The sequence below is a fragment of the Oncorhynchus clarkii genome, chromosome 12 (genome assembly GCF_045791955.1).
Source record: "Oncorhynchus clarkii lewisi isolate Uvic-CL-2024 chromosome 12, UVic_Ocla_1.0, whole genome shotgun sequence".
NCBI lineage: Eukaryota > Metazoa > Chordata > Actinopteri > Salmoniformes > Salmonidae > Oncorhynchus > Oncorhynchus clarkii.
The window spans coordinates 103,314,376-103,386,464 of record NC_092158.1 but is presented as its reverse complement, the minus strand read 5'-3'; the positions used below and the strand labels follow the sequence as shown (position 1 = coordinate 103,386,464).

Genomic DNA, 72,089 nt, shown 5'->3' with positions numbered 1-72,089 from the left:
ACTGTTGGCATTCTCTCAACCAGCTTCACCTGGAATGCTTTTCCAACAGTCTTGAAGGAGTTCCAACGTATGCTGAGCACTTGTTGGCTGCTTTTCCTTCACTCTGCGGTCTGAATCATCCCAAACCATCTCAATTGGGTTGAGGTTGAGGGGATTGTGGAAGCCAGGTCATCTGATGCAGCACTCCATCACTCTCCTTCTTGGTAATTTATCTAGTTTCTACCATGTTAATTTACCTAGTTCGTACTATCTGACATGATCTAGTTTCTACCATGTTACATTATCTAGTTTCTGCTATGTTACCTTATCTAGTTTCTACTATGTTACATTATCTAGTTTCTACCATGTTACATTATCTAGTTTCTGCTATATTACCTTATCTAGTTTCTACTATGTTACATTATCTAGTTTCTACCATGTTACCTTATCTAGTTTCTACTATGTTACTGTCAGGTGCGTGAATGAGGACCCAAAAGCGAATTAACAAAACAGAGTTTCTTTAATGACGAAACACACGTAGGCTCAGATGGACAGGCAGATTCCGACAGGACAGGACAAGGTTAGATGAACAGGCAGATTCCGACAGGACAGGACAAGGTTGCAGCAAACACGACGATAGTCTGGTTCAGGCATGAGTAACACAAACGAGAATCCGACAAAGACAGAAGCAGAAACAGAGAGAGATATAGAGACCTAATCAGAGGGAAAAAGGGAACAGGTGGGAAAAGGGGTGAACGAAGTAGTTAGAGAAGACAAGGAACAGCTGGGGGAAAGAGGGGAAGAAAAGGTAACCTAATACGACCAGCAGAGGGAGACAGGGTGAAGAGAAAGAACAGGAACAGGACACAACATGACAATACATGACAGTACCCCCCCACTCACCGAGCGCCTCCTGGCGCACTCGAGGAGGAAACCTGGCGGCAACGGAGGAAATCATCGATCAGCGAACGGTCCAGCACGTCCCGAGAGGGAACCCAACTCCTCTCCTCAGGACCGTACCCCTCCCAATCCACTAGGTACTGGTGACCACGGCCCCGAGGACGCATGTCCAAAATCTTACGGACCCTGTAGATAGGTGCGCCCTCGACAAGGATGGGGGGGGGGGGGGGGGGAAGACGAGCGGGGGCGCGAAGAACGGGCTTAACACAGGAGACATGGAAGACCGGGTGGACGCGACGAAGATATCGCAGAAGAAGAAGTCGCACTGCGACAGGATTAATGATCTGAGAAATACGGAACGGACCAATGAACCGCGGGGTCAACTTGCGAGAAGCTGTCTTAAGGGGAAGGTTCTGAGTGGAGAGCCAAACTCTCTGACCACGACAATATCTAGGACTCTTAGTTCTACGCTTATTAGCAGCTCTCACAGTCTGCGCCCTATAACGGCAAAGTGCAGACCTGACCCTCTTCCAGGTGCGCTCGCAACGTTGGACAAAAGCCTGAGCGGAGGGGACGCTGGACTCGGCAAAACTCAAACGGCAAAACTCCCTCCAAAATTGAGACGTGAATTGCGGACCTCTGTCCGAAACGACGTCTGACGGAAGGCCATGAATTCCCGGGTGGGCCACCAAAAACGCTGGCGAATGGAAGCAAGCGTACCCCGAACGCCAGGATGGCCGGCTAACTTGGCAGAGTGAGCCCACTGAAGAACGGCCAGACGAGTAGGAACGGGAACGAAAAGAAGGTTCCTAGGACAAGCGCGCGGCGACGGAGTGTGAGTGAGTGCTTGCTTTACCTGCCTCTCAATTCCCCAGACAGTCAACCCGACAACACGCCCCTCAGGGAGAATCCCCTCAGGGTCAGTGGAGGCTACTGAAGAACTGAAGAGACGAGATAAAGCATCAGGCTTGGTGTTCTTAGAGCCCGGACGATAAGAAATCACGAACTCGAAACGAGCGGAAAACAGCGCCCAGCGCGCCTGACGCGCATTAAGTCGTTTGGCAGAACGGATGTACTCAAGGTTCCTATGGTCAGTCCAAACGACAAAAGGAACGGTCGCCCCCTCCAACCACTGTCGCCATTCGCCTAGGGCTAAGCGGATGGCGAGCAGTTCGCGGTTTCCCACATCATAGTTACGTTCCGACGGCGACAGGCGATGAGAAAAATACGCGCAAGGGTGGACCTTGTCGTCAGAGAGGGAGCGCTGAGAAAGAATGGCTCCCACGCCCACCTCTGACGCGTCAACCTCGACAACGAACTGTCTAGAGACGTCAGGTGTAACAAGGATAGGTGCGGATGTAAAACGATTCTTGAGGAGATCAAAAGCTCCCTGGGCGGAAACGGACCACTTAAAGCACGTCTTGACAGAAGTAAGGGCTGTGAGAGGAGCTGCCACCTGACCGAAATTACGGATGAAACGACGATAGAAGTTCGCGAAGCCGAGAAAGCGCTGCAGCTCGACGCGTGACTTAGGGACGGGCCAATCAATGACAGCTTGGACCTTAGCGGGATCCATCTTAATGCCTTCAGCGGAAATAACAGAACCGAGAAATGTGACGGAGGAGGCATGAAAAGTGCACTTCTCAGCCTTCACAAAAAGACAATTCTCTAAAAGGCGCTGGAGGACACGTCGAACGTGCTGAACATGAATCTGGAGTGACGGTGAAAAAATCAGGATATCGTCAAGGTAAACGAAAACAAAGATGTTCAGCATGTCTCTCAGGACATCATTGACTAATGCCTGAAAGACAGCTGGAGCATTAGCGAGGCCGAAAGGAAGAACCCGGTATTCAAAGTGCCCTAACGGAGTGTTAAACGCCGTCTTCCACTCGTCCCCCTCCCTGATGCGCACGAGATGGTAAGCCTTACGAAGGTCCAACTTAGTGAAAAACCTGGCTCCCTGCAGGATCTCGAAGGCTGAAGACATAAGAGGAAGCGGATAACGATTCTTCACTGTTATGTCATTCAGCCCTCGATAATCTATGCAGGGGCGCAGGGACCCGTCCTTCTTCTTAACAAAAAAAAACCCCGCTCCGGCGGGAGAGGAGGAGAGGACTATGGTACCGGCGGCAAGAGCTACAGACAAATAATCTTCGAGAGCCTTACGTTCGGGAGCCGACAGAGAGTATAGTCTACCCCGGGGGGGGAGTGGTTCCCGGAAGGAGATCAATACTACAATCATACGACCGGTGTGGAGGAAGAGAGGTGGCCCTGGACCGACTGAACACCGTGCGCAGATCGTGATATTCCTCCGGCACCCCTGTCAAATCACCAGGCTCCTCCTGTGAAGAAGAGACAGAGGAAACAGGAGGGACAGCAGACATTAAACATTTCACATGACAAGAGACGTTCCAGGAGAGGATAGAATTACTAGACCAATTAATAGAAGGATTATGACAAACTAGCCAGGGATGGCCCAAAACAACAGGTGTAAAAGGTGAACGAAAAATTTAAAAAGAAATGGTTTCGCTATGATTACCAGAGACAGTGAGGGTTAAAGGTAGCGTCTCACGCTGAATCCTGGGGAGAGGACTACCATCCAAGGCGAACAAGGCCGTGGGCTCCCTTAACTGTCTGAGAGGAATGTCATGTTCCCGAGCCCAGGTCTCGTCCATAAAACAGCCCTCCGCCCCAGAGTCTATCAAGGCACTGCAGGAAGCTGACGAACCGGTCCAGCGTAGATGGACCGACAAGGTAGTGCAGGATCTTGAAGGAGAGACAGGAGTAGTAGCGCTCACCAGTAGCCCTCCGCTTACTGATGAGCTCTGGCTTTTACTGGACATGAAGTGACAAAATGACCAGCGGAACCGCAATAGAGACAGAGGCGGTTGGTGATTCTCCGTTCCCTCTCTTTAGTCGAGATGCGGATACCTCCCAGCTGCATAGGCTCAGCACCCGAGCCGGCAGAGGAAGATGGTAGTGATGCGGAGAGGGGGGCAACGGAGAACGCGAGCTCCTTTCCACGAGCTCGGTGGCGAAGATCAACCCGTCGCTCAATGTGAATAGCGAGTTCAATCAAGGAATCCACGTTGGAAGGAACCTCCCGGGAGAGAATCTCATCCTTTACCTCTGCGCGGAGACCCTCCAGAAAACGAGCGAGCAAAGCCGGCTCGTTCCAGCCACTGGAGGCAGCAAGAGTGCGAAACTCAATAGAGTAGTCTGTTATGGATCGATTACCTTGACATAGGGAAGACAGGACCCTGGAAGCCTCCTCCCCAAAAACAGATCGATCAAAAACCCGTATCATCTCCTCCTTAAAGTCCTGATACTGGTTAGTACACTCAGCCCTTGCCTCCCAGATTGCCGTGCCCCACTCACGAGCCCGTCCAGTAAGGAGAGATATGACGTAGGCGATACGAGCAGTGCTCCTGGAGTAAGTGTTGGGCTGGAGAGAAAACACAATATCACACTGGGTGAGGAACGAGCGGCATTCAGTGGGCTCCCCAGAGTAACACGGCGGGTTATTGATTCTGGGCTCCGGAGATTCGAAAGCCCTGGAAGTGGCCGGTGGATCGAGGCAGAGATGGTGAACCTGTTCTGTGAGGTTGGAGACTTGGGTGGCCAGGGTCTCAACGGCATGTCGAGCAGCAGACAATTCCTGCTCGTGTCTGCCTAGCATCGCTCCCTGGATCTCGACGGCTGAGTGGAGAGGATCCGAAGTCGCTGGGTCCATTCTTGGTCGGATTCTTCTGTCAGGTGCGTGAATGAGGACCCAAAAGCGAATTAACAAAACAGAGTTTCTTTAATGACGAAACACACGTAGGCTCAGATGGACAGGCAGATTCCGACAGGACAGGACAAGGTTAGATGAACAGGCAGATTCCGACAGGACAGGACAAGGTTGCAGCAAACACGACGATAGTCTGGTTCAGGCATGAGTAACACAAACGAGAATCCGACAAAGACAGAAGCAGAAACAGAGAGAGATATAGAGACCTAATCAGAGGGAAAAAGGGAACAGGTGGGAAAAGGGGTGAACGAGGTAGTTAGAGAAGACAAGGAACAGCTGGGGGAAAGAGGGGAAGAAAAGGTAACCTAATACGACCAGCAGAGGGAGACAGGGTGAAGAGAAAGAACAGGAACAGGACACAACATGACAATACATGACAGTTACCTTATCTAGTTTCTACCATGTTACATTATCTAGTTTCTGCTATCTTACCTTATCAAGTTTCTACCATGTTACATTATCTAGTTTCTGCTATCTTGCATTATCTAGTTTCTTCCATGTTACATTATCTAGTTTCTGCTATCTTGCATTATCTAGTTTCTACCATGTTACATGATCTAGTTTCTGCCATGTTACATTATCTAGTTTATACCATGTTACTTTATCTAGTTTCTACCATGTTACTTTATCTAGTTTCTACCATGTTACTTTATCTATACTGAACAAAAATTTAAATGCAACATGTAAAGTGTTTCATGAGCTGAAATATAAGATCCCAGAAATGTTCCATACTCACAAAATGCTTATTTCTCTAAAATGTTGTGTACAAATTTGTTTACAAAGTTATTCTGATTTCCTGGGCCTGGCTCCCCAGTGGGTGTTACTTTCCCAGTTACATACCCAGTCCTGTAAGATCTGTGAAGAGGAGAGAGAGGACAGAGGAGCTCTCCATGATCATTTAATTGATGTTTGAGTTCCTGTAGGGATGGCAGGCTGGTATTACAACATGTCTTGATGTTTGAGTCCCTCTAGTGGTGCCAGGCTGTTATTACAACATGTCTTGATGTTTGAGTCCCTCTAGTGGTGCCAGGCTGGTATTACAACATGTCTTGAGTTATAAATTAAAGAGATCATTGACAAAACGCTATATCCACAAATGTTTCACGTTTGTGTTTTTTCATCAGAAACTATTGCTTCTGTGTGTAAAATATTACTGTTCTCCGATTTTTTATTCATAGATTTCAGATGTGTATGAATATACAGTATATATATATATATATATATATATATATATATATATATATATATATATATATATATATAGCTTCTGCTAAATAACTAACATGTAAATGTTTTACATACAGATCTCACATTACTGATTGAATTATTTTTTTAAATTAAATATTGATGTCACAAACGTATCATTTGAACATTTCTTTAGTAACAATGTAATTATTTGCTAATTTTGACTGTAAAAACCAGCAGTACTACTGATTTATCTGAGAATGTGTTCTACTGGAGAGAAGAGGACCACGTGTTCTACTGGAGAGAAGAGGACCACGTGTTCTACTGGAGAGAAGAGACAAGAGGACCACGTGTTCTACTGGAGAGAAGAGAGAAGAGGACCACGTGTTCTACTGGAGAGAAGAGGACCACGTGTTCTACTGGAGAGAAGAGAGAAGAGGACCACGTGTTCTACTGGAGAGAAGAGGACCACGTGTTCTACTGGAGAGAAGAGAGAAGAGGACCACGTGTTCTACTGGAGAGAAGAGAGAAGAGGACCACGTGTTCTACTGGAGAGAAGAGGACCACGTGTTCTACTGGAGAGAAGAGGACCACGTGTTCTACTGGAGAGAAGAGAGAAGAGGACCACGTGTTCTACTGGAGAGAAGAGAGAAGAGGACCACGTGTTCTACTGGAGAGAAGAGGACCACGTGTTCTACTGGAGAGAAGAGAGAAGAGGACCACGTGTTCTACTGGAGAGAAGAGGACCACGTGTTCTACTGGAGAGAAGAGAGAAGAGGACCACGTGTTCTACTGGAGAGAAGAGAGAAGAGGACCACGTGTTCTACTGGAGAGAAGAGGACCACGTGTTCTACTGGAGAGAAGAGGACCACGTGTTCTACTGGAGAGAAGAGGACCACGTGTTCTACTGGAGAGAAGAGAGAAGAGGACCACGTGTTCTACTGGAGAGAAGAGGACCACGTGTTCTACTGGAGAGAAGAGAGAAGAGGACCACGTGTTCTACTGGAGAGAAGAGAGAAGAGGACCACGTGTTCTACTGGAGAGAAGAGGACCACGTGTTCTACTGGAGAGAAGAGGACCACGTGTTCTACTGGAGAGAAGAGAGAAGAGGACCACGTGTTCTACTGGAAAGAAGAGGACCACGTGTTCTACTGGAGAGAAGAGAGAAGAGGACCACGTGTTCTACTGGAGAGAAGAGAGAAGAGGACCACGTGTTCTACTGGAAAGAAGAGAGAAGAGGACCACGTGTTCTACTGGAGAGAAGAGAGAAGAGGACCACGTGTTCTACTGGAGAGAAAAGAGAAGAGGACCACGTGTTCTACTGGAGAGAAGAGGACCACGTGTTCTACTGGAGAGAAGAGGACCACGTGTTCTACTGGAGAGAAGAGGACCACGTGTTCTACTGGAGAGAAGAGGACCACGTGTTCTACTGGAGAGAAGAGGACACACCTACTCATTCAAGAGTTTTTCTTTATTTTCACTATTTTCTACATTGTAGAATAATAGTGAAGACATCAAATCTATGAAATAACACATGAAAGGATGCAAGAACCTAAAAAGTGTTAAACAAATCAAAATAGTAAAAACCCTGTAATGAGAAGGTGTGTCCAAACGTTTGATTGGTAATGTATATAATGTACATAATTATAGAATAGAACTTTGATTCAAACCAAAATGATTTCCATTTGATCAGAAGTATACGTTACATCCGTAAATCCGTAAAACACAGCTCTCTATATAACTTGATGACCTCTCCGTAAAACACAGCTCTCTATATAACTTGATGACCTCTCCGTAAAACGCAGCTCTCTATATAACTTTATGACCTCTCCGTAAAACACAGCTCTCTATATAACTTGATGACCTCTCCGTAAAACACAGCTCTCTATATAACTTGATGACCTCTCCGTAAAACGCAGCTCTCTATATAACTTTATGACCTCTCCGTAAAACACAGCTCTCTATATAACTTGATGACCTCTCCGTAAAACACAGCTCTCTATATAACTTGATGACCTCTCCGTAAAACACAGCTCTCTATATAACTTGATGACCTCTCCGTAAAACACAGCTCTCTATATAACTTGATGACCTCTCCGTAAAACACAGCTCTCTATATAACTTGATGACCTCTCCGTAAAACACAGCTCTCTATATATTTTATGACCTCTCCGTAAAACACAGCTCTCTATATAACTTGATGACCTCTCCGTAAAACACAGCTCTCTATATAACTTGATGACCTCTCCGTAAAACACAGCTCTCTATATAACTTGATGACCTCTCCGTAAAACACAGCTCTCCATATAACTTGATGACCTCTCCGTAAAACACAGCTCTCTATATAACTTTATGACCTCTCCGTAAAACACAGCTCTCTATATAACTTGATGACCTCTCCGTAAAACACAGCTCTCTATATAACTTGATGACCTCTCCGTAAAACACAGCTCTCTATATAACTTGATGACCTCTCCTTAAAACACAGCTCTCTATATAACTTGATGACCTCTCCGTAAAACACAGCTCTCTATATAACTTGATGACCTCTCCGTAAAATACAGCTCTCTATATAACTTGATGACCTCTCCGTAAAACACAGCTCTCCATATAACTTGATGACCTCTCCGTAAAACTATCCATATGACTGACGACCTCTCTGTGTAGCTATCTATAACTTTATGATATCTCAGTATAGCTATCTATATAACTTGATGACCTATCAGTATAGCTGTCTATATAACTTTATGATCTCTCTCTATAGCTCTCCATATAGCTCTCTATATAACTTGATGACCTATCAGTATAGCTATCTATATAACTTGATGACCTCTCTCTATAGCTCTCTATATAACTTGATGACCTATCAGTATAGCTATCTATATAACTTGATGACCTCTCTCTATAGCTCTCTATATAACTTGATGACCTCTCTGTATAACTATCTATATAACTTGATGACCTCTCAGAATAGCTATCTATATAACTATCTATATAACTTTATGACCTCTCTCTTTAGCTCTCTATATAACTTCATGACCTCTCTCTATAGCTCTCTATATAACTTCATGAGCTCTCTCTATAGCCCTCCATATAGCTATCTATATAACTTTATGACCTCTCTCTATAGCTATCTATATGACTTTATGACCTCTCTCTATATAACTTCATGACCTCTCTCTATAGCTCTCCATATAGCTCTCCATATAACTTCATGACCTCTCTCTATAGCTCTCCATATAACTTAATGACCTCTCTCTATAGCTATCTATATAACTTCATGATCTCTCTCTATAGCCCTCCATATAGCTATCTATATAACTTCATGACCTCTCTCTATATCTATCTAAATCAAATCAAATCAAATCAAATCAAATCAAATTTTATTTGTCACATACACATGGTTAGCAGATGTTAATGCGAGTGTAGCGAAATGCTTGTGCTTCTAGTTCCGACAATGCAGTAATAACCAACAAGTAATCTAACTAACAATTCCAAAACTACTGTCTTGTACACAGTGTAAGGGGATAAAGAATATGTACATAAGGATATATGAATGAGTGATGGTACAGAGCAGCATAGGCAAGATACAGTAGATGGTATCGAGTACAGTATGTACAAATGAGATGAGTATGTAAACAAAGTGGCATAGTTTAAAGTGGCTAGTGATACATGTATTACATAAGGATACAGTCGATGATATAGAGTACAGTATATACGTATGCATATGAGATGAATAATGTAGGGTAAGTAACATTATATAAGGTAGCATTGTTTAAAGTGGCTAGTGATATATTTACGTCATTTCCCATCAATTCCCATTATTAAAGTGGCTGGAGTTGAGTCAGTGTCAGTGTCAGTGTGTTGGCAGCAGCCACTCAATGTTAGTGGTGGCTGTTTAACAGTCTGATGGCCTTGAGATAGAAGCTGTTTTTCAGTCTCTCGGTCCCAGCTTTGATGCACCTGTACTGACCTCGCCTTCTGGATGATAGCGGGGTGAACAGGCAGTGGCTCGGGTGGTTGATGTCCTTGATGATCTTTATGGCCTTCCTGTGACATCTATGTCTATGTAACTTCATGACCTCTCCATATAGCTCTCTATATAACTTCATGACCTCTCTCTATATCTATCTATATAACTTCATGACCTCTCTCTATATCTATCTATATAACTTCATGACCTCTCTCTATACCTCTCTATATAACTTCATGACCTCTCAGTATAGCTGTCTATATAACTTCATGACCTCTCCATATAGCTCTCCATATAGCTCTCCATATAACTTCATGACCATAGGTTCACAAGGAGACTGGAAAGGGAGAGAACTGCTTTGAGAATGTAGCAGGTCTCCCACTGTGTGGGTCTCAAATTACACACTATTCCCTATCTAATGAGAGACCATATTCCCTATTGGCTCTGGTCTAAAGTAGTGCACTATATAGGGAATAGGGTGCCATTTGCAGTAGAAGCTCTAAGTGACAGTTTTATGTTCACCGGCTACCATATAGCTCCCAGGCAATTACCATAATTCTCCCAGCCAATTACCATATTTCTCCCAGCTGCTACAACAGGCGAGCTACAACAGGCGAGCTACAACAGGCGAGCTACAACAGGCGAGCTACGACAGGCGAGCTACGACAGGCGAGCTACGACAGGCGAGCTACGACAGGCGAGCTACGACAGGCGAGCTACGACAGGCGAGCTACGACAGGCGAGCTACGACAGGCGAGCTACAACAGGCGAGCTACAACAGGCGAGCTACAACAGGCGAGCTACAACAGGCGAGCTACAACAGGCGAGCTACAACAGGCGAGCTACAACAGGCGAGCTACAACAGGCGAGCTACAACAGGCGAGCTACAACAGGCGAGCTACAACAGGCGAGCTACAACAGGCGAGCTACAACAGGCGAGCTACAACAGGCGAGCTACAACAGGCGAGCTACAATAGGCGAGCTACAACAGGCGAGCTACAACAGGCGAGCTACAACAGGCGAGCTACAACAGGCGAGCTACAACAGGCGAGCTACAACAGGCGAGCTACAACAGGCGAGCTACAACAGGCGAGCTACAACAGGCGAGCTACAACAGGCTAGCTACAACAGGCGAGCTACAACAGGCTAGCTACAACAGGCGAGCTACAACAGGCTAGCTACAACAGGCTAGCTACAACAGGCTAGCTACAACAGGCGAGCTACAACAGGCGAGCTACAACAGGCGAGCTACAACAGGCGAGCTACAACAGGCGAGCTACAACAGGCGAGCTACAACAGGCTAGCTACAACAGGCGAGCTACAACAGGCTAGCTACAACAGGCGAGCTACAACAGGCTAGCTACAACCTAGCTACAACCGGCTAGCTACAACAGGCGAGCTACAACAGGCTAGCTACAACAGGCTAGCTACAACAGGCTAGCTACAACAGGCTAGCTACAACAGGCTAGCTACAACCGGCTAGCTACAACAGGCGAGCTACAACAGGCGAGCTACAACAGGCGAGCTACAACAGGCGAGCTACAACAGGCGAGCTACAACAGGCGAGCTACAACAGGCGAGCTACAACAGGCGAGCTACAACAGGCGAGCTACAACAGGCGAGCTACAACAGGCTAGCTACAACAGGCTAGCTACAACAGGCGAGCTACAACAGGCGAGCTACAACAGGCGAGCTACAACAGGCGAGCTACAACAGGCGAGCTACAACAGGCGAGCTACAACAGGCGAGCTACAACAGGCGAGCTACAACAGGCGAGCTACAACAGGCGAGCTACAACAGGCGAGCTACAACAGGCTAGCTACAACAGGCGAGCTACAACAGGCGAGCTACAACAGGCGAGCTACAACAGGCGAGCTACAACAGGCGAGCTACAACAGGCGAGCTACAACAGGCTAGCTACAACAGGCTAACTACAACAGGCGAGCTACAACAGGCTAGCTACAACAGGCTAGCTACAACAGGCTAGCTACAACAGGCGAGCTACAACAGGCGAGCTACAACAGGCTAGCTACAACAGGCGAGCTACAACAGGCTAGCTACAACAGGCTAACTACAACAGGCGAGCTACAACAGGCGAGCTACAACAGGCTAGCTACAACAGGCGAGCTACAACAGGCTAGCTACAACAGGCTAGCTACAGGACCAAAACACTGGAGAAGTTTCAACGCTCTTTGTTGTTGTGGAAATGTACCCGGTATTTTGTTTACTTTGTTTATGCAACGTCATCTGACCGAGTCTTACTTTTTGTTGTCGCGTCTGCTCCCACTCCCATTCTCTGGCGCTCGACGTCGCCGGGCTGCTCATCATTACTCACACCTGTCGCCATTGTTAGGCGGCCCCAGCAGCGCTCCATCGGACTCACCTGGACTCCATCACGTCATTGATTGCCTCCTCTATATCTGTCACTTCCTCCGTTTCATTCCCGTGTCTGCATTGATGTTGTTATGCATCTCTTGTCCAGACGCTGTTCTTGTTTAGTTTCATGTCTATTTATTATTTAATCCTCACCCTGTTACTTGCTTCCCGTCTCCTAGCGACTGTCGTTACGGAACCGCCACATTTATAGGCAGAGAAGACTGTGCTGTACTGTAGTGGTGCTCAAACCTCTCCTCGGAGACCCCCAGACCTTACAGCATGTCGTAAGTAGCTCTGAACTAGCTCACCCGGTTCACCTAGTCAAGGGCTTGATGATTAGTTGATGATTCGTTGATGATTAGTTGATGATTCGTTGATGATTTGTTGATGATTCGTTAATGATTAGTTGATGATTCGTTGATGATTCGTTGATGATTAGTTGATGGTTAGTTGATGATTAGTTGATGATTCGTTGATGATTCGTTTATGATTAGTTGATGATTCGTTAATGATTAGTTGATGATTCGTTGATGATTCGTTTATGATTAGTTGATGATTCGTTGATGATTAGTTGATAATTAGTTGATGATTCGTTAATGATTAGTTGATGATTAGTTGATGATTCGTTGATGGTTAGTTGATGATTAGTTGATGGTTAGTTGATGATTAGTTGATAATTAGTTGATGATTCGTTTATGATTTGATTATGATGATGATTCGTTGATGATTAGTTGATGGTTCGTTGATGATTCGTTGATGGTTAGTTGATGATTCGTTTATGATTAGTTGATGGTTAGTTGATAATTAGTTGATGATTCGTTTATGATTAGTTGATGATTCGTTGATGGTTAGTTGATGATTAGTTGATAATTAGTTGATGATTCGTTTATGATTTGATTATGATGATGATTCGTTTATGATTCGTTTATGATTCGTTTATGATTAGTTGATGGTTGGTTGATGATTAGTTGATGATTCGTTTATGATTCGTTTATGATTTGATTATGATGATGATTCGTTTATGATTCGTTTATGATTAGTTGATGGTTAGTTGATAATTAGTTGATGATTCGTTGATGATTCGTTGATGATTCGTTGATGGTTAGTTGATGATTAGTTGATAATTAGTTGATGATTCGTTTATGATTTGATTATGATGATGATTCGTTTATGATTCGTTTATGATTCGTTTATGATTAGTTGATGGTTAGTTGATAATTAGTTGATGATTCGTTTATGATTCGTTTATGATTTGATTATGATGATGATTCGTTTATGATTCGTTTATGATTAGTTGATGGTTAGTTGATGATTCGTTGATGATTCGTTGATGATTCGTTGATGATTCGTTGATGATTCGTTGATGATTCGTTGATGATTCGTTTATGATTCGTTTATGATTAGTTGATGATTAGTTGATGATTCGTTTATGATTCGTTGATGATTCGTTGATGATTCGTTGATGATTCGTTGATGATTCGTTGATGATTCGTTGATGATTCGTCGAAAGGAAAGTAAAGGAGAGCTGTATTACTGTTTTCACCAGGATATTTCTTTATGAATATATATATCAATATAATAAATGAAGGTATGAACAGGAAATTCAACAAGCAGCATGTGAAGACATAATCAAGTGGGACACAGAACATATTAAACACGTACTCTTCAAGTCCTCAACACCAAAACATTAGTATTTAATAAGCATACATATTGGCACTGTGCTAGAGCAGTTCAGTTGTATTGTACATACATTATATTGTCTAATAATGTACCGTGTATTGTATTGTACTGTATTGTCAAGTATTGTATTGTATTCAATGTACTGTGTTGTATTGTACTGTACTGTATTGTACTGTATTGTACTGTGTTATACTGTATTGTACTGTATTGTATAGTATAGTACTGTATGGTTAAGTACTGTATTGTATCATTCTGTTTTGTATTGTACTGTATTGTATTGTACTGTATAGTAAAGTAATGTATTGTATTGTACTGTATTGTATAGTATTGTATAGTACTGTATTGTATTGTAGTGTCCTGTATAATATTGTATAGTACTCTATTGTAGTGTATTGTAGTGTATGATATTGTATAGTACTGTATAGTAGTTTATTGTAGTGTATAATATTGTATAGTGCTGTATTGTAGCGTACTGTACTGTATAATATTGTATAGTGCTGTATTGTAGCGTATTGTACTGTATAATATTGTATAGTACTGTATTGCATATAACTGTATTGTATTGTACTGTATTGAATTGTACTGTATTGTATTGTATAGTACTGTATTGTACTGTATAATATTGTATAGTACTGTATTGTACTGTATAATATTATATAGTACTGTATTGTAGTGTATTGTATTGTACTGTATTGCATATAACTGTATAGTATTGTACTGTATTGAATTGTACTGTAATGTGTAGTATTGTAACACATATATTATGGTCATGAGACAGTGTTAAAGTGTTCAGACAATCAAACATCAAAACAATGAACCTTACTGTATTATACTGAAATGTATTGTACTATAATGTGTAGTATTGTATTGTATTGGTACACATATATAATGGTCATGAGACAGTATTAAAGTGTTCTTATCAAAACAATGAACCTTACTGTATTATACTGTATTGTATTGTACTATAATGTGTAGTATTGTATTGTACTATAATGTGTAGTATTGTATTGTACTATAATGTGTAGTATTGTATTGTAACGGTACACATATATAATGGTCATGAGACAGTATTAAAGTGTTCTTATCAAAACAATGAACCTTACTGTATTATACTGTATTGTATTGTACTATAATGTGTAGTATTGTATTGTACTATAATGTGTAGTATTGTATTGTACTATAATGTGTAGTATTGTATTGTAACGGTACACATATATTATAATCATGAGACAGTATTAAAGTGTTCTTATCAAAACAATGAACCTTACTGTATTATACTGTATTGTATTGTACTATAATGTGTAGTATTGTATTGTACTATAATGTGTAGTATTGTATTGTACTATAATGTGTAGTATTGTATTATACTATAATGTGTAGTATTGTATTGTAACGGTACACATATATTATAATCATGAGACAGTATTAAAGTGTTCTTATCAAAACAATGAACCTTACTGTATTATACTGTATTGTATTGTACTATAATGTGTAGTATTGTATTGTACTATAATGTGTAGTATTGTATTGTACTATAATGTGTAGTATTGTATTGTACTATAATGTGTAGTATTGTATTGTAACGGTACACATATATTATAATCATGAGACAGTATTAAAGTGTTCTTATCAAAACAATGAACCTTACTGTATTATACTGTATTGTATTGTACTATAATGTGTAGTATTGTATTGTACTATAATGTGTAGTATTGTATTGTACTATAATGTGTAGTATTGTATTGTACTATAATGTGTAGTATTGTATTGTAACGGTACACATATATTATGGTCATGAGGCAGTATTAAAGTGTTCTTATCAAAACAATGAACCTTACTGTATTATACTGTATTGTACTATAATGTATTGTATTGTATTGTAACGGTACACATATATTATGGTCATGAGGCAGTGTTAAAGTGTTCTTATCAAAACAATGAACCTTACTGTATTATACTGTATTGTACTATAATGTATTGTATTGTAACGGTACACATATATTATGGTCATGAGGCAGTGTTAAAGTGTTCTTATCAAAACAATGAACCTTACTGTATTATACTGTATTGTACTATAATGTATTGTATTGTATTGTAACGGTACACATATATTATGGTCATGAGGCAGTGTTAAAGTGTTCTTATCAAAACAATGAACCTTACTGTATTATACTGTATTGTACTATAATGTGTAGTATTGTATTGTACTATAATGTGTAGTATTGTATTGTAACGGTACACATATATTATGGTCATGAGGCAGTGTTAAAGTGTTCTTATCAAAACAATGAACCTTACTGTATTATACTGTATTGTACTATAATGTATTGTATTGTATTGTAACGGTACACATATATTATGGTCATGAGGCAGTATTAAAGTGTTCTTATCAAAACAATGAACCTTACTGTATTATACTGTATTGTACTATAATGTATTGTATTGTAACGGTACACATATATTATGGTCATGAGGCAGTGTTAAAGTGTTCTTATCAAAACAATGAACCTTCACTATGTATCATAAATATATTACATCTTATATCTCCAATGATAAACTGGGTGGTTTGAGCACTGAATGCTGATTGGCTGACAGCCGTGGTATACCACAGGTATGACAAAACATGTATTTTAACTGCTCTAATTACGTTGGTGACCAGTTTAATGATAACAATAAGGCACCTCGGGGGTTTGTGGTATGTGGCCAAGGGTTGTATCCTGGGCTGTATGAACAGCACGTAGCCGTGGTATATTGGCCATATACCACACCTCCTAGTGCCTTTTAATGATTAAATATCCTTTTTGTTGTACAGTCAACATCACAATGTAAGGGTGTGTTTCAATAATATCCATAATAACTTGAATGAATACAGAGCTATAACATCCCTGCACCAAACAGACTGGAAATATCACAACTCTTATACGGAAATATATATTTCATATGTTTAGTAATAGTATTTAATATATACTTTCATCAATATATAGTTTTATCTCCTATATCTATAGACTAGGCAGGGTAGCCTAGTGGTTAGAGTGTAGGAGCGGCAGGTAGCCTAGTGGTTAGAGTGTAGAGGCGGCAGGGTAGCCTAGTGGTTAGAGTGTAGGGGCGGCAGGGTAGCCTAGTGGTTAGAGTGTAGGGGCGGCAGGTAGCCTAGTGGTTAGAGTGTAGAGGCGGCAGGTAGCCTAGTGGTTAGAGTGTAGGGGCGGCAGGTAGCCTAGTGGTTAGAGTGTAGGGGCGGCAGGTAGCCTAGTGGTTAGAGTGTAGGGGCAGCAGGTAGCCAAGTGGTTAAAGTGTAGGGGCGGCAGGTAGCCTAGTGGTTAGAGTGTAGGGGCGGCAGGTAGCCTAGTGGTTAGAGTGTAGGGGCAGCAGGTAGCCTAGTGGTTAGAGTGTAGGGGCGGCAGGGTAGCCTAGTGGTTAGAGTGTAGAGGTGGCAGGGTAGCCTAGTGGTTAGAGTGTAGAGGCGGCAGGTAGCCTAGTGGTTAGAGTGTAGGGGCGGCAGGTAGCCTAGTGGTTAGAGTGTAGGGGCAGCAGGTAGCCAAGTGGTTAAAGTGTAGGGGCAGCAGGTAGCCTAGTGGTTAGAGTGTAGGGGCAGCAGGTAGCCTAGTGGTTAGAGTGTAGGGGCGGCAGGTAGCCTAGTGGTTAGAGTGTAGGGGCGGCAGGTAGCCTAGTGGTTAGAGTGTAGGGGCGGCAGGGTAGCCTAGTGGTTAGAGTGTAGAGGTGGCAGGGTAGCCTAGTGGTTAGAGTGTAGAGGCGGCAGGTAGCCTAGTGGTTAGAGTGTAGGGGCGGCAGGTAGCCTAGTGGTTAGAGTGTAGGGGCGGCAGGTAGCCTAGTGGTTAGAGTGTAGGGGCAGCAGGTAGCCTAGTGGTTAGAGTGTAGGGGCGGCAGGTAGCCTAGTGGTTAGAGTGTAGGGGCAGCAGGTAGCCTAGTGGTTAGAGTGTAGAGGCGGCAGGTAGCCTAGTGGTTAGAGTGTAGGGGCAGCAGGTAGCCTAGTGGTTAGAGTGTAGGGGCAGCAGGTAGCCTAGTGGTTAGAGTGTAGGGGCAGCAGGTAGCCTAGTGGTTAGAGTGTAGGGGCAGCAGGTAGCCTAGTGGTTAGAGTGTAGGGGCAGCAGGTAGCCTAGTGGTTAGAGTGTAGGGGCAGCAGGTAGCCTAGTGGTTAAAGCGTTGGACTAGTAACCGGAAAAGTTGCAAGATTGAATCCTCGAGCTGACAAGGTACAAATCTGTCGTTCTGCCCCTGAACAAGGCAGTTAACCCACTGTTCCTAGGCCGTCATTGAAAATAAGAATTTGTTCTTAACTGACTTGCCTGGTTAAATAAATGTTAAATAAATAAAATACCTTCCCTCCCCCAAAATCAAACCCTTTCTATCACAGTTCACAAGGTCAAATATAATATTTTTTTATATATTTTTTTTACTAAACCTTTGAATATATATTTTGTTGTGTGGCTGGAATGTCAATAAGGTTCTGATGATCTGGTCAGGTTTCTGAGGACTCTTCATTAATTATTTTTTTTTACCTCAGTCCTTCCATAAATATACTTCTTCAAGGGTCCTAAAACGCAATGAGGTCTTTTTTTGAAGTCTTTACAGTGCTTCTGGTGAGGATTGGGCTACGTCCCAAATCGCATCCTATTCCCTTTATAGTGCACTACGGCACATAGAGCTCTGGTTGAAATGAGTACACTACATAGGGGATATGTTGCCATGTGGAACGTATCCTCTGTGATGAACAGGAAGAGGAGGAGCTGTCTGGTTTCCTCTTTAGCACTCTCTCCATCGCCACATTGCTCCTTCCTTCCACGTCAACATTGGATTGAATCTCTAATGTAGGGCACTACTTTTGTAGGGCATCACCCTCTCTACATAACTCTACCTACCTCATCACCCTCTCTACATAACTCTACCTACCTCACCACCCTCTCTACATAACTCTATCTATCTCATCACCCTGTCTACATAAATCGATCTACCTCATCACCCTGTCTACATAAATCTATCTATCTCATGACCCGGTCTACATAACTCTACCTACCTCATCAATGTCTGTGTCACATGACACCCTATTCCACATATACAATGGCTTGCGAAAGTATTCACCCCCCTTGGCATTTTTCCTATTTTGTTGCCTTACAACCTGGAAATAAAATGGACTTTTGGGAGGGTTTTATCATTTGATTTACACAACATGCCTACCACTTTAAAGATGCAAATTATTTTTGTTGTGGAAAAAACAAGAAATAAGACAAAAAAACTGAAAACCTCAGCGTGCATAAATATTCACCTCCCCAAAAATCAATACTTTGTAGAGCCACCTTTCTCAGCAATTGTAGCTGCAAGTCTCTTGGGCTGTGTCTCTATAAGCTTGGCACATCTAGCCACTGGGATTTGTGCCCATTCTTCAAGGCAAAACTACTCCAGCTCCTTCAAGTTGGATGGGTTCCGCTGGTGTACAGCAATCTTTAAGTCATACCACAGATTCTCAATTGGATTGAGGTCTGGGCTTTGACTAGGCCATTACAAGACATTTACATGTTTCCGCATAAACCACTCGAGTGTTGCTTTAGCAGTATGATTAGGGTCATTGTCCTGCTGGAAGGTGAACCTCCGTCCCGGTCTCAAATCTCTGGAACACTGAAACAGGTTTCCCTCAAGAATGTCCCTGTATTTAGCACCATCCATCATTTCTTAAATTTTGACCAGTTTCCCAAGCTCTGCCCGATGAAAAACAATCCCACAGCATGATGCTGCCACCACCATGCGTCACTGTGGGGATGGGGTTCTCGGGGTGATGAGAGGTGTTGTGTTTGCGCCAGACATAGTGGTTTACTTTATGGCCAAAATGCTCAATTTTCATCTCATCTGACCAGAGTACCGTCTTCCATATGTTTGTGGAGTCTCCCACATGCCTTTTGGCGAACACCAAACATGGTTGCTTATTTTTTTATTTCAGCAATGGCTTTTTTCTGGCCACTCTTCCATAAAGCCCAGCTTTGTGGAGTGTACTGCTTAAAGTGGTCCTATGGACAGATTTTCCAATCTCCGCTGTGGAGCTTTGCAGTTCCTTCAGGGTTATCTTTGGTCTCTTTGTTTCCTCTCTGATTAATGTCCTCCTTGCCGGGTTCATGAGTTTGGTGGGCGGCCCTCTCTTGGCAGGTTGATTGTAGTGCCATATTCTTTCCATTATTTAATAATGGATTTAATGGTGCTCTGTGGGATGATCAAAGTTTCAGATATTTTTTTATAACCCAACCCTGATAAATACTTCTCCACAACTTTGTCCCTGACCTGTTTGGAGAGCTCCTTGGTCTTCATGGTGCTGCTTGCTTGGTGGTGCCCCTTTCTTAATGGTGTTGCAGACTCTGGGGCCTTTCAGAACAGGTGTATATATACTGAGATCAAGTGACACTTAGATTGGACACAGGTGGACTTTATTTAACTAATTATGTGACTTCTGAAGGTAATTGTTTGCACCAGATCTTATTTAGGGGCTTCATGTGAACACATATACACGCACCACTTTTCCGTTTCTTATTTTTTAGAATGTTTTGAAAAAAATTAATTATTTAAATTTCACTTCACCTGTAACGACATTCCTCATCTGAGGAGGAGAAGCGAGAAGAAGGATCGGAGGACCAATGCGCAGCGTGGTAGGTGTCCATAACGTTTATTATAAGACATGAACTGAACACTATGAAAAACAAAACAATAAACGTGAACATGAACGAAACCGGAACAGTACCGTGTGGCGACAAACACTGACACGGAAACAAACACCCACAACTCAACCGGAACAGTACCGTGTGGCGACAAACACTGACACGGAAACAAACACCCACAACTCAACCGGAACAGTCCCGTGTGGCGACAAACACTGACACAGAAAACAAACACCCACAACTCAAAAGTGAAACCCAGGCTACCTAAGTATGATTCTCAATCAGAGACAACTAACGACACCTGCCTGAGAACCATACCAGGCCGAACACAAAACCAACATAGAAAAACAAACACGCCCTGACCATACTAAATAAAGACAAAACAAAGGAAATAAAGGTCAGAACGTGACATCACCAATGTGGACTATTTTGTGTTTGTCCATTACATGAAACCCAAATAAAAATCAATTTAAATTACAGGTTGTAATGTAACAAAATAGGAAAAAACGCCAAGTGGGATGAATACTTTTGCAAGGCACTGCATACAGTATAGTGCACTACTTGTTCAGACCAAAGCATGACACTATATACACCTCTCCTAACCTGAACCATTGGTGCCCAAAATACAAAAACTGATCCGAGATCGGCATCGTCTTCATGAACTTCTCAACACTAGGGTTGTAAATCCACAGGTTTTTCCTCCTGGTTGTAGGGTTCCCAATTTTATGCTTTTTATTCCCAACTGAGTCCCAGAATTTTACAACCAGGATTTCCGGAAAACCTTGGAATTTTTGGAAAGTTACTAGAATTTCGCAACCCTCCACTTCCCAACCCCCCCCCCCTCTCTCTCAGCACTGTTCCTCCCCCAGGGACTCAGAGTTCTCTCCCAGGTCGATGGAACCTGAGGACCCCCTCATCTTCCCTCTCCCTGGTACTCCAACCAGCCCGGACCGCGCCAGGCCTCCAGGCCCCCCAGGAAGCCTTCCTCCCCCGTGCCCAGGGTAGACCTCCATGGAGCTGGATATGGACTGGAGGGAGTGGTCCCTGAAGTAATGGAAGGCCTCCTGGTCGAGGTAGTTCTGCTCCTCCCTGAGACCCTGCTCGAACAGTTTGCGTTTGTGCCGGAACTCGATGACCGTCTTGGTGTAGGAGTTGAGGGTGGTGACGGAAGCTGCCATGCAGCAGGTGAAGGAGCCCCATGCCAGGCTGAGAGGGAGAGGGAGGGGGAGGGGGAGGGAGGGAGGGGGATGGAGGGAGAGAGGGAGGGAGGGAGGGAGACAGACAGAGAGGGAGGGAGGGAGGGAGAGAGAGAGGGAGGGAGAGAGAGAGAGAGGGAGAGAGACTGATTCAGCCAATGGAAATACCTCTTCTTCCTCTTGAGTGTGTGTTTATGAGCGTGCGTGTATCGGCGTGTGCATGTCCCAGACAACAGCTGTCTTCTCTAGCTCCGGCCATAGACGTGGAAGATAGAAAGTCAAGGACAATCTAAGGTACACCCAAATGGCACCCTATGCGCGTAAGGCGGAGTCTGGCCAAAAGTAGTGCACTATGTAGGGAATAGGGTGCCATAGAGCTCTGGCCAAAAGTAGTGCACTATGTAGGGAATAGGGTGCCATAGAGCTCTGGGCAAAAGTAGTGCACTATGTAGGGAATAGGGTGCCATAGAGCTCTGGTCTAAAGTAGTGCACTATGTAGGGAATAGGGTGCCATAGAGCTCTGGTCTAAAGTAGTGCACTATGTAGGGAATAGGGTGTTATTTGGGACGAAGCGCCTAGAGAAAACAGCCATATGTGTCGGTGTTTGTAAATACGGCTGGGTTGATATGGACACAACGGTCGGTCGTCAGCTGGTTTCTAGATGGAGATGTTGCTTGTGTTCCGAGATGGACAGTGTAGAATGACATGGAATGAATAGAACTTCTAGAATGTTCAGTGCATTCTGGAATCACTGGTTTATATACTACACCATTTCTGCTGCTTGTCGACTGTGACACCAGTGTTTCACTGGAGAAATGTACAGTAAGTAAACAATCATATTCAGACAACGATATGGCTTCGGTATGAGTACTGACCAGAGGGACAGTCATCACTCATACCAAACACACAGACAGACAGTTTGAGTACTCACCAGAGGAACAGTCATTACTCATACCAAACACACAGACAGACAGTATGAGTACTCACCAGAGGAACAGTCATTACTCATACCAAACACACAGACAGTCAGACAGACAGTATGAGTACTGACCAGAGGAACAGTCATTACTCATACCAAACACACAGACAGACAGTATGAGTACTCACCAGAGGAACAGTCATTACTCATACCAAACACACAGACAAACAGACAGACAGTATGAGTACTGACCAGAGGGACAGTCATCACTCATACCAAACACACAGACAGACAGTATGAGTACTGACCAGAGGAACAGTCATCACTCATACCAAACACACAGACAGACAGTATGAGTACTGACGAGAGGAACCGTCATCACTCATACCAAACACACAGACAGACAGTATGAGTACTGACCAGAGGAACAGTCATTACTCATACCAAACACACAGACAGACCGTATGAGTACTGACCAGAGGAACCATCATCACTCATACCAAACACACAGACAGACAGACAGACAGACAGACGGTATGAGTACTGACCAGAGAAACCGTCATCACTCATACCAAACACACAGACACACAGACAGACAGACAGACAGACAGGCAGAATGAGTACTGACCAGAAGGACCATCCATAGTCCCAGGAGTGGGGTCTCCAGTCTTCAGGACCCAGACTAACTGTGATCTGGAAAACCTGGGTGTACATCATATGGGCCACCATGCCTAGCAGACCTGAGGAGAAGCAGACACACACACACACACACACACACACACACACACACACACACACACACACACACACACACACACACACACACACACACACACACACACACAGGTTTAAAACCTCTACGGGATCGGTGGGTCCCCCCGCGGGACGATTGAACTAACATGCGCTAATGTGATTAGCATGAGGTTGTAAGAAACAAGAACATTTCCCAGGACATAGACATATCTGATATTGGCAGAAAGCTTAAATTCTCGTTAACTTCTCTAGGGTAGGGGGCAGCATTGGGAATTCTGGATGAAAAGCGTGCCCAAATTGAACTGCCAGCTACTCAGCCATAAAAGCTAGAATATGCATATAATTAGTATATTTGGATAGAAAACTCTCTGAAGTTTCTAAAACTGTTTGAATGATGTCTGTGAGTATAACAGATCTCATTTGTCAGACAAAAACCTGAGAATAAATCCAACCAGGAAGTGGGAAATCTGAGGTTTGTAGTTTTTCAACTCTTGGCCTATCGAATACATTTGAATTTGGATTACTGGGCTAAACGCGCAAACAAAAAGGAGGTATTTGGACATAAATTATGAACATTATCGAACAAAACAAACATTTATTGTGGAACTGGGATTCCTGGGAGTGCATTCTGATGAAGATCACCAAAGGTAAGTGAATATTTATAATGCTATTTCTGACTTCTGTTGACTCCAACATGGCGGATATCTGTTTGACTTGATTTGTTGTCTGAGCACTGTACTCAGATTATTGCATGGTTTGCTTTTTCCATAAAGTTTTTTTGAAATCTGACACAGCGGTTGCATTAAGGAGAAGTGGATCTAAAATTCCATGCATAACACTTGTATCTTTTATCAATGTTTATTATGAGTATTTCTGTAAATTGATGTGGCTCTCTGCAAAATCACCGGATGTTTTGGAACTACTGAACATAACGCGCCAATGGAAACTCAGATTTTTGGATATAAATATGAACTTTACCGAACAAAACATACATGTATTGTGTAACATAAAGTCCTATGAGTGTCATCTGATGAAGATCATCAAAGGTTAGTGATTCATTTATCTCTATTTCTGCTGTGTTTTTCTGTGACTTGGCTCTGACCTAACATAATCGTTTGGTTTGCTTTCGTCGTAAAGCCATTTTGAAATCGGACACTGCGGCTGGGTTTACAACAAGTGTATCTTTAAAATGATGTAAAATACTTGTATGTTTGAGGAATTTTAATTATGGGATTTCTGTTGTTTTGAATTTGGCGCCCTGCGGTTTCACTGGCTGTTGACGAGGTGGGACGCTAGATATGGTAATGACTCATAAACACATTGTCATCTGTATGAGCATATATTACATTATATATGGTAATGACTCATAAACACACTGTCATCTCTATGAGCATATATTACATTATATATGGTAATGACTCATAAACACACTGTCATCTCTATGAGCATATATTACATTATATACGGTAATGACTCATAAACACATTGTCATCTATATGAGCATATATTACATTAGATATGGTAATGACTCATAAACACATTGTCATCTATATGAGCATATATTACATTAGATATGGTATTGACTCATAAACACGTTGTCATCTATATGAGCATATATTACATTAGATATGGTAATGACTCATAAACACATTGTCATCTATATGAGCATATATTACATTATATATGGTAATGACTCATAAACACATTGTCATCTATATGAGCATATATTACATTATATATGGTAATGACTCATAAAACACTGTCATCTATATGAGCATATATTACATTATATATGGTAATGACTCATAAAACACTGTCATCTATATGAGCATATATTACATTATATATGGTAATGACTAATAAAAACACTGTCATCTCTATGAGCATATATTACATTATATATGGTAATGACTCATGAACACATTGTCATCTATATGAGCATATATTGCATTATATATGGTAATGACTCATGAACACACATGAAATAACATTTAAAGGATATATATATAATATATAATGCTCTGTGTAAATGGATTACAACACCGACATGCAGCTGTTGTTTTTACGCATATAATCCTATTCCCTTTGTTGTCTCTATGGGTTCTGGTCAAAAGTAGTGCACTATAGGGTGTCATTTGCCATAGGGTTCTTGTCAAAAGTAGTGCACTATGTAGGGAATAGGGTGCCATTTGCCCTTGGGTTCTGGTCAAAAGTAGTGCACTATGTAGGGAATAGGGTGCCATTTGCCATAGGGTTCTGGTCAAAAGTAGTGCACTATGTAGGGAATAGGGTGCCATTTGCCCTTGGGTTCTGGTCAAAAGTAGTGCACTATGTAGGGAATAGGGTGCCATTTGCCCTTGGGTTCTGGTCAAAAGTAGTGCACTATGTAGGGAATAGGGTGCCATTTGCCATAGGGTTCTGGTCAAAAGTAGTGCACTATGTAGGGAATAGGGTGCCATTTGCCATAGGGTTCTGGTCAAAAGTAGTGCACTTTGTAGGGAATAGGGTGCCATTTGCCCTTGGGTTCTGGTCAAAAGTAGTGCACTATGTAGGGAATAGGGTGCCATTTGCCATAGGGTTCTGGTCAAAAGTAGTGCACTATGTAGGGAATAGGGTGCCATTTGCCATATGTACTGGTCAAAAGTAGTGCACTATGTAGGGAATAGGGGGTCATTTGCCATAGGGTTCTGGTCAAAAGTAGTGCACTATGTAGGGAATAGGGTGCCATTTGCCTGAGACAGCAACAGCTGTCCTGCGGCTACAGCAGCTGGGCTGAAACAGCTACGAACCGCACACACACACAAACACACACACACCTTCACGCACACAGTCATACACACACACACACACACACCATTCATGAATGTCAGCCAGTGGAAGCAGTCATTACTCACTGGTGTCTATGGTTCTGACCTGCTCTGAAGAGAGGAGGAGGAAGGGAGAGAGTTACAGAGAGAGATACAGAGAGAGACAGAGCGAAAGAAAGAGGAGAGAGAGAGAGAGAGAGAGAGAGAGAGAGAACGAAAGAAAGAGGAGAGAGAGAGAGAGAAAGAAAGAAAGAGGAGAGAGAAAGAAAGAGGAGAGAGAGAGAGAGAGAGAGAGAGAGAGAGAGAGAGAGAGAAAGAGGAGAAAGAGATATACCACCAGAGAGAGAGAAGACAGAGGACACAGAGGTCAGAGAGGTCATGAGCAGATGAGCTCCTGCATTTTTCAGCATGTTCTAGGAAAAAATATAGATTTGGAGTTAGATAAACTTAGATTTTTTGGCAGGGACATGTACAGGATTCTACCCTCCACAGCATAACCTTCGCTCCAGATCAAAACTCAAAACCTACACCCTGATATTGGACGGAATCACCTGGAAGGCCCAAGCTATACAGCAAATGCTCTGGCAAACAAACTGAAAACACCATCCAACCTGGAACTGAGTGATAAATGTTTAGTCAAATACTCTGGCTAACAAACTGAAAACACCATCCAACCTGGAACTGAGTGATAAATGTTTAGTCAAATACTCTGGCTAACAACCTGAAAACACCATCCAACCTGGAACTGAGTGAGAAATGTTTAGTCAAATACTCTGGCTAACAACCTGAAAACACCATCCAACCTGGAACTGAGTGAGAAATGTTTAGTCTGAAGACATATTTTATGTTCAAAAGAAGAACAATACAATACAAAGATATATTTAACTTTATGAGGACTGAATGGTGAGTTGGACTACCAAGCCTGCTAGGACAAGGAGATGGACTACCAAGCCTGCTAGGACAAGGAGATGGACTACCAAGCCTGCTAGGACAAGGAGATGGACTACCAAGCCTGCTAGGACAAGGAGATGGACTACCAAGCCTGCTAGGACAAGGAGATGGACTACCAAGCCTGCTAGGACAAGGAGATGGACTACCAAGCCTGCTAGGACAAGGAGTTGGACTACCAAGCCTGCTAGGACAAGGAGATGGACTACCAAGCCTGCTAGGACAAGGAGATGGACTACCAAGCCTGCTAGGACAAGGAGATGGACTACCAAGCCTGCTAGGACAAGGAGTTGGACTACCAAGCCTGCTAGGATAAGGAGATGGACTACCAAGCCTGCTAGGACAAGGAGTTGGACTACCAAGCCTGCTAGGACAAGGAGTTGGACTACCAAGCCTGCTAGGACAAGGAGATGGACTACCAAGCCTGCTAGGACAAGGAGTTGGACTACCAAGCCTGATAGGACAAGGAGTTGGACTACCAAGCCTGATAGGACAAGGAGTTGGACTACCAAGTCTGCTAGGACAAGGAGTTGGACTACCAAGCCTGATAGGACAAGGAGTTGGACTACCAAGCCTGATAGGACAAGGAGTTGGACTACCAAGTCTGCTAGGACAAGGAGTTGGACTACCAAGCATGATAGGACAAGGAGTTGGACTACCAAGCCTGCTAGGACAAGGAGATGGACTACCAAGCCTGCTAGGACAAGGAGTTGGACTACCAAGCCTGATAGGACAAGGAGTTGGACTACCAAGCCTGATAGGACAAGGAGTTGGACTACCAAGCCTGCTAGGACAAGGAGTTGGACTAGTAAGCCTGCTAGGACAAGGAGTTGGACTACCAAGCCTGCTAGGACAAGGAGTTGGACTACCAAGCCTGCTAGGACAAGGAGATGGACTACCAAGCCTGCTAGGACAAGGAGTTGGACTATCAAGCCTGCTAGGACAAGGAGATGGACTACCAAGCCTGCTAGGACAAGGAGTTGGACTACCAAGCCTGCTAGGACAATGGGATGGACTATCAAGCCTGCTAGGACAAGGAGATGGACTACCAAGCCTGCTAGGACAAGGAGTTGGACTACCAAGCCTGCTAGGACAAGGAGATGGACTACCAAGCCTGCTAGGACAAGGAGTTGGACTACCAAGCCTGCTAGGACAAGGAGTTGGACTACTAAGCCTGCTAGGACAAGGAGTTGGACTAGTAAGCCTGCTAGGACAAGGAGTTGGACTACCAAGCCTGCTAGGACAAGGAGTTGGACTACCAAGCCTACTAGGACAAGGAGATGGACTACCAAGCCTGCTAGGACAATGGGATGGACTATCAAGCCTGCTAGGACAAGGAGTTGGACTACCAAGCCTGCTAGGACAATGGGATGGACTATCAAGCCTGCTAGGACAAGGAGATGGACTACCAAGCCTGCTAGGACAAGGAGTTGGACTACCAAGCCTGCTAGGACAAGGAGTTGGACTACTAAGCCTGCTAGGACAAGGAGTTGGACTAGTAAGCCTGCTAGGACAAGGAGTTGGACTACCAAGCCTGCTAGGACAAGGAGTTGGACTACCAAGCCTGCTAGGACAAGGAGATGGACTACCAAGCCTGCTAGGACAATGGGATGGACTATCAAGCCTGCTAGGACAAGGAGTTGGACTACCAAGCCTGCTAGGACAATGGGATGGACTATCAAGCCTGCTAGGACAAGGAGATGGACTACCAAGCCTGCTAGGACAAGGAGTTGGACTACCAAGCCTGCTAGGACAAGGAGATGGACTACCAAGCCTGCTAGGACAAGGAGTTGGACTACCAAGCCTGCTAGGACAAGGAGTTGGACTACTAAGCCTGCTAGGACAAGGAGTTGGACTAGTAAGCCTGCTAGGACAAGGAGTTGGACTACCAAGCCTGCTAGGACAAGGAGATGGACTACCAAGCATGCTAGGACAAGGAGATACAGCCTCAATTAGCACTGACGTGTCAAGTGAGAGGTATCAGATCCCTTTAGCCCAACAACGGCAGGAGAATCAAACCGGCTACTCCAAACCAAATGCAGAGGCCTTTGAAGCTGTCTCCCGATGATCAGAGGTCATTAAAATACAGTACCCTCTGTATGTACACAATTACAAGGAAAGAAAACAGTACAAAATGAAGCTCCTTATGGAAAATTAAGAGACACTTTTTGTTGACTGTTATAAAAATGGAAACATAGGCAACTTAATCTTCCACACAGACCATCCCCTGGTATGACACAGTGTTATATTAACCAGACCATCCCCTGGTATGACACAGTGTTATATTAACCAGACCATCCCCTGGTATGACACAGTGTTATATTAACCAGACCATCCCCTGGTATGACACAGTGTTATATTAACCAGACCATCCCCTGGTATGACACAGTGCTATATTAACCAGACCATCCCCTGGTATGACACAGTGCTATATTAACCAGACCATCCCCTGGCACAGTGCTATATTAACCAGACCATCCCCTGGTACAGTGCTATATTAACCAGACCATCCCCTGGCACAGTGTTATATTAACCAGACCATCCCCTGGCACAGTGCTATATTAACCAGACCATCCCCTGACACAGTGCTATATTAACCAGACCATCCCCTGGCACAGTGTTATATTAACCAGACCATCCCCTGGTATGACACAGTGCTATATTAACCAGACCATCCCCTGGCACAGTGTTATATTAACCAGACCATCCCCTGGCACAGTGTTATATTAACCAGACCATCCCCTGGCACAGTGTTATATTAACCAGACCATCCCCTGGCACAGTGCTATATTAACCAGACCATCCCCTGGCACAGTGCTATATTAACCAGACCATCCCCTGGTATGACACAGTGCTATATTAACCAGACCATCCCCTGGTATGACACAGTGCTATATTAACCAGACCATCCCCTGGCACAGTGCTATATTAACCAGACCATCCCCTGGTATGACACAGTGCTATATTAACCAGACCATCCCCTGGTATGACACAGTGCTATATTAACCAGACCATCCCCTGGTATGACACAGTGCTATATTAACCAGACCATCCCCTGGTACAGTGCTATATTAACCAGACCATCCCCTGGTATGACACAGTGCTATATTAACCAGACCATCCCCTGGTACAGTGCTATATTAACCAGACCATCCCCTGGTATGACACAGTGCTATATTAACCAGACCATCCCCTGGTACAGTGCTATATTAACCAGACCATCCCCTGGCATGACACAGTGTTATATTAACACACTAACCCTCTGTTAAGAGGGGGGGGGGGTGTTAAAGAGGGGTAGAAACTCAGGATACTAGACAATGACGACTCTGAGTCAGCTAATATAAATATCTGGAACAGTAATGGTACAGGGCAGCCCCCAAACACTTTCAGCTAGACGTTCACCTAATCAAAGAATTAGCTCAGCAGGAGAAGCTCTCCGTTGAGAAAGATACCCCCACCCCGAGCGGGTCAGACCAGATCTCTTCATTATATAACCCCACAGACGAGCAACTCCAAGTGGAAAGTCAACCTCCCAGCTCAGAGTACTACCCCATCATTGAAATGAAGGATAAATTCACTTAGCTGGAGGGAAGACAGGTGGAGCTGGAACAGCAGGTGATTACAGTCCAGTCAGCACAGACCCAGACAACAGTCCAGCACAACAACACCCCTCAACCAGACCTGGAGAGCTGGAGGTGGAGAGAGACCTATCTGCACTCTGGACAGTGGTGAGACAGCTTCAACATGATAAAAAGCATGAGCAGGAGAAGAACAGAGCACTAGAGGAGAGGATCAAACTTCTGGAGGAGAGGTTGAGGGGGATGGTGTGTGACAGAGAACCACCTACTAGAGAGGTGGCCACCCCCACAGAGAAGCCAGCAGAACAGCCCACCTCAGCACCTGACAAAAGTCTCGACACCACAGCAGAACAGTCCACCCAGACCCTGACCATAACGTTGAAATCACAGCGGGACAGACAAATGAAGAACCCCAAGCCCAGGGGATCTCACCCCCCCTGTCAGCCACCCTAGAAGCCCTCCTGACAACCCCCCCACACCCACTGAGGACAAACACAAGACACAGATTGCACTCCATATGGACTCAAACAGGAAATATATACAAGAAAATAAACACAGTGTGTCTAAACTCTGGTGTCCAAACACCCAGTGCGCCCTAGACCTTCTGTCTGAGGACCAACTAGGGTCACCCAGCCACATGATAATACACCCAGTGCGCCCTAGACCTTCTGTCTGAGGACCAACTAGGGTCACCCAGCCACATGATAATACACCCAGTGCGCCCTAGACCTTCTGTCTGAGGACCAACTAGGGTCACCCAGCCACATGATAATACACCCAGTGCGCCCTAGACCTTCTGTCTGAGGACCAACTAGGGTCACCCAGCCACATGATAATACACCCAGTGCGCCCTAGACCTTCTGTCTGAGGACCAACTAGGGTCACCCAGCCACATGATAATACACCCAGTGCGCCCTAGACCTTCTGTCTGAGGACCAACTAGGTTCACCCAGCCACATGATAATACACACAGAGCCCTAGACCTTCTGTCTGAGGACCAACTAGCTTCACCCAGCCACATGATAATACAAACAGAGCCCTAGACCTTCTGTCTGAGGACCAACTAGTTACACCAGGGTTTATGCTAATCTGATATAGAGCAGACCTAACTCACTCCATTAAATTAGACAAAACAGGAACATTTTACATTTGGCTAGAGATTCAAAAGGAAATGATCTTAAAATAACAGAGAAACATGTCCTCCTGTGTGCTACCTATATCCCCCCACTAGAATCCCCATATTTTAATGAAGACAGCTTCTCCACACAAACAACAAGTGTGGGGTTAAAATTGGCAAAAAACAGACACATTTCTTCCAACAGGGCATTGGGGTGAGACAGGGATGCAGCTTAAGCCCCACCCTCTTCAACATATATATCAACGAATTGGCGCGGGCACTAGAAAAGTCTGCAGCACCCGGCCTCACCCTACTAGAATCCAAAGTCATGTGTCTACTGTTTGCTGATGATCTGGTGCTTCTGTCCCCAACCAAGGAGGGCCTACAGCAGCACCTAGATCTTCTGCACAGATTCTGTCAGACCTGGGCTCTGACAGTAAATTTCAGTACAACCAAAATAACGGTGTTACAAAAAAGGTCCAGTCGCCAGGACCACAAATACAAATTCCATCTAGACACCATTGCCCTAGAGCACACAAAAAACTATATACACCTCGGCCTAAACATCAGTGCCACAGATAACTTCCACAAAGCTGTGACCGATCTGAGAGACAAGGCAAGAAGGGCATTCTGTGCCATCAAAAGGAACATAAAATTCAACATACCAGTTAGGATCTGGCTAAAAATACTTGAATCAGTTATAGAGCCCATTGCCGTTTATGGTTGTGAGGTCTGGGGTCCGCTCACCAACCAAGATTTCACAAAATGGGACAAACACCAAATTGACACTCTGCATGCAGAATTCTGCAAAAATATCCTCTGTGTACAACGTAGAACACCAAATAATGCATGCAGAGCAGAATTAGGCCGATACCCGCTAATGATCAAAATCCAGAAAAGAGCCCTTAAAATCTACAACCACCTAAAAGGAAACGATTCCCAAACCTTCCATAACAAAGCCATCACCTACAGAGAGATGAGCCTGGAGAAGAGTCCCCTAAGCAAGCTGGTCCTGGGGCTCTGTTCACAAACACAAACACACCCCACAGAGCCCCAGGACAGCAGCACAATTAGACCCAACCAAATCATGAGAAAACAAAAAGATAATTACTTGACACATTGGAAAGAATTAACAAAAAAACAATGCAAACTAGAATGCTATTTGGCCCTAAACAGAGAGTACACAGTGGCAGAATACGGCTCTCAAGAGAAGACAGGCTATGTGCACACTGCCCACAAAATGAGGTGGAAACTGAGCTGCACTTCCTAACCTCCTGTCCAATGTATGACCATATTAGAGACACATATTTCCCTCAGATTACACAGATCCACAAAGAATTCGAAAACAAATCCAATTTTGATAAACTCCCATATCTACTGGGTGAAATTCCACAGTGTGCCATCACAGCAGCAAGATTTGTGACCTGTTGCCACAAGAAAAGGGCAACCAGTGAAGAACACACACCATTGTAAATACAACCCATATTTATGCTTATTTATTTTATCTTGTGTCCTTTAACCATTTGTACATTGTTAAAACACTGTATATATATAATATGACATTTGTAATGTCTTTATTGTTTTGAAACTTCTGTATGTGTAATGTTTACTGTTAATTTTTATTGTTTATTTCACTTTTGTATATTATCTACCTCACTTGCTTTGGCAATGTTAACACATGTTTCCCATGCCAATAAAGCCCCTTGAATAGAATATAATCAGACAGACAGACAGACAGACAGACAGAGACAGACAGAGACAGACAGAGACAGACAGAGACAGACAGAGACAGACAGACAGACAGACAGACAGACAGACAGACAGACAGACAGACAGACAGACAGACAGACAGACAGACAGACAGACAGACAGACAGACAGACAGACAGATAGATAGATAGATAGATAGATAGATAGATAGATAGATAGATAGATAGCACTCCCAATGTGTGTGTCCAAAAGATCTCGATGGAGGAACTACTGTAGGAGAGTCTTCCTGTGTCTCTAGTGTTTGTTTCAAGTTTTAGGGTTTATTTGTCAAGTTCCCAGGATGCACCAGGTGGAAACAGTGAAATGCTTACTGGCACTTTCCCAACAATGCAGTATTCAAGTCAATAATATCAAGTCAATAATATAGTAAGAAAAACACGAGAAATACAAGAAATACTTCAAATCAAATGTTATTGATTTGCGGGTGTTTTGCGAAATGATTGTGTTTCTAGCTCCGACAGAATAGAGTATGTGTGTGTGTGTGTGTGTGTGTGTGTGTGTGTTACCTGAGAGCACTGTGAAAACAGCAGCGAAGGCGTTGAGTTTAAGTCCATCGATGACGTTGCTGGAATGAAACAGCTCCAGACACATGAGACTGAACCCAACCACCAACAGCATGATGTATAGTACCTCTGATACCACCGACAGCCACAGGACTCCTGGAACACACACACACACACACACACACACACACACACACACACACACACACACACACACACACACACACACACACACACACACATAATGAAACAGCTCCAGACACATGAGACTGAACCCAACCACCAACTGCATGATGTATAGTACCTCTGATACCACCGACAGCCACAGGACTCCTGGAACACACACACACACACACACACACACACACACACACACGGGCACACACACACACACGGGCACACACACACACACACACACACACACACACACACACACACACACACACACACACGGGCACACACGGGCACACACACACACACACGGGCACACACACACACATGGGCACACACACACACACACGGGCACACACGGGCACACACACACACACATGGGCACACACACACACACACACAAACACACGGGCACACACGGGCACACACACACACACATGGGCACACACACACACACACACAAACACACGGGCACACACGCATTTTGAATTTACCTTTTTTTGGGATCTTTTTTAAATTAAAATTAGTTTCTTCAAACTGCAGGATACGGAGGAAGTAGATTATATATTGTTTTCTTGGCTTTAGAACTTTATATTTGTGTATTAATGCAATGTATTTCAATTTACCCTGCTAACTTTAGTAGCCGCTAGTTAGCTAGCTTACCAGAGTGCAGTTTTGTCTGCCAGAGTCACTAACACTAACGACAATGTAGTGGATTTCACTGCCCACAGTAGATAGACCCTTTACTCTGAATCATCCATACACCAACAGGCTTAATCATTTATTTACTAACTAACTAAATAATCACAGAAATGCATAAACAAATTAACAGTAGATATTGGTTACTAACAAAAGATAGGGAAGATTCCCTAGTGGGCCAATATGACGGCTTGGTGGACCAAGGGGAAATGGGTGTGGACTGAGACAAAGCGGGAAAGGAAAAAGAGACCACTACACAGTTGATAATTATATTAATTGAAATGCTAATCCTTTGCACATGAACGCTCACTCATTCGGGAATAACTGCAATCAATATATGTTTACGCCCAGGTGTCGTTGTGATCTCTGTTGGAATTGTCAGTCTGTCTGCTGGAGAGATCACCTGAGTCTCTTTCTGTTTCCCTGAAGATCAAAGTCATTGGTGGTTACGATGGATACTTCAGAGTTCCATTCAGAAACGTTTTTCATAGAGTAGATGTTTCGGCAGTTGTCGGTAATCGCATCCCAGGTTGACATAATTTCGAGCTGCAGACTAGTAATTAGTATATAAGATTTGCTCTTATTCTGTAGGGATCGACAGTCTCAGAGTTGAACCATTTCCAGCCGTGTAGCCAATGCTCCACGTGGTATGGTTAGGAAATTGATAACTATTCACAATCACAGCTCACGCTGTGGGTTTGCTTAGTCTTGGTACTCAAACCTGTGCCACCTCAGTTTCCACCGAGGTACGCGTGGTCTGGGGGATTTAGGAGTTCGCCATGTGAAATCCTTTGTTGTCTCTAGGTGTCTCTTTCTGCATGGCCATGAGGAGAGAGTCTCCTCCAGGAATTTATGGCCTGAGATAATAGAACCTGGGTGTAGAAGAGAGAGAGAGGGGGAAGCCACGATCTATACCCAGAAAGGGCCACGTCACGACAGCGTTTAGGAGGCACGATTACCTGCAGAGCATATGGACGTTTCTACTGTCTTCTCTGGGATGTCGAAATCAATTCCGAATGATTGTCATTTGCCCTCTCAATCCACCGGTGCATTTTCCTGGCGTTGGGATGAGAGTTGAATACATCTCTGATAGCTTGGGGACAGACCAGGATACATTTTTCCTGGCTTTGGGATGAGGGATGAATACATCTCTGATAGCTTGGGGACAGACCAGGATACATTTTTCCTGGCTTTGGGATGAGGGATGAATACATCTCTGATAGCTTGGGGACAGACCAGGATACATTTTTCCTAGCTTTGGGATGAGGGATGAATACATCTCTGATAGCTTGGGGACAGACCAGGATACATTTTTCCTGGCTTTGGGATGAGGGATGAATACATCTCTGATAGCTTGGGGACAGACCAGGATACCTTTTCCTAGCTTTGGGATGAGAGTTGATAGGCTGTACTGTGCTGCATCTCCCCGACCTCGTGAGGGGCGACAGGTATTCTAGAGGTTAGGACTCTAACAGAAAGGTTGAAAGATCAAATCCCCAAGCTGACAAGGTAAAAATCTGTCGTTCTGGCCCTGAACAGGCAGTTCACCCACTGTTCCCCGGTAGGCCGCTATTAAAAATAAGAATATGTTCTTTAACTGACTTGCCTAGTTAAATGTAAAAAATTAAACACAGTGAATCAGATATATGATAACATGACTCTTCAGTCAGTATTTTAATGACAGGAACACAAGACATACATCACACATGACACCCTTTATCTCTCTACGTGGTGAACTACTTCTGACCAGGGTGGACCCTAGTCCATTTAGACTTTGACCAATACGGGTCAACAGTAGTGCACTATATGTGGAACAGGGCTCTATAGGGCTCTGGTCAAAGTAGTGCACTATATAGGGAACAGGGCTCTATAGGGCTCTGGTCAAAGTAGTGCACTATATAGGGAACAGGGCTATATAGAGGTCTGGTCAAAGTTGTGCACTCTATGGGGAACAGGGCTCTATAGGGGTCTGGTCAAAATAGTGCACTCTATAGGGAACAGGGCTCTATAGGGCTCTGGTCAAAGTAGTGCACTATATTAGGAACAGGGTGCCATTTGGGAGACAACCAAGGAGACAGTAGAGAGAGGGCTCAGTCTGTCAATATACCCTAAGTAGCTGAGACACCTATAAAACATTTACTATCTCTGAATTCAATACACTAACAGGATAAACTGTGTGTGTGTGTGTGTGTGTGTGTGTGTGTGTGTGTGTGTGTGTGTGTGTGTGTGTGTGTGTGTGTGTGTGTGTGTGTGTGTGTGTGTGTGTGTGTGTGTGTGTGTGTGTGTGTGTGTGTGTGTGTGTGTGTGTGTGTGTGTGTGTAACCAATCCAAGAGAGTTAGTTCTGGGAATTGAATGTGAACGTAAAAAGAAATCCTCTTCTTCTAGTATCATGAATAACTCAGGTGGCGTCTAGTTGTCAGGAAACAGGTGGCCATGTTTTAAAAATCATCCCAAACAACAACAGCCATGGGAGGAGAAAACAATGTCAGAGAAACATCAAAGTGAAGGAGACAGAACACACCAAACAGCTTGCTGATCCCAGACCAGATTCTATGTAAAACAGCTTGCTGATCCTAGACCAGATTCTATGTAAAACAGCTTGCTGATCCCAGACCAGATTCTATGTAAAACAGCTTGCTGATCCCAGACCAGATGTAAACGGTGAGAGTTGTTGATATTAAAAGAAGTAGCTAAATAACAAGGTACAAGGTAACAAGTTCACTCCCTATAGAGACCCATTAACTCTACTAGAAACCCCTCTCTACTAGGAACCCCTCTCTACTATGAACCCCTCTCTACTTGAAACCCCTCTCTACTAGGAACCCCTCTCTACTAGGAATCCCTCTCTACTAGAAACCCCTCTCTACTAGGAACCCCTCTCTACTGGGAACACCTCTCTACTAGGAACCCCTCTCTACTAGGAACCCCTCTCTACTAGAAACCCCTCTCTACTAGGACGCACCTCTCTAATAGGAACTCCTCTCTACTAGGACGCCCCTCTCTACTAGGAACCCCTCTCTACTAGGAACCCCTCTCTACTAGAAACCCCTCTCTACTAGAAACCCCTCTCTACTAGGACGCCCCTCTCTACTAGGAACCCCTCTCTACTAGGAACCCCTCTCTACTGTGAACCCCTCTCTACTGGGAACCCCTCTCTACTAGGAACCCCTCTCTAATAGGAAACTCTCTCTAATAGGAACCCATCTCTACTAGGACACCCCTCTCTACTAGGAACCCCTCTCTACTAGGAAACCCTCTCTACTAGGAACCCCTCTCTACTAGGAACCCCTCTCTACTGGGAACCCCTCTCTACTAGGAACTCCTCTCTACAAGGACGCCCCTCTCTACTAGGACACTCCTCTCTACTAGGAACCCCTCTCTACTAGGAACCCCTCTCTACTAGGAACCCCTCTCTACTAGGAACCCCTCTCTACTAGGACACTCCTCTTTACTAGCAACCCCTCTCTACTAGGAACCCCTTTCTCCCTCTCTCCATAGTAAGGCTGTGTGTAACAGGGCTGAACAGGAAGAATTGTGTTGGTGTATCTCTGCACTCCTCCCTCCCTCCCTCTTTCTCTATTTATCTCTCTCTCTCTCTCTGTCGCTCTTCCTCCCTTCCACTCTCTCCTTCTCCCTCCTTCCCTCATTTCCGCTCTCTCTCTACACCCCCACTCTCTATTTCCCTCCCTCCCTCACTCCCTCTCACAGTGTAGAATAGAGATGACTTTAATGTGGGGATGAAAGCAGTATTAAACAGAGATGACCTTAGTGTAGGGATGAAAGCAGTATTAAACAGAGATGACCTTAGTGTAGGGATGAAAGCAGTATTAATCAGAGATATTACTCACTAATGTTCAGTCTATGAACAAGAAAGTAGACGAGCTCAGGGCGAGGATCTCCAGCCAGAGAGACATCAGGGTCTGTAACATACTCTGTTTCAAAGGATCATGGCTCCCTCCGGATACACTGTCCCCGTCCATACAGCCAGCTGGGTTCTCAGTACATCGTGCAGACAGGAAAAAACACCTCTCCGGGAAGAAGAAAGGTGGTGGTGTATGTTTCATGGTGTGATTGTCATAACGTAAAGAAACTTAAGTCCTTTTGTCCACCCGACCTAGAATATCTCCCAATCAAATGCCGACCGTATTACCTCCCAAGATAATTCTCTTTAGTTATAGTTACAGCCGTTGTAGTTACAGCAGATACCACGACGGCCCTTCAAGGAACTACACTGGACTTTATGCAAACTGGAAAAAACATATCCTGAGGCTGTATTTGTCATGTACTGTCATGTTGTGTCTTGTTTCTGTCCTTTCCCTTCACCCTGTCTCCCTCTGCTGGTCGTTGTTAGGTTACCTTTTCTCCCCCTCTTTCCCCCAGCTGTGCCTTGTCTCCTCCTAACTACCTCGTCACCCCTTTTCCCACCTGTTCCCTTTTTCCCTCTGATTAGTCCTCTATATCTCTCTCTGTTTCTGCTCCTGTCTTTGTCGGATTCTTGTTTGTGTTGTTCATGCCTGAACCAGACTATCGTCATGTTTGCTGCAACCTTGTCCTGTCCTGTCGGAACCTGCCGGTCCATCTGAGCCTACGTTTTGTTTTGTTATTAAAGAAGCTCTGTTTACGTTAATTCGCTTTTGGGTCCTCATTCACGCACCGTAACAGAAGAATCCGACCAAGAATGGACCCAGCGACTTCGGATCCTCTCCACTCAGCCGTCGAGATCCAGGGAGCGATGCTAGGCAGACACAAGCAGGAATTGTCTGCTGCTCGACATGCCGTTGAGACCCTGGCCACCCAAGTCTCCAACCTCACAGAACAGGTTCACCATCTCCGCCTCGATCCACCGGCCACTTCCAGGGCTTTCGAATCTCCGGAGCCCAGAATCAATAACCCGCCGTGTTACTCTGGGGAGCCCACTGAATGCCGCTCGTTCCTCACCCAGTGTGATATTGTGTTTTCTCTCCAGCCCAACACTTACTCCAGGAGCACTGCTCGTGTCGCCTACGTCATATCTCTCCTTACTGGACGGGCTCGTGAGTGGGGCACGGCAATCTGGGAGGCAAGGGCTGAGTGTACTAACCAGTATCAGGACTTTAAGGAGGAGATGATACGGGTTTTTGATCGATCTGTTTTTGGGGAGGAGGCTTCCAGGGCCCTGTCTTCCCTATGTCAGGGTAATCGATCCATAACAGACTACTCTATTGAGTTTCGCACTCTTGCTGCCTCCAGTGGCTGGAACGAGCCGGCTTTGCTCGCTCGTTTTCTGGAGGGTCTCCGCGCAGAGGTAAAGGATGAGATTCTCTCCCGGGAGGTTCCTTCCAGCGTGGATTCCTTGATTGAACTCGCTATTCGCATTGAGCGACGGGTTGATCTTCGTCACCGAGCTCGTGGAAAGGAGCTCGCGTTCTCCGTTGCCCCCCTCTCCGCATCACTACCATCTTCCTCTGCCGGCTCGGGTGCTGAGCCTATGCAGCTGGGAGGTATCCGCATCTCGACTAAGGAGAGGGAACGGAGAATCACCAACCGCCTCTGTCTCTATTGCGGTTCTGCTGGTCATTTTGTCACTTCATGTCCAGTAAAAGCCAGAGCTCATCAGTAAGCGGAGGGCTACTGGTGAGCGCTACTACTCCTGTCTCTCCTTCAAGATCCTGCACTACCTTGTCGGTCCATCTACGCTGGACCGGTTCGTCAGCTTCCTGCAGTGCCTTAATAGACTCTGGGGCGGAGGGCTGTTTTATGGACGAGACCTGGGCTCGGGAACATGACATTCCTCTCAGACAGTTAAGGGAGTCCACGGCCTTGTTCGCCCTGGATGGTAGTCCTCTCCCCAGGATTCAGCGTGAGACGCTACCTTTAACCCTCACTGTTTCTGGTAATCATAGCGAAACCATTTCTTTTTTAATTTTTCGTTCACCTTTTACACCTGTTGTTTTGGGCCATCCCTGGCTAGTTTGTCATAATCCTTCCATTAATTGGTCTAGTAATTCTATCCTCTCCTGGAACGTCTCTTGTCATGTGAAATGTTTAATGTCTGCTATCCCTCCTGTTTCCTCTGTCTCTTCTTCACAGGAGGAGCCTGGTGATTTGACAGGGGTGCCGGAGGAATATCACGATCTGCGCACGGTGTTCAGTCGGTCCAGGGCCACCTCTCTTCCTCCACACCGGTCGTATGATTGTAGTATTGATCTCCTTCCGGGAACCACTCCCCCCCGTGGTAGACTATACTCTCTGTCGGCTCCCGAACGTAAGGCTCTCGAAGATTATTTGTCTGTAGCTCTTGCCGCCGGTACCATAGTCCCCTCCTCCTCTCCCGCCGGAGCGGGGTTTTTTTTTGTTAAGAAGAAGGACGGGTCCCTGCGCCCCTGCATAGATTATCGAGGGCTGAATGACATAACAGTGAAGAATCGTTATCCGCTTCCTCTTATGTCTTCAGCCTTCGAGATCCTGCAGGGAGCCAGGTTTTTCACTAAGTTGGACCTTCGTAACGCTTACCATCTCGTGCGCATCAGGGAGGGGGACGAGTGGAAGACGGCGTTTAACACTCCGTTAGGGCACTTTGAATACCGGGTTCTTCCTTTCGGCCTCGCTAACGCTCCAGCTGTCTTTCAGGCATTAGTCAATGATGTCCTGAGAGACATGCTGAACATCTTTGTTTTCGTTTACCTTGACGATATCCTGATTTTTTTCACCGTCACTCCAGATTCATGTTCAGCACGTTCGACGTGTCCTCCAGCGCCTTTTAGAGAATTGTCTTTTTGTGAAGGCTGAGAAGTGCTCTTTTCATGCCTCCTCCGTCACATTTCTCGGTTCTGTTATTTCCGCTGAAGGCATTAAGATGGATCCCGCTAAGGTCCAAGCTGTCATTGATTGGCCCGTCCCTAAGTCACGCGTCGAGTTGCAGCGCTTTCTCGGCTTCGCGAACTTCTATCGTCGTTTCATCCGTAATTTCGGTCAGGTGGCAGCCCCTCTCACAGCCCTTACTTCTGTCAAGACGTGCTTTAAGTGGTCAGTTTCCGCCCAGGGAGCTTTTGATCTCCTCAAGAATCGTTTTACATCCGCACCTATCCTTGTTACACCTGACGTCTCTAGACAGTTCATTGTCGAGGTTGACGCGTCAGAGGTGGGCGTGGGAGCCATTCTTTCTCAGCGCTCCTTCTCTGACGACAAGGTCCACCCTTGCGCGTATTTTTCTCATCGCCTGTCGCCGTCGGAACGTAACTATGATGTGGGAAACCGCGAACTGCTCGCCATCCGCTTAGCCCTAGGCGAATGGCGACAGTTGGAGGGGGCGACCGTTCCTTTTGTCGTTTGGACTGACCATAGGAACCTTGAGTACATCCGTTCTGCCAAACGACTTAATGCGCGTCAGGCGCGCTGGGCGCTGTTTTTCGCTCGTTTCGAGTTCGTGATTTCTTATCGTCCGGGCTCTAAGAACACCAAGCCTGATGCTTTATCTCGTCTCTTCAGTTCTTCAGTAGCCTCCACTGACCCCGAGGGGATTCTCCCTGAGGGGCGTGTTGTCGGGTTGACTGTCTGGGGAATTGAGAGGCAGGTAAAGCAAGCACTCACTCAAACTCCGTCGCCGCGCGCTTGTCCCAGGAACCTTCTTTTCGTTCCCGTTCCTACTCGTCTGGCCGTTCTTCAGTGGGCTCACTCTGCCAAGTTAGCCGGCCACCCTGGCGTTCGGGGTACGCTTGCTTCCATTCGCCAGCGCTTTTGGTGGCCCACCCGGGAGCATGACACGCGTCGCTTCGTGGCTGCTTGTTCGGTCTGCGCGCAGACTAAGTCCGGTAACTCTCCTCCTGCCGGCCGTCTCAGGCCGCTTCCCATTCCCTCTCGACCGTGGTCTCACATCGCCTTAGATTTTGTCACCGGACTGCCTTCGTCAGCGGGGAAGACTGTTATTCTTACGGTTGTCGACAGGTTCTCTAAGGCGGCTCATTTTATTTTCCCCTTGCTAAGCTTCCTTCTGCTAAAGAGACGGCACAAATCATCATCGAGAATGTTTTCAGAATTCATGGCCTTCCGTCAGACGTCGTTTCGGACAGAGGTCCGCAATTCACGTCTCAATTTTGGAGGGAGTTTTGCCGTTTGATTGGGGCTTCCGTCAGTCTCTCTTCCGGCTTTCACCCCCAGTCTAACGGTCAAGCAGAACGGGCCAATCAGACTATTGGTCGCATCTTACGCAGTCTTTCTTTTCGCAACCCTGCGTCTTGGTCAGAACAGCTCCCCTGGGCAGAATACGCTCACAACTCGCTTCCTTCGTCTGCGACCGGGCTATCTCCTTTTCAGAGTAGCCTCGGGTACCAGCCTCCGCTGTTCTCATCTCAGTTCGCCGAGTCCAGCGTCCCCTCCGCTCAGGCTTTTGTCCAACGTTGCGAGCGCACCTGGAAGAGGGTCAGGTCTGCACTTTGCCGTTATAGGGCGCAGACTGTGAGGGCTGCTAATAAGCGTAGAACTAAGAGTCCTAGATATTGTCGCGGTCAGAGAGTTTGGCTCTCCACTCAGAACCTTCCCCTTAAGACCACTTCTCGCAAGTTGACCCCGCGGTTCATTGGTCCGTTCCGTATTTCTCGGATCATTAATCCTGTCGCAGTTCGACTTCTTCTTCCGCGATATCTTCGTCGCGTCCACCCGGTCTTCCATGTCTCCTGTGTCAAGCCCGTTCTTCGCGCCCCCGCTCGTCTTCCCCCCCCCCCCCCCCCATCCTTGTCGAGGGCGCACCCATCTACAGGGTCCGTAGGATTTTGGACATGCGTCCTCGGGGCCGTGGTCATCAGTACCTAGTAGATTGGGAGGGGTACGGTCCTGAGGAGAGGAGTTGGGTTCCCTCTCGGGACGTGCTGGACCGTGCGCTGATCGATGATTTCCTCCGTTGCCGCCAGGTTTCCTCCTCGAGTGCGCCAGGAGGCGCTCGGTGAGTGGGGGGGTACTGTCATGTACTGTCATGTTGTGTCTTGTTTCTGTCCTTTCCCTTCACCCTGTCTCCCTCTGCTGGTCGTTGTTAGGTTACCTTTTCTCCCCCTCTTTCCCCCAGCTGTGCCTTGTCTCCTCCTAACTACCTCGTCACCCCTTTTCCCACCTGTTCCCTTTTTCCCTCTGATTAGTCCTCTATATCTCTCTCTGTTTCTGCTCCTGTCTTTGTCGGATTCTTGTTTGTGTTGTTCATGCCTGAACCAGACTATCGTCATGTTTGCTGCAACCTTGTCCTGACCTGTCGGAACCTGCCGGTCCATCTGAGCCTACGTTTTGTTTTGTTATTAAAGAAGCTCTGTTTACGTTAATTCGCTTTTGGGTCCTCATTCACGCACCGTAACAGTATTTATTGTAGCTGGGGATTTTAACAAAGCAAATTTGAGGAAAACGCTACCGAAGTTCTATCAACACATTGAGTGTAGTTCTCGCGCTGGAAAAACACTGGATCACTGCTACTCCCTCTTCCAGGATACCTACAAGGCCCTCCCCCACCTTCCCTTTGGCAAATCAGATCACAACTCCATTTTGCTCCTCCCTTCCTATAGGCAGAAACTCAAACAGGAAGTACCCTTGCTACGGACTATTCAACACTGGTCTGACCAATCAGAATGCATGCTTCAAGATTGATCACACGGACTGGGATATGTTCCGGGTTGCCTCTGAGAATAGCATGGACGTATACACGGACACAGTGAATGAGTTCATCAGGAAGTGCATAGGGGATGTTGTTCCCACTGTGACTATTAAAACCTAGCCAAACCAGAAACCGTGGATAGATGGCGGCATTTGCTCAAAACTGAAAGCGTGAACTACCGCATTTAACCATGGCAAGATGACTGAAAACAGTCCAGTTATCGCCTTCATAAGACAATCAAACAGGCTAAATGCAATTCAATGGCTCAGACATGAGGATAACAATGTGCCCCACCCCCTCCTTCTCTGTGGTCGATGTGAGTAAGACATTTAAGCGTATTAACCCTTGCAAGGCTGCCGGCCCAGATGGTATCCCTAGCTGCGTCCTCCGAGCATGCGCAGACGAGCTGGTTGGAGTGTTTACGGACATAGTCAATCTCTCCCTATCCCAGTCTGCTGTCCCCACTTGCTTCAATATGTCCACCATTGTTCCTGTACCCAAGAAAGCAAAGGTAACTGAACTAAATTACTATCTGTAGCACTCACTTCTGTTATCATGGAGTACTTTGAGAGGCTAGTCAAGGATCATATCACCTCTACCTTACCTGACATCCTTGACCTACTTCAACTTGTTTACCGCCCCAATAGGTCCACAGATGATGCAATCGCCATCGTACTGCACACTGCCCTATCCCATCTGGACAAAAATGTTAGTCAATGCCACTCCGACATTGCTCGTCCTAATATTTATATATTTCTAAATTCCATTCTTTTACTTTTAGATTTGTGTATTGTTGTGAATTTTTAGAGACTACTGCACTGATGAAGATAGGAACACAAGCATTTCACTTCACCAGCAAAAACATCTGCTAAATATGTGTATGTGACCAATAACATTTGATTTGATATAGACACACAAACATTCTTGAAACACCTCTGACCTCTGAGTCTCTAGTGCAGGGTTCCCCAACTGGAGGCCAGCGGGCCAACACCTCTGAGTCTCTAGTGTTCCCCAACTGGGGGTCAGCGGGCCAACACCTCTGAGTCTCTAGTGTTTCCCAACTGGAGGACAGCGGGCCAACACCTCTGAGTCTCTAGTGTTTCCCAACTGGAGGACAGCGGGCCAACACCTCTGAGTCTCTAGGGTTCCCCAACTGGAGGACAGCGGGCCAACACCTCTGAGTCTCTAGGGTTCCCCAACTGGAGGACAGCGGGCCAACACCTCTGAGTCTCTAGTGTTCCCCAACTGGAGGACAGCGGGCCAACCCCTCTGAGTCTCTAGGGTTCCCCAACTGGGTGCCAGCGGGCCAACACCTCTGAGTCTCTAGGGTTCCCCAACTGGGGGTCAGCGGGCCAACACCTCTGAGTCTCTAGTGTTCCCCAACTGGAGGACAGCGGGCCAACACCTCTAAGTCTCTAGTGTTCCCCAACTGGAGGACAGCGGGCCAACACCTCTGAGTCTCTAGGGTTCCCCAACTGGGTGCCAGCGGGCCAACACCTCTGAGTCTCTAGTGTTCCCCAACTGGGTGCCAGCGGGCCAACACCTCTGAGTCTCTAGTGTTCCCCAACTGGGTGCCAGCGGGCCAACACCTCTGAGTCTCTAGTGTTCCCCAACTGGGTGCCAGCGGGCCAACACCTCTGAGTCTCTAGTGTTCCCCAACTGGAGGACAGCAGGCCAACACCTCTGAGTCTCTAGTGTTCCCCAACTGGAGGACAGCAGGCCAACACCTCTGAGTCTCTAGTGTTCCCCAACTGGGGGTCAGCGGGCCAACACCTCTGAGTCTCTAGTGTTCCCCAACTGGAGGACAGCAGGCCAACACCTCTGAGTCTCTAGGGTTCCCCAACTGGGTGCCAGCAGGCCAACACCTCTGAGTCTCTAGGGTTCCCCAACTGGGTGCCAGCAGGCCAACACGTCTGAGTCTCTAGTGTTCCCCAACTGGAGGACAGCAGGCCAACACCTCTGAGTCTCTAGTGTTTCCCAACTGGGGTTCAGCGGGCCAACACCTCTGAGTCTCTAGTGTTTCCCAACTGGAGGACAGCGGGCCAACACCTCTGAGTCTCTAGTGTTCCCCAACTGGGTGCCAGCGGGCCAACACCTCTGAGTCTCTAGGGTTCCCCAACTGGGTGCCAGCGGGCCAACACCTCTGAGTCTCTAGGGTTCCCCAACTGGAGGACAGCGGGCCAACACCTCTGAGTCTCTAGGGTTCCCCAACTGGAGGACAGCGGGCCAACACCTCTGAGTCTCTAGTGTTCCCCAACTGGAGGACAGCGGGCCAACCCCTCTGAGTCTCTAGTGTTCCCCAACTGGGTGCCAGCGGGCCAACCCCTCTGAGTCTCTAGGGTTCCCCAACTGGGGGTCAGCGGGCCAACACCTCTGAGTCTCTAGTGTTCCCCAACTGGAGGACAGCGGGCCAAAACCTCTAAGTCTCTAGTGTTCCCCAACTGGAGGACAGCGGGCCAACACCTCTGAGTCTCTAGGGTTCCCCAACTGGGTGCCAGCGGGCCAACACCTCTGAGTCTCTAGTGTTCCCCAACTGGGTGCCAGCGGGCCAACACCTCTGAGTCTCTAGTGTTCCCCAACTGGGTGCCAGCGGGCCAACACCTCTGAGTCTCTAGTGTTCCCCAACTGGGTGCCAGCGGGCCAACACCTCTGAGTCTCTAGTGTTCCCCAACTGGAGGACAGCAGGCCAACACCTCTGAGTCTCTAGTGTTCCCCAACTGGAGGACAGCAGGCCAACACCTCTGAGTCTCTAGTGTTTCCCAACTGGGTGCCAGCGGGCCAACACCTCTGAGTCTCTAGTGTTCCCCAACTGGGTGCCAGCGGGCCAACACCTCTGAGTCTCTAGGGTTCCCCAACTGGGTGCCAGCGGGCCAACACCTCTGAGTCTCTAGGGTTCCCCAATCTGGCCCTCCAGTAAAGTTACATTTTAACTTCATTCATGAGGAGAGAGGATGCAGGAGACGGTCAACTAATGAAGCAGGCAGCGGACCATTTAGTGGTGCTGAAACGTAAAGCTGGACCTGCAGCACAACCAATAGGAGGTGAACAGCGCCTGGTGCTGAAACGTAAAGCTGGACCTGCAGCACAACCAATAGGAGGTGAACAGCGCCTGGTGCTGAAACGTAAAGATGCATCCGCAGAGCAACCAATATGAGGTGAACAGCACCTGGTGCTGAAACGTAAAGATGGACCTGCAGCACAACCAATAGGAGGTGAACAGCACCTGGTGCTGAAACGTAAAGATGGACCTGCAGCACAACCAATAGGAGGTGAACAGCACCTGGTGCTGAAACATAAAGATGGACCTGCAGCACAACCAATAGGAGGTGAACAGCACCTGGTGCTGAAAATATTGCTAACTTGTTATGCAAGTGTTGCTCAGCAACAGATGGAGAAAACCTACACCAGTAGAGTACGTAATTTCAACAATAATATTCATTTTTATTTGACTTTACAAACAACAAGAGGGCTTAATTTGAGTCTACTTCTTCAGAGCGAAGGCCCATATGAAATAACTTAACAGGCTGAGCTAGGCTATGTGGGGGCGAAGGCCCATATATAATAACTTAACAGGCTGAGCTAGGCTATGTGGGGGCGAAGGCCCATATATAATAACTTAACAGGCTGAGCTAGGCTATGTGGGGGTGAAGGCCCATATATAATAACTTAACAGGCTGAGCTAGGCTATGTGGGGGCGAAGGCCCATATAAATAACTTAACTAGCTGAGCTACAACTCAAGCTTCACTCGCAGGTGTAAATCGATCCAAACGTTGTCAGCACATAAAAGGCATGATTCTTTATTCCGTTGTATTCCGCTGAGCAGGACACCCAAAACACACACAAGGACTCGGCCCTCCTGATCTCATCAGTTACAGGACACCCAAAACACACACAAGGACTCGGCCCTCCTGATCTCATCAGTTACAGGACACCCAAAACACACACAAGGACTCGGCCCTTCTGATCTCATCAGTTACAGGACACCCAAAACACACACAAGGACTCGGCACTCCTGATCTCATCAGTTACAGGACACCCAAAACACACACAAGGACTCGGCCCTCCTGATCTCATCAGTTACAGGACACCCAAAACACACACAAGGACTCGGCCCTCCTGATCTCATCAGTTACAGGACACCCAAAACACACACAAGGACTCGGCCCTCCTGATCTCATCAGTTACAGGACACCCAAAACACACACAAGGACTCGGCCCTCCTGATCTCATCAGTTACAGGACACCCAAAACACACACAAGGACTCGGCCCTCCTGATCTCATCAGTTACAGGACACCCAAAACGCACACAAGGACTCGGCACTCCTGATCTCATCAGTTACAGGACACCCAAAACACACACAAGGACTCGGCACTCCTGATCTCATCAGTTACAGGACACCCAAAACGCACACAAGGACTCGGCACTCCTGATCTCATCAGTTACAGGACACCCAAAACGCACACAAGGACACGGCACTCCTGATCTCATCAGTTACAGGACACCCAAAACACACACAAGGACACGGCACTCCTGATCTCATCAGTTACAGGACACCCAAAACACACACAAGGACTCGGCACTCCTGATCTCATCCCTGATTTGAATGATGATGTCTGGAATTCAATTATCTGTTTGAATTGCGGCCTCATCCAGCGAGGGTATCGCTTTCTTAGCAAGGGAGGAGAATTCTCCACCTGGGCAGACTGTGAGATGGTCACGTACAGACGTCCTTGGGCAAGTTGGGCAGTCATGATGTAGTCTTCAGATCTGGTGGAGAAGTTGTCCCTCAGCTGCTTGATGATATCTTCCATCAGCTCTGTGACGATGCTGTGGCCTGGTCCCTCTGCCTGTCGTTTCTTCAGTGTCCTGAAGTCTTCCATCAGCTCTGTGACGATGCTGCGGCCTGGTCCCTCCGCCTGTCGTTTCTTCAGTGTGCTGAAGTCTTCCATCAGCTCTGTGACGATGCTGTGGCCTGGTCCCTCCGCCTGTCGTTTCTTCAGTGTGCTGAAGTCTTCCATCAGCTCTGTGACGATGCTGTGGCCTGGTCCCTCCGCCTGTCGTTTCTTCAGTGTGCTGAAGTCTTCCATCAGCTCTGTGACGATGCTGTGGCCTGGTCCCTCCGCCTGTCGTTTCTTCAGTGTGCTGAAGTCTTCCATCAGCTCTGTGACGATGCTGTGGCCTGGTCCCTCCCTCCGCCTGTCGTTTCTTCAGTGTGCTGAAGTCTTCCATCAGCTCTGTGACGATGCTGTGGCCTGGTCCCTCTGCCTGTCGTTTCTTCAGTGTGCTGAAGTCTTCCATCAGCTCTGTGACGATGCTGTGGCCTGGTCCCTCTGCCTGTCGTTTCTTCAGTGTCCTGAAGTCTTCCATCAGCTCTGTGACGATGCTGTGGCGTGCAGTGAACGCTTCAATTGTTCTGCGTCGGGCCTCTGGGGCGAGAAGGCAACTTTGAAAGTTCCATGCTTAGATTCATAACGACGTCTGAGGTTGAATTATTTTTGCAAACAGAGATATTTCCATTGCAAATAAGACACACTGGCTTGGCATTGTGAAAAGATGGAAAGATGAATGCATATCTCTCTGTCTATTAGGAGATAGATGGTTAGATGAATGCATATCTCTCTGTCTGTTAGGAGATAGATGGTTAGATGAATGCATATCTCTCTGTCCGTTAGGAGATAGATGGTTAGATGAATGCATATCTCGCTGTCTGTTAGGAGATAGATGGTTAGATTAATGCATATCTCTCTGTCTGTTAGGAGATAGATGGTTAGATGAATGCATATCTCTCTGTCTGTTAGGAGATAGATGGTTAGATGAATGCATATCTCGCTGTCTGTTAGGAGATAGATGGTTAGATGAATGCATATCTCTCTGTCTGTTAGGAGATAGATGGTTAGATGAATGCATATCTCTCTGTCTGTTAGGAGATAGATGGTTAGATGAATGCATATCTCTCTGTCCGTTAGGAGATAGATGGTTAGATGAATGCATATCTCGCTGTCTGTTAGGAGATAGATGGTTAGATTAATGCATATCTCTCTGTCTGTTAGGAGATAGATGGTTAGATGAATGCATATCTCGCTGTCTGTTAGGAGATAGATGGTTAGATGAATGCATATCTCGCTGTCTGTTAGGAGATAGATGGTTAGATGAATGCATATCTCTCTGTCTGTTAGGAGATAGATGGTTAGATGAATGCATATCTCTCTGTCTGTTAGGAGATAGATGGTTAGATGAATGCATATCTCTCTGTCTGTTAGGAGATAGATGGTTAGATTAATGCATATCTCTCTGTACATTCCTCCCTGAAACTTCCAATTATCATTATCCACCGTTCTTTTGATACTTTTTTCAGAGCTACATTTTCTCTTGTTATCAAGCTAATTGTTCTGAAAATGTTTAGTTTTTTTTACGTTTAAAAGGGTATTGTAGCCTACAGTAGGCTACATACACCTGTTTTTCCCCACCAATCAAAGCACAGAGAAATAGACAACAATAATAATTGAATAAAGATATTGGTGATTTTATGAGCGTAATGAGATCGAAACCCCTATGGAAGGCCATTCAGTGGTCCAGCCCACCTTTAACCCCTATGGAAGGCCATTCAGTGGTCCAGCCCACCTTTAACCCCTATAGAAGACCATTCAGTGGTCCAGCCCACCTTTAACCCCTATAGAAGACCATTCAGTGGTCCAGCCCACCTTTAACCCCTATAGAAGACCATTCAGTGGTCCAGCCCACCTTTAACCCCTATAGAATACCATTCAGTGGTCCAGCCCACCTTTAACCTCCATAGAAGGCCATTCAGTGGTCCAGCCCACCTTTAACCCCTATAGAAGACCATTCAGTGGTCCAGCCCACCTTTAACCCCTATAGAAGACCATTCAGTGGTCCAGCCCACCTTTAACCCCTTTAGAAGGCCATTCAGTGGTCCAGCCCACCTTTAACCCCTATAGAAGACCATTCAGTGGTCCAGCCCACCTTTAACCCCTATAGAAGGCCATTCAGTGGTCCAGCCCACCTTTAACCCCTATAGAAGGCCATTCAGTGGTCCAGCCCACCTTTAACCCCTATAGAAGGCCATTCAGTGGTCCAGCCCACCTTTAACCCCTATAGAAGGCCATTCAGTGGTCCAGCCCACCTTTAACCCCTATAGAAGGCCATTCAGTGGTCCAGCCCACCTTTAACCCCTATAGAAGACCATTCAGTGGTCCAGCCCACCTTTAACCCCTATAGAAGGCCATTCAGTGGTCCAGCCCACCTTTAACCCCTATGGAAGGCCATTCAGTGGTCCAGCCCACCTTTAACCCCTATAGAAGACCATTCAGTGGTCCAGCCCACCTTTAACCCCTATAGAACACCATTCAGTGGTCCAGCCCACCTTTAACCCCTATAGAAGACCATTCAGTGGTCCAGCCCACCTTTAACCCCTATAGAAGGCCATTCAGTGGTCCAGCCCACCTTTAACCCCTATAGAAGGCCATTCAGTGGTCCAGCCCACCTTTAACCCCTATAGAAGACCATTCAGTGGTCCAGCCCACCTTTAACCCCTATAGAAGGCCATTCAGTGGTCCAGACCACCTTTAACCCCTATAGAAGGCCATTCAGTGGTCCAGCCCACCTTTAACCCCTATAGAAGGCCATTCAGTGGTCCAGCCCACCTTTAACCCCTATAGAAGGCCATTCAGTGGTCCAGCCCACCTTTAACCCCTATAGAAGGCCATTCAGTGGTCCAGCCCACCTTTAACCCCTATAGAAGACCATTCAGTGGTCCAGCCCACCTTTAACCCCTATAGAAGACCATTCAGTGGTCCAGCCCACCTTTAACCCCTATAGAAGACCATTCAGTGGTCCAGACCACCTTTAACCCCTATAGAAGGCCATTCAGTGGTCCAGCCCACCTTTAACCCCTATAGAAGGCCATTCAGTGGTGAGGCTGCTTCAGCCTGGTCCAGACCACCTTTAACCCCTATAGAAGACCATTCAGTGGTCCAGCCCACCTTTAACCCCTATAGAAGACCATTCAGTGGTCCAGCCCACCTTTAACCCCTATAGAAGACCATTCAGTGGTCCAGCCCACCTTTAACCCCTATAGAAGGCCATTCAGTGGTCCAGCCCACCTTTAACCCCTATAGAAGACCATTCAGTGGTCCAGCCCACCTTTAACCCCTATAGAAGACCATTCAGTGGTCCAGCCCACCTTTAACCCCTATAGAAGGCCATTCAGTGGTCCAGCCCACCTTTAACCCCTATAGAAGACCATTCAGTGGTCCAGCCCACCTTTAACCCCTATAGAAGACCATTCAGTGGTCCAGCCCACCTTTAACCCCTATAGAAGACCATTCAGTGGTCCAGCCCACCTTTAACCCCTATAGAAGACCATTCAGTGGTCCAGCCCACCTTTAACCCCTATAGAAGACCATTCAGTGGTCCAGCCCACCTTTAACCCCTATAGAAGACCATTCAGTGGTCCAGACCACCTTTAATCCCTATAGAAGACCATTCAGTGGTCCAGCCCACCTTTAACCCCTATAGAAGGCCATTCAGTGGTCCAGCCCACCTTTAACCTCTATAGAAGACCATTCAGTGGTCCAGACCACCTTTAACCCCTATAGAAGACCATTCAGTGGTGAGGCTGCTTCAGTCTGGTACAGACAAATCCCAGCATACGCACATACACCCTCACACACACATACACCCACATTACTCACCTCTCTCTGAAGCCGGAGCCAGATCAATGAAGCTACGACACTTCTCACCTGAGAGAAAGATAGAGACAGGGAGAGAGAGAGAGAGAGAGAGGGCGGGAGGGAGGGAGAGAGAGAGAGAGAGAGGGGGAGAGAGAGAGAGAGGGAGAGAGAGAGAGGGAGGGTGGGAGGGAGGGAGAGAGAGAGAGAGAGAGAGGGAGAGGGAGAGAGAGAGAGAGAGAGAGAGAGAGAGATAGAGAGAGAGAGAGAGAGAGAGAGAGGGGGGGGGGGGGTACAAGGGCTTTAATATCTGTTAACATAAAGAATTTAAACTAATTAAAACCTAAAACTGACCCGACCAACACTACACCTCTCTCTTAGGATTTTATTCTCCATAGACAACAGAGCCCAGGATGTGACTCTCCATAGACAACAGACCCCAGGATGTGACTCTCCATAGACAACAGAACCCAGGATGTGACTCTCCATAGACAACAGACCCCAGGATGTGACTCTCCATAGACAACAGACCCCAGGATGTGACTCTCCATAGACAACAGAGCCCAGGATGTGACTCTCCATAGACAACAGAGCCCAGGATGTGACTCTCCATAGACAACAGAGCCCAGGATGTGACTCTCCATAGACAACAGAGCCCAGGATGTGACTCTCCATAGACAACAGACCCCAGGATGTGACTCTCCATAGACAACAGACCCCAGGATGTGACTCTCCATAGACAGTACACAACACAGTAAAGAGTTTAAATATTAAAAGGCTAGGATTCTATCTGGATGTGTTTTGTCAGCTATGTACCATTTTAAAGGCAATGTTCCTGCTCTTCCCCGGAGCCCCGCATTCACAGTAAACGCTGCATGTGTCGACTCCATCTGGAGTTTATTTTAAATGGAGCGAAGCTGACAAAGCGCTATGGAATTGAATCCCAGGCCTTATTCTCCATAGACAACAGAACATAGTAATTCCTTTTAAATGGCACGAAGCTGACAAAACACAATGGGATTAAATCCCAGGCCTTATTCTCCCTTGACAAATCAACATAGTACATAATGAAAAGACTAAGCAAACACTTGTGGAGGACAAAGCCTAGGACAGATTGTTTTGGGGAGTCTGCCAGAAGAGTTTCAATTCAGAGTTTTAAAGAACTTTTTGAAGAAAGGGATATTGTTAACGACAAAGAGAGCAGTTGGAATTAAATCTGGATGAATGGGACTGGATGAAAAACACTGAATTTCAGACTGGAAAAGTGTGTGTGAGAGAGAGAGAGAGAGAGTCACACACCCACACACTCGATGCAACAAGGTTCACTTTCAAAGGCCGCCTCTGATTCTGCTCTTTTTGTCTTTTCTCTCTCTCTCTCTCTCTCTCTCTCTCTCTCTCTCTCTCTCTCTCTCAATCTCTCTCTCTCTCTCAAACTCTCTCTCTCTCTCTCTCCCTCTCTGAGCTGATCCTGGACCTGTCTAAAGGTAACTTCTACAACTATAGTATCTTGTAAACATGTCTGGAAGTTAATCACTAATGGAACAGGTTGATGTGATGGACCGAGCTCGTTATGGGTTCATTAGTTAATTGATGGTCGTTGTGGGTTCATTAGTTAATTGATGGTTGTTATGGAGGTTCATTAGTTAATTGATGGTCGTTATGGAGGTTCATTAGTTAATTGATGGTCGTTATGGGTTCATTAGTTAATTGATGGTCGTTATGGAGGTTAATTAGTTAATTGATGGTCGTTATGGGTTCATTAGTTAATTGATGGTCGTTATGGGTTCATTAGTTAATTGATGGTCGTTATGGAGGATCGTTAAATGGTAACAGCTCTGTCTGTCATCCCTGTAGGATGTGATCGTTCCTCACTCTCTCAATGGGCGCACACACACAGGACCTGGCACAGTTACCACATAACCACATAACCAACGGTTAATGATGACGACCGTCGTGAAAATAAACAGCCATAACAGTTACCATATAACCACATAACCAACGGTTAGGATGACGACCGTTAAATAAACAGCCATCACAGTTACCATATAACCACATAACCAACGGTTAGGATGACGACCGTTAAATAAACAGCCATCACAGTTACCATATAACCACATAACCAACGGTTAGGATGACGACCGTTAAATAAACAGCCATCACAGTTACCATATAACCACATAACCAACGGTTAGGATGACGACCGTTAAATAAACAGCCATCACAGTTACCATATAACCACATAACCAACGGTTAGGGATGACGACGTTAAATAAACAGCCATAACAGTTACCACATAACCACATAACCAACGGTTAGGATGACGACGTTAAATAAACAGCCATCACAGTTACCATATAACCACATAACCAACGGTTAGGGATGACGACCGTTAAATAAACAGCCATCACAGTTACCACATAACCACATAACCAACGGTTAGGATGACGACGTTAAATAAACAGCCATCACAGTTACCATATAACCACATAACCAACGGTTAGGATGACGACGTTAAATAAACAGCCATCACAGTTACCATATAACCACATAACCAACGGTTAGGATGACGACCGTTAAATAAACAGCCATCACAGTTACCATATAACCACATAACCAACGGTTAGGGATGACGACCGTTAAATAAACAGCCATCACAGTTACCATATAACCACATAACCAACGGTTAGGGATGACGACGTTAAATAAACAGCCATCACAGTTACCATATAACCACATAACCAACGGTTAGGATGATGACCGTTAAATAAACAGCCATCACAGTTACCATATAACCACATAACCAACGGTTAGGATGACGACCGTTAAATAAACAGCCATCACAGTTACCATATAACCACATAACCAACGGTTAGGGATGACGACCGTCGTGAAAATAAACAGCCATCACAGTTACCATATAACCACATAACCAACGGTTAGGATGACGACCGTTAAATAAACAGCCATCACAGTTACCATATAACCAACGGTTAGGATGACGACGTTAAATAAACAGCCATCACAGTTACCATATAACCACATAACCAACGGTTAGGATGACGACCGTTAAATAAACAGCCATCACAGTTACCATATAACCAACGGTTAGGATGACGACGTTAAATAAACAGCCATCACAGTTACCATATAACCACATAACCAACGGTTAGGATGACGACGTTAAATAAACAGCCATCACAGTTACCATATAACCACATAACCAACGGTTAGGATGACGACGTTAAATAAACAGCCATCACAGTTACCATATAACCACATAACCAACGGTTAGGGATGACGACCGTTAAATAAACAGCCATCACAGTTACCATATAACCACATAACCAACGGTTAGGGATGACGACCGTTAAATAAACAGCCATCACAGTTACCATATAACCACATAACCAACGGTTAGGGATGACGACCGTTAAATAAACAGCCATCACAGTTACCACATAACCACATAACCAACGGTTAGGATGACGACCGTTAAATAAACAGCCATCACAGTTACCATATAACCACATAACCAACGGTTAGGATGACGACGTTAAATAAACAGCCATCACAGTTACCATATAACCACATAACCAACGGTTAGGATGACGACGTTAAATAAACAGCCATCACAGTTACCATATAACCACATAACCAACGGTTAGGGATGACGACCGTTAAATAAACAGCCATCACAGTTACCATATAACCACATAACCAACGGTTAGGATGACGACCGTTAAATAAACAGCCATCACAGTTACCATATAACCACATAACCAACGGTTAGGATGACGACGTTAAATAAACAGCCATCACAGTTACCATATAACCACATAACCAACGGTTAGGGATGACGACCGTTAAATAAACAGCCATCACAGTTACCATATAACCACATAACCAACGGTTAGGGATGACGACCGTTAAATAAACAGCCATCACAGTTACCATATAACCACATAACCAACGGTTAGGGATGACGACCGTTAAATAAACAGCCATCACAGTTACCATATAACCACATAACCAACGGTTAGGATGACGACGTTAAATAAACAGCCATCACAGTTACCATATAACCACATAACCAACGGTTAGGATGACGACCGTTAAATAAACAGCCATCACAGTTACCATATAACCACATAACCAACGGTTAGGATGACGACGTTAAATAAACAGCCATCACAGTTACCATATAACCACATAACCAACGGTTAGGGATGACGACCGTTAAATAAACAGCCATCACAGTTACCACATAACCACATAACCAACGGTTAGGATGACGACCGTTAAATAAACAGCCATCACAGTTACCATATAACCACATAACCAACGGTTAGGATGACGACGTTAAATAAACAGCCATCACAGTTACCATATAACCACATAACCAACGGTTAGGATGACGACGTTAAATAAACAGCCATCACAGTTACCACATAACCACATAACCAACGGTTAGGGATGACGACGTTAAATAAACAGCCATCACAGTTACCATATAACCACATAACCAACGGTTAGGATGACGACGTTAAATAAACAGCCATCACAGTTACCATATAACCACATAACCAACGGTTAGGATGACGACGTTAAATAAACAGCCATCACAGTTACCATATAACCACATAACCAACGGTTAGGGATGACGACCGTTAAATAAACAGCCATCACAGTTACCATATAACCACATAACCAACGGTTAGGGATGACGACCGTTAAATAAACAGCCATCACAGTTACCATATAACCACATAACCAACGGTTAGGATGACGACCGTTAAATAAACAGCCATCACAGTTACCATATAACCACATAACCAACGGTTAGGGATGACGACCGTTAAATAAACAGCCATCACAGTTACCACATAACCACATAACCAACGGTTAGGATGACGACCGTTAAATAAACAGCCATCACAGTTACCATATAACCACATAACCAACGGTTAGGATGACGACGTTAAATAAACAGCCATCACAGTTACCATATAACCACATAACCAACGGTTAGGGATGACGACCGTTAAATAAACAGCCATCACAGTTACCATATAACCACATAACCAACGGTTAGGATGACGACCGTTAAATAAACAGCCATCACAGTTACCATATAACCACATAACCAACGGTTAGGATGACGACCGTTAAATAAACAGCCATCACAGTTACCATATAACCACATAACCAACGGTTAGGATGACGACCGTTAAATAAACAGCCATCACAGTTACCATATAACCACATAACCAACGGTTAGGGATGACGACCGTTAAATAAACAGCCATCACAGTTACCATATAACCACATAACCAACGGTTAGGATGACGACCGTTAAATAAACAGCCATCACAGTTACCACATAACCACATAACCAGCGGTTAAGGATGACGTCAAACAGCTGACTGAAGACGGGATGGTAGGGAATTTGTGCTACTTCCTGTCCTCACTGATCTGATATTGACTACACTATCTAGCTACTTCCTGTCCTCACTGATCTGATATTGACTACACTATCTAGCTACTTCCTGTCCTCACTGATCTGATCTGATATTGACTACACTATCTAGCTACTTCCTGTCCTCACTGATCTGATCTGATATTGACTACATTATCTAGCTCCTTCCTGTCCTCACTGATCTGATCTGATATTGACTACACTATCTAGCTACTTCCCTCTCATCACTGATCTGATCTGATATTGACTACATTATCTAGCTACTTCCTCTCCTCACTGATCTGATATTGACTACATTATCTAGCTACTTCCTCTCCTCACTGATCTGATATTGACTACATTATCTAGCTACTTCCTCTCCTCACTGATCTGATATTGACTACATTATCTAGCTACTTCCTCTCCTCACTGATATGATATTGACTACATTATCTAGCTACTTCCTCTCCTCACTGATCTGATATTGACTACATTATCTAGCTACTTCCTCTCCTCACTGATCTGATATTGACTACATTATCTAGCTACTTCCTGTCCTCACTGATCTGATATGATACTGACTACACTATCTAGCTACTTCCTGTCCTCACTGATCTGATATTGACTACATTATCTAGCTACTTCCTGTCCTCACTGATCTGATATTGACTACATTATCTAGCTACTTCCTGTCCTCGCTGATCTGATATTGACTACATTATCTAGCTACTTCCTGTCCTCACTGATCTGATATTGACTACACTATCTAGCTACTTCCTGTCCTCACTGATCTGATATTGACTACATTATCTAGCTACTTCCTGTCCTCACTGATCTGATATTGACTACACTATCTAGCTACTTCCCTCTCTTTACAGCTGGAGAGCAATGCTCAAGCAAGCGGGAGCGAAGGACACTGTCCCCTTGTTGTTGTGTTGCCATCTTGCAGCTCAAACTGTCCCCGCTGTGTAGTCGACTGTATCATGGTGACATCCAGATGGTGACGACCAATCAAGGGGGATGGAACAAATCAAGTGGGATGGAACAAATCAAGGGGGATGGAACCAATCAAGGGGGATGGAACCAATCAAGTGGGATGGAACCAATCAAGTGGGATGGAACAAATCAAGGGGGATGGAACAAATCAAGGGGGATGGAACAAATCAAGGGGGATGGAACAAATCAAGGGGGGTGGAACAAATCAAGGGGGATGGAACAAATCAAGGGGGATGGAACCAATCAAGTGGGATGGAACAAATCAATTGGGATGGAACAAATCAAGGGGGATGGAACCAATCAAGTGGATGGAACAAATCAAGTGGGATGGAACGAATCAAGTGGGATGGAACAAATCAAGTGGGATGGAACAAATCAAGGGGGATGGAACAAATCAAGTGGGATGGAACCAATCAAGTGGGATGGAACCAATCAAGTGGGATGGAACTCACGTCGGCAAGTACCTGGATAAAACACCGTTCCACTGGTCATTTACACCGTCTGGTATCTCAGTTGTGTGACATACAGCACCAGTCAAACGTTTAGACACATCTACTCAATCAAGGGTTTTTCTTTATTTTTACTATTTTCTACCTTGTGGAATAATAGTGAAGACATCAAAACGATGAAATAACACATATGGCATCTCGTAGTAACCACCACATGGTGTAATTAAAGCCACAAGCCGTGGTGTAACTTTGTTGCCGCAGTTACACCACGGTTTGGTGTTTTATTTGGAGATTGGGTTGATAGTATCATGTTCTAATGTGTATTCTCATGTTCTAATGTTCTAATGTGTATTCTCATGTTGTCATGTTCTAATGTGTATTCTCATGTTCTCATGTTCTAATGTGTATTCTCATGTACTCATGTTCTAATGTGTATTTTTCTCATGTTCTAATGTGTATTCTCATGTTCTCATGTTCTAATGTGTATTTTTCTCATGTTCTAATGTGTATTCTCATGTTCTCATGTTCTAATGTGTATTCTCATGTTATCATGTTCTAATGTGTATTCTCATGTACTCATGTTCTAATGTGTATTTTTCTCATGTTCTCATGTGTATTCTCATGTTCTAATGTGTATTCTCATGTTCTCATGTTCTAATGTGTATTCTCATGTTCTAATGTGTATTCTCATGTTCTCATGTTCTAATGTGTATTTTTCTCATGTTCTAATGTGTATTCTCATGTTCTCATGTTCTAATGTGTATTCTCATGTTATCATGTTCTAATGTGTATTCTCATGTTCTCATGTTCTAATGTGTATTTTTCTCAAGTTCTAATGTGTATTCTCATGTTCTCATGTTCTAATGTGTATTCTCATGTTCTCATGTTCTAATGTGTATTCTCATGTTCTCATGTTCTAATGTGTATTTTTCTCATGTTCTAATGTGTATTCTCATGTTCTAATGTGTATTCTCATGTTCTAATGTGTATTCTCATGTTCTCATGTTCTAATGTGTATTTTTCTCATGTTCTAATGTGTATTCTCATGTTCTCATGTTCTAATGTGTATTATCATGTTCTCATGTTCTAATGTGTGTTCTCATGTTCTAATGTGTATTCTCATGTTCTCATGTTCTAATGTGTATTCTCATGTTCTCATGTTCTAATGTGTATTCTCATGTTCTAATGTGTATTTTTCTCATGTTCTAATGTGTATTCTCATGTTCTAATGTGTATTCTCATGTTCTAATGTGTATTCTCATGTTCTAATGTGTATTCTCATGTTCTAATGTGTATTCTCATGTTCTCATGTTCTAATGTGTATTCTCATGTTCTAATGTGTATTTTTCTCATGTTCTAATGTGTATTCTCATGTTCTAATGTGTATTCTCATGTTCTAATGTGTATTCTCATGTTCTAATGTGTATTCTCATGTTCTAATGTATATTCTCATGTTCTCATGTTCTAATGTGTATTCTCATGTTCTCATGTTCTAAGGTGTATTCTCATGTTCTAATGTGTATTCTCATGTTCTCATGTTCTAATGTGTATTCTCATGTTCTCATGTTCTAATGTGTATTCTCATGTTCTAATGTGTATTCTCATGTTCTAATGTGTATTCTCATGTTCTAATGTGTATTCTCATGTTCTAATGTGTATTCTCATGTTCTCATGTTCTAATGTGTATTCTCATGTTCTAATGTGTATTTTTCTCATGTTCTAATGTGTATTCTCATGTTCTAATGTGTATTCTCATGTTCTAATGTGTATTCTCATGTTCTAATGTGTATTCTCATGTTCTAATGTATATTCTCATGTTCTCATGTTCTAATGTGTATTCTCATGTTCTCATGTTCTAAGGTGTATTCTCATGTTCTAATGTGTATTCTCATGTTCTCATGTTCTAATGTGTATTCTCATGTTCTCATGTTCTAATGTGTATTCTCATGTTCTAATGTGTATTCTCATGTTCTAATGTGTATTCTCATGTTCTAATGTGTATTCTCATGTTCTAATGTGTATTCTCATGGTCTAATGTGTATTCTCATGTTCTCATGTTCTAATGTGTATTCTTCTCATGTTCTAATGTGTATTCTCATGTTCTCATGTTCTAATGTGTATTCTCATGTTCTAAGGTGTATTCTCATGTTCTAATGTGTATTCTCATGTTCTCATGTTCTAATGTGTATTCTCATGTTCTCATGTTCTAATGTGTATTCTCATGTTCTCATGTTCTAATGTGTATTCTCATGTTCTAATGTGTATTCTCATGTTCTGATGTGTATTCTCATGTTCTCATGTTCTAATGTGTATTCTCATGTTCTCATGTTCTAATGTGTATTCTCATGTTCTCATGTTCTAATGTGTATTCTCATGTTCTGATGTGTATTCTCATGTTCTAATGTGTATTCTCATGTTCTCATGTTCTAATGTGTATTCTCATGTTCTAAGGTGTATTCTCATGTTCTAATGTGTATTCTCATGTTCTCATGTTCTAATGTGTATTCTCATGTTCTCATGTTCTAATGTGTATTCTCATGTTCTCATGTTCTAATGTGTATTCTCATGTTCTCATGTTCTAATGTGTATTCTCATGTTCTGATGTGTATTCTCATGTTCTCATGTTCTAATGTGTATTCTCATGTTCTAAGGTGTATTCTCATGTTCTAATGTGTATTCTCATGTTCTCATGTTCTAATGTGTATTCTCATGTTCTCATGTTCTAATGTGTATTCTCATGTTCTCATGTTCTAATGTGTATTCTCATGTTCTCATGTTCTAATGTGTATTCTCATGTTCTGATGTGTATTCTCATGTTCTCATGTTCTAATGTGTATTCTCATGTTCTCATGTTCTAATGTGTATTCTCATGTTCTCATGTTCTAATGTGTATTCTCATGTTCTGATGTGTATTCTCATGTTCTAATGTGTATTCTCATGTTCTCATGTTCTAATGTGTATTCTCATGTTCTAAGGTGTATTCTCATGTTCTAATGTGTATTCTCATGTTCTCATGTTCTAATGTGTATTCTCATGTTCTCATGTTCTAATGTGTATTCTCATGTTCTCATGTTCTAATGTGTATTCTCATGTTCTCATGTTCTAATGTGTATTCTCATGTTCTGATGTGTATTCTCATGTTCTAATGTGTATTCTCATGTTCTCATGTTATAATTTGTATTCGTTTCCCAGACACAGATTACGCCTATACTCCTGGTCTAAAACGCACTTTCAATGGAGATGTTCTATTGAGAATGTGTTTTAGTCCAAGACTAGACTTTGGGGCTGCTGAGTGGCTTCACTGCAGTCCCTGGTTCGAATCCAGGCTGTATCACATCCGGCTGTGATTGGGAGTCCCATAGGGCGCAGCACAATTGGCCCAGCGTCGTCCGGGTTTGGCCCGGGTTAGGCCGTTTTGTAAATAAGAATTAGTTCTTAACTGACTTGCCTAGTTAAATAAAGGTTAAATACATCTTTTTTTTATATATAAATGAAAAGGTCTCCCAGTGCATTCAATCCTGCCCCCGTCACCAGACACCCCAATGCCACCAGCCTTTAGTCCGGTTTCCGGTTGACGGCTTCAGCGAGGTCAGAAGTGGATACCTGCGCAAAGGAAGTTTTTTTTAAAGAGCCGCTGAAGGTGTGTAATCCCCAAGGACACTACTTCACTGTAGCAAGGTGATATTCCAGTGGCAAGATGGGAGACCCAGGAAGACCAGTATCTTCCACAGCTGCAGGAGGCTGCCGGAGCCCCAGTCTGTCAGAGTCTTCCTACAGCGCGCTGCCAGCACACTCACACACACACACACAAAGTACAAACACACACACACACACACACACACACACATACATACACACACACACACACACACACACACACACACACACACACACATACACACACACACACACACACACACACACACACACACACACACACACACACACACACACACACACACACACACACAAAGCACAAAGCACACACACACACACACACACACACACACACACACACACACACACACACAAAGCACAAACACACACACACACACACACAAAGCACAAACACACACACACACACACACAAAGCACAAACACACACACACACACACACACAAACACACACACACACACACACAAAGCACAAAGCACAAAGACACACACAAAGACGCATACATACACACACACACACACACACACACACACAAAGCACAAACACACACACAAAGACGCATACATACACACCCTGCCTGCTTGCCTGGCAGATAACATAGGACAGCTGTGTTGAGGTACGAGGTAATGCCAGCCTACCAGCCCAGAGAGAGGAGAGAACACTGGGTTCCCACTAAATGGCCTAGCTACAAAGTCCAAATGGTTTGTACCCTAAAAAATTATAAAAAACATAAATAAGCTTTTTGGTCTTAATTTAAAGTTAGGGTTAGGCATAAGGTTAGCAGAGTGGTTAGGGTCGGGGTTAGGCATAAGGTTAGCAGAGTGGTTAGGGTCAGGGTTAGGCATAAGGTTAGCAGAGTGGTTAGGGTCGGGGTTAGGCATAAGGTTAGCAGAGTGGTTAGGGTCAGGGTTAGGCATAAGGTTAGCAGAGTGGTTAGGGTCGGGGTTAAGGCATAAGGTTAGCAGTGTGGTTAGGGTCAGGGTTAGGCATAAGGTTAGCAGAGTGGTTAGGGTCGGGGTTAGGCATAAGGTTAGCAGAGTGGTTAGGGTCGGGGTTAGGCATAAGGTTAGCAGAGTGGTTAGGGTCAGGGTTAAGACATAAGGTTAGCAGAGTGGTTAGGGTCGGGGTTAGGCATAAGGTTAGCAGAGTGGTTAGGGTCAGGGTTAAGGCATAAGGTTAGCAGTGTGGTTAGGGTCAGGGTTAGGCATAAGGTTAGCAGAGTGGTTAGGGTCGGGGTTAGGCATAAGGTTAGCAGAGTGGTTAGGGTCAGGGTTAAGGCATAAGGTTAGCAGAGTGGTTAGGGTCGTGGTTAGGCATAAGGTTAGCAGAGTGGTTAGGGTCGGGGTTAGGCATAAGGTTAGCAGAGTGGTTAGGGTCGGGGTTAGGCATAAGGTTAGCAGAGTGGTTAGGGTCAGGGTTAAGGCATAAGGTTAGCAGAGTGGTTAGGGTCGTGGTTAGGCATAAGGTTAGCAGAGTGGTTAGGGTCGGGGTTAGGCATAAGGTTAGCAGAGTGGTTAGGGTCAGGGTTAAGGCATAAGGTTAGCAGTGTGGTTAGGGTCAGGGTTAGGCATAAGGTTAGCAGAGTGGTTAGGGTCAGGGTTACGCATAAGGTTAGCAGAGTGGTTAGGGTCGGGGTTAGGCATAAGGTTAGCAGAGTGGTTAGGGTCAGGGTTAAGGCATAAGGTTAGCAGTGTGGTTAGGGTCAGGGTTAGGCATAAGGTTAGCAGAGTGGTTAGTGTCAGGGTTACGCATAAGGTTAGCAGAGTGGTTAGGGTCGGGGTTAGGCATAAGGTTAGCAGAGTGGTTAGGGTCAGGGTTAGGCATAAGGTTAGCAGAGTGGTTATGGTCAGGGTTAGGCATAAGGTTAGCAGAGTGGTTATGGTTAGGGTCGGGGTTAGGCATAAGGTTAGCAATGTGGTTATGGTCGGGGTTAAGGCTTGGGTTAGGTTTGAAACAATTAGAAGGACTTGGCCAGATAGTGCTCACCAGGATACATTGGCTTCCACAGCTCCCATAAAGCTCTGCCTGTGTGTGTGTGTGTGTGTGTGTGTGTGTGTGTGTGTGTGTGTGTGTGTGTGTGTGTGTGTGTGTGTGTGTGTGTGTGTGTGTGTGTGTGTGTGTGTTTCTCTCTCGCTCTCTCTCTCTCTGTCTCTCTCTCTCTCTCTGTCTCTCTCTCTCTCTCTCTCTCTCTCTGTCTCTCTCTCTCTCTCTCTCTGTCTCTCTCTCTCTCTCTCTCTCTCTCTCTCTCTCTCTCTCTCTCTCTCTCTCTCTCTCTCTCTCTCTCTCTCTCTCTCTCTCTCTCTCTCTCTCTCTCTCTCTCTCTCTCTCTCTCTCTCTCTCTCTCTCTCTGAGAAACTTATATTCTGAGGCCACCTTTATTGTAGCTGGGGACTTTAATAAAGGAAATCTGAGAAACAAAACGCTACCGAAATTCAGTCAACACATCTTCTGTGCTACACGTGCAACAACAACTCTTGACCTTTGCCACTCTCCGTTCTGGGATGTCTACAAGGCCCTCTCCCCGCCCTCCCTTTGGCAAATCAGATCATACCTCCGTTCTGGGGTGGCTACAAGACCCTCCCCCCGCCCTCTCTATGCCAAATCAGATCATACCTCCATTCTGCTGCTTCCCTCATATAAGCAGAAACTCAAACAGGAAGTTACCATGGTAAGGACTGTTCAACATTGGTCTGACCAATCGGAATCTATGCTTCAAGATTGTTTTGATCATCAGAGCCTGGGAAATGTTCCGGGGTCGCCTCTGAAAATAGCATCGACGTATACACTGACTCAATGACTGAATTCATCAGGAAGTGTATAGAGGATGTTGTTCGCACTGTCGCGATTAGATTAGGCAGCATTTGTGCAAAACTGAAAGCGCGAACCACCACATTTAACCACGGCAAGGTGACTAGGAACGTGGACGTGTACAAACAGACCAGCTATGACCTCCGTAAGACAATAGAAGAGGCAAAATGACAGTACAGGGACAAAGTGGAGTCGCAAGTCAACGGCTCAGACACAATACGTATGTGGCAGGGATCCCAGACAATCACAGATTATAAAGGGAAAATCAACCACGATGCGGAACCATTGTTTCTTTACCCAAGAAAGCGAAGGTAACTGAACTAAATGACTATCGCCCTTCTGTCATCATGAAGTACTTTGAGAGACTAGTTATGGATCATATCACCTCTACCTTACCTGACATCCTAGACCCACTACAATTCGCAATACCACCCCAACAGATCCATGGACAACGCAATCAACATATACCTAATAATACCTATGTAAGAAATCTGTTCATCAACTACAGCTCAGTCTTCCAACACCATAGTGCTCCTCCAAGCTCATCACTAAACTCAGGGCCCTGGGTCTGAACCCTTCCCTGTGCAACTGGGTCCTGGACTTCCTGACGGGCTGACCACCAGGTGGTGAAGGTAGACAACAACACCTCCACTACGCTGATCCTCAACATGGGCGCCCCACAGGGGTGCGTGCTCAGCCCCCTCCTGTACTCCCTGTTCACCCACGACTTCATGGCCACGCACGTCTCCAACTCAATCATCAAGTTTGTTGACGACACTATAGTGGTAGACCTGATTACCAATAGCGATGACACAATCTACGGGGAGGAGGTGAGAGCCCTGGCAGAGTGGTGCCAACAAAATAACCTCTACCTCAACATCAACCAAACGAAGGGGCTGATCGTGGACTTCAGGAGACAGCAGAGAGAGCACTCCCCCATCCACATCGAAGGGGCTGCAGTGGAGAGGGTGAAAAACGTCATATTACTCAGCATGCACATCACTGTCAACCGAAATGGTCTCTTCACACAGATAATAGGCTCAACAGCACTTCTTCAACCACAGAAGGCTAAATAAATTAGTTTTGGGCCCTAAGACCCTCACAAATGTATATATATGCACCATTGAGAGCATTCTGTCAGGCTGTGTCATCACGTAGTACGGCAATAGCATTGTCCGCAACCTCAGAGATCTCCAGACGGTGGTGCGGTCAGCCCAACACATCCAGAACACCTACACCACCTTGTGTCACAGGAAGGCCAAGAAGATCATCAAGGACCTCAGCCAACCGAGCCAACCCGCTACCATCTAGTAGTAGTAAAAAAAAAAATGACAGAGCTGAGACTGAAAACAGCTTCTATACCATCAGACTGTTAAACATTCACCGCTAGCCGGTCTCCTCCGAGTACCCTGCGCTGAACCGTAGTCACCGTTTCTAGCCGGCTACCACCCGTTACTCTACCCTGCACCTTAGAAACTGCTTTGCCCTGTGTATACAGAGTCATTGAACACAGGTCACGTTAGTCATGTTTACATACGGCTATACCTACTTCATATGAACTGTGTTCTAGTCTTAGACACCGTTTATATATAATGGTGTGTATCGACAGTATGGACAGTACATGAATAGAAACGGTGTTTGACCTGCAGTGTATTTCTAGCCTCAACAGTGCAGTGATAATACCTAGCAATACAAAACGACATGATCAAAAAAGTAATAAAACTAATAAATTAAATATATATTCAAGACCCTGTCATTGCTCAGTCTGACATTTTTCGTAATTTCTTTATTTTTACTTTGTGGATTAAGTGCCTGTTGTTCTGTATCGCTTGGTATTACTGCACCGTTGGAGCTAGAAACACAAGCAATTTCTCTGCACCTGTGATAACATCTGCTCATCTGTGTATGTACCAATACACTTTAATTCGATTTCTGAGTCTGAGAGTAAACCTGTTGTTGAAGTGAACGATTAGCTCATATGAGTTACGTACCGCGGGAGATATTGACGAGAGAGTGTGTGCAGCATCCAATACACGTCGCAGATCAATCAATGTGAGAATGTTCAGCCTACGTATCACTGTTAATTCAGTAAAGTCCGATATTAACTAATAACTGTCTGATTGAGTTCTGGTCGTAATATTCTAAACGTAGCCTATAGAAGACAGTAAACAGCAGATGTTCCGTTTCACTGTCAGCGCACTTTGTTAAGACTTCTTATCATAGCAACATCCTATTATTATTATTTAATTAACCTACTTATTGAAACGTTTTGAGATTATTCCTGCAACGTGCACAGTTGAGATAAGAGCTCGCGTTACATACTACCGTTTACATCCCATTGGATCCTGTTGCATATGACAAATAAACTTAGATTTTAGTTGTGATTTCAACCCATTTATCCGATTTCCCGAGACCATTAGTCAACATTCAACCGGATGTCAATAGTTCTAATGACTCATTATGAGCGCGTCTAACTAACAGAAACGTTATCATCTCACCTGGACCGTGAATGTTCTCCTCGCAGGAGTACCAGATCCCGGTGTGGAAACGGCGGAACAGAAAGCGATCGTCTCCGGTCTCCCAGCTGTAGTGGACCTTGCTCTTGTCTGTCTCGTTCGTGCCGTTGTCGATGCAGTTGTGCCGCCGCTGCTTGCTGCAGTTGGGCTTGGGGACCCGCTGAGTGCCCTCGCACCAGTACGTCGTAATGAACGCGGTGGTGGAAAAAAACAGCGCGACCAGGTTGAGTCCAACCGAGAGCAGAGCGCGGCATTTCCGCGTGGTCTTCATAGTCTTCCGCGCACTGGGTGCGGAGAAACTGTTGCACAGCGGCGCTAAAAGTTCATAAATGACAGACGGCGGGGTTGGGTAATGGGAGAACGAAACCAAACATTGCCGAGGGAAGGGACGGAGGCGTGCAGAGGAGAGGAGAGCGCACGAAACTATTCCCCTTAGCAGTCTACTCCAACGGCACCCAGTCTGTAAACGATGCTCCGAGAAGATAGACGCATCTGGGAAGGTAGATGGTTGGGTTCCCCGTCATGTTATCGTCTTTCTATCTGCGTCGGACTGTGACATCTTTGGCTCGTGTGGAGGAAAAGACCATGCCCAAGGTGTGACGTGGCTACAGTGAAATGCTCAGCCAGGCTGATCAGCTTTAATAGTAAAACCCAGTCACTGCTGGCAGGGTGCGAGGCTGGCTCGGTAAGTGGTCTGTCTGTCTGTCCTGTCTGTCTGTCTGTCTCTCTCTCTCTCCCTCTCTCTCTCCCTCTCTCCCTCTCTCCCTCCCTCTCTCCCTCTCTCTCTCTCCATCTCTCCCTCTCTCCATCTTTCCCTCTCTCCCTCTCTCTCTCCCTCTCTCCCTCTCCATCTCTCCCTCTCCCCCTCTCTCTCTCTCCCTCTCTCTCTCCCTCTCTCCATCTCTCCATCTCTCCCTCTCTCCATCTATCCTCTCACCATCTCTCCCTCTCTCCCTCTCTCATCTCTCCCTCTCTCCCTCTCACCATCTCTCCCTCTCTCCCTCCCTCCATCTCTCCATCTCTCCCTCTCTCCATAAACAATAAAAATTAGCAGTAAACATTACACATACATAAGTTTCAAAACAATAAAGACATTACAAATGTCATATTATATATAGAGAGTTTTGTAACGATCTCCCTCTCTCTCTCTCCAGATGGTTACAGTACATGTTAACTGATAGCAGTGATTGAGTTGCAGTTGTGACTCATGGATCTAATTAGTCATGGTTATGAGATATTGACATACTGTAGTGTTGCTGTCCTGCTAATTCTGCCCCAACCCCTGAACTGAGGTCTGGACCTTAATACTGCAGAGTTGTGTTGCTGCTCTGCTAATCCTGCCTCAATCCCTGAACTGAGGTCTGGACCTTAATACTGCAGAGTTGTGTTGCTGCTCTGCTAATCCTGCCTCAATCCCTGAACTGAGGTCTGGACCTTAATACTGCAGAGTTATGTTGCTGCCCTGCTAATCCTGCCTCAATCCCTGAACTGAGGTCTGGACCTTAATACTGCAGAGTTGTGTTGCTGCCCTGCTAATCCTGCCTCAATCCCTGAACTGAGGTCTGGGCCTTAATACTGCAGAGTTGTGTTGCTGCCCTGCTAATCCTGCCTCAATCCCTGAACTGAGGTCTGGACCTTAATACTGCAGAGTTGTGTTGCTGCCCTGCTAATCCTGCCTCAACCCCTGAACTGAGGTCTGGACCTTAATACTGCAGAGTTGTGTTGCTGCCCTGCTAATCCCGCCTCAATCCCTGAACTGAGGTCTGGACCTTAATACTGCAGAGTTGTGTTGCTGCCCTGCTAATCCTGCCTCAACCCCTGCACTGAGGTCTGGACCTTAATACTGCAGAGTTGTGTTGCTGCCCTGCTAATCCTGCCTCAATCCCTGAACTGAGGTCTGGACCTTAATACTGCAGAGTTGTGTTGCTGCTCTGCTAATCCTGCCTCAATCCCTGAACTGAGGTCTGGACCTTAATACTGCAGAGTTGTGTTGCTGCCCTGCTAATCCTGCCTCAACCCCTGAACTGAGGTCTGGACCTTAATACTGCAGAGTTGTGTTGCTGCCCTGCTAATCCTGCCTCAACCCCTGAACTGAGGTCTGGACCTTAATACTGCAGAGTTGTGTTGCTGCCCTGCTAATCCTGCCTCAATCCCTGAACTGAGGTCTGGACCTTAATACTGCAGAGTTGTGTTGCTGCCCTGCTAATCCTGCCTCAACCCCTGAACTGAGGTCTGGACCTTAATACTGCAGAGTTGTGTTGCTGCCCTGCTAATCCTGCCTCAACCCCTGAACTGAGGTCTGGACCTTAATACTGCAGAGTTGTGTTGCTGCCCTGCTAATCCTGCCTCAACCCCTGAACTGAGGTCTGGGCCTTAATACTGCAGAGTTGTGTTGCTGCTCTGCTAATCCTGCCTCAATCCCTGAACTGAGGTCTGGACCTTAATACTGCAGAGTTGTGTTGCTGCCCTGCTAATCCTGCCTCAACCCCTGAACTGAGGTCTGGACCTTAATACTGCAGAGTTGTGTTGCTGCCCTGCTAATCCTGCCTCAACCCCTGAACTGAGGTCTGGACCTTAATACTGCAGAGTTGTGTTGCTGCCCTGCTAATCCTGCCTCAATCCCTGAACTGAGGTATGGACCTTAATACTGCAGAGTTGTGTTGCTGCCCTGCTAATCCTGCCTCAACCCCTGAACTGAGGTCTGGACCTTAATACTGCAGAGTTGTGTTGCTGCCCTGCTAATCCTGCCTCAACCCCTGAACTGAGGTCTGGACCTTAATACTGCAGAGTTGTGTTGCTGCCCTGCTAATCCTGCCTCAACCCCTGAACTGAGGTCTGGGCCTTAATACTGCAGAGTTGTGTTGCTGCTCTGCTAATCCTGCCTCAATC

General features: G+C 45.2%; 1 protein-coding gene across 1 annotated transcript; it reads right to left on the bottom strand.

Moving 5' to 3' along the window:
* Positions 1-21,387: 21,387 nt before the first annotated feature.
* LOC139422595 (germ cell-specific gene 1-like protein) lies at positions 21,388-69,471 on the bottom strand. Its single transcript, XM_071173739.1, has 5 exons — positions 69,183-69,471; positions 53,325-53,372; positions 34,133-34,285; positions 23,283-23,394; positions 21,388-21,745 (listed from the first exon to the last, which is right to left on the bottom strand). The coding sequence occupies exons 1-5, from the start codon at positions 69,469-69,471 to the stop codon at positions 21,388-21,390; spliced, it is 960 nt and encodes a 319-aa protein (XP_071029840.1).
* Positions 69,472-72,089: the final 2,618 nt, after the last annotated feature.

Bases quoted from the DNA above. Each gene is read 5' to 3' on its own strand.
- LOC139422595 (XM_071173739.1), bottom strand. From the start codon at position 69,471: ATGAAGACCACGCGGAAATGCCGCGCTCTGCTCTCGGTTGGACTCAAC. The intron at 53,373-69,182 runs GTGAGATGATAA...TCTTTCTCTCAG, and splicing joins GGAGAACATTCACGGTCCAG to GTGAGAAGTGTCGTAGCTTC. The intron at 21,746-23,282 runs GTCAGTACTCAT...TCTCCCTCTCAG, and splicing joins GACTATGGATGGTCCTTCTG to CCTGGCATGGGGCTCCTTCA.